The 65,753-nt window shown below is 28.2% G+C and overlaps 5 protein-coding genes and 1 pseudogene across 7 annotated transcripts; 2 read left to right on the top strand and 4 right to left on the bottom strand.

Moving 5' to 3' along the window:
• Nucleotides 1–860: 860 nt before the first annotated feature.
• Nucleotides 861–4,737, bottom strand: LOC113869964 (annotated as a pseudogene).
• A 6,600-nt stretch (nt 4,738–11,337) lies between these two features.
• On the bottom strand, nt 11,338–12,184 carry LOC113870323. The gene is given in 5 exon segments (XM_027506917.1): nt 11,338–11,463; nt 11,585–11,743; nt 11,825–11,877; nt 11,939–12,048; nt 12,135–12,184. Coding segments are annotated over 5 exon segments (498 nt in total).
• Nucleotides 12,185–12,201: 17 nt separating this feature from the next.
• LOC113870324 lies at nt 12,202–13,586 on the bottom strand. The gene is made up of 6 exons (XM_027506919.1): nt 13,566–13,586; nt 13,203–13,470; nt 13,068–13,121; nt 12,799–12,876; nt 12,631–12,715; nt 12,202–12,289 (listed from the first exon to the last, which is right to left on the bottom strand). Exons 1-6 carry the CDS (start codon nt 13,584–13,586, stop codon nt 12,202–12,204), a joined length of 594 nt encoding a protein of 197 aa, XP_027362720.1.
• A 16,205-nt stretch (nt 13,587–29,791) lies between these two features.
• On the bottom strand, nt 29,792–37,550 carry LOC113868959 (transcription factor SRM1-like). 3 transcript variants are annotated; one of them, XM_027504994.1, is made up of 3 exons: nt 37,447–37,550; nt 35,407–36,170; nt 29,792–30,697 (listed from the first exon to the last, which is right to left on the bottom strand). In XM_027504994.1, exons 2-3 carry the CDS (start codon nt 35,790–35,792, stop codon nt 30,193–30,195), a joined length of 891 nt encoding a protein of 296 aa, XP_027360795.1. In that variant the 5' UTR covers nt 35,793–36,170; nt 37,447–37,550; the 3' UTR covers nt 29,792–30,192. The 3 variants fall into 3 exon arrangements, with proteins under 3 accessions (XP_027360795.1, XP_027360794.1, XP_027360796.1); XM_027504993.1 differs by lacking the exon at nt 37,447–37,550 and adding an exon at nt 36,324–36,427; XM_027504995.1 differs by lacking the exon at nt 37,447–37,550 and adding an exon at nt 36,553–36,566 and having other exon boundaries at nt 29,794–30,697; nt 35,407–35,766.
• A 13,248-nt stretch (nt 37,551–50,798) lies between these two features.
• On the top strand, nt 50,799–56,583 carry LOC113869744 (annexin D5-like). The gene is made up of 6 exons (XM_027506202.1): nt 50,799–50,874; nt 51,638–51,783; nt 51,940–52,158; nt 53,679–53,894; nt 54,314–54,403; nt 56,380–56,583. Exons 1-6 carry the CDS (start codon nt 50,799–50,801, stop codon nt 56,581–56,583), a joined length of 951 nt encoding a protein of 316 aa, XP_027362003.1.
• Nucleotides 56,584–61,694: 5,111 nt separating this feature from the next.
• LOC113869234 (purple acid phosphatase 17-like) lies at nt 61,695–64,913 on the top strand. The gene is made up of 7 exons (XM_027505464.1): nt 61,695–61,844; nt 62,519–62,675; nt 63,030–63,137; nt 63,241–63,365; nt 63,453–63,581; nt 64,546–64,613; nt 64,697–64,913. Exons 2-7 carry the CDS (start codon nt 62,519–62,521, stop codon nt 64,911–64,913), a joined length of 804 nt encoding a protein of 267 aa, XP_027361265.1. The 5' UTR covers nt 61,695–61,844.
• Nucleotides 64,914–65,753: the final 840 nt, after the last annotated feature.

Genomic DNA, 65,753 nt, shown 5'->3' on the forward strand with positions numbered 1-65,753 from the left:
ATAAATAAACTAAGATTATTATAATTATTAAAGTAAGCGTTGTTATTTTGTTATAAAATTATTTTTTTATTTATTAATAATGTATGATATATAATGCACTAATGTATATTTTGATTATAATTTTTATTTAAAACATATATTTATTGGACACATTTGTAGTGAGTGAATTCTCAATAACCTTTGTTTTTATAATTGGCAATTAGTCAGTATAAAAATTATTTTGACTATTAAGATAAATTTTGTTATTTCCTTATTTTTTTATGTGAAAACTTAATTAAATAAGGTAAATATACTCACTATTTCTAACTATTTCAATAAATATAAGTTGAATAACACATAGATAACTTCAATATATGACTGCTTAAAGAATATATTCTTGTTTAATGGACTCCCGTGCAATGTACGGAATAATTTATAATATTAAATTTAATAAATTTTATTATTATAAAATTATAAAATAAATTTAGACAAAATTAATAATTTAATTTCTATATATTTATCATATAAACTTATAACAGATCAAATATACATCGGTGATTATCTGTTATTTTTTATTATTAATATAAACATAATTATTTTCTTACTCTTTGTTAAAGAAATTAATTTAATAATATAAATATATTAATTATTTTTTTACTATTCAAATAAAATACATTTTGATCATATTATTTTAGAATAATATAAATAAACTAAGATTATTATAATTATTAAAGTAAGTGTTGTTATTTTGTCATAAAATAAAAAAGATTAAGTAAAAAATGTATTTCGTCCGGTAATCATTTACACAATATAACAACAAACTATATAAGAAATATAGTAAACAAAATCTGAATAACAATAAGTAATATTTAAATACATTCTTATATCTTGTCAAAAACTTCTTTGAATACTACATTTGATGTAAATCTGGTTGGCTTCTCATCTTCATCTAAAAACATTTTCAATCCATCTTTCTTTCTCACTCTTGAGATAACAACATATAATTGACTATAGGAGAACACTGGCCTTGATAAGTAAAGACCAACATTAGAAAGTGTTTGACCTTAACTCTTATTAATAGTCATTGCAAAACAAAGAGCTAATGGAAATTGTCTTCTTTGAAACTTGTAATCGAGAATCTGAAGGAACTAAATTCATTCTTGGGATAAATACTTTATCACCAATATTTCTTCCTGTAATAACAGTGGCTGCAATTATGTTTCTTTCCAATTGATTAATAATTAGTCTAGTTTCATTGCATAATCTATTTGCTTGATCTATATTCCTCAAAAGCATAACTGGAACACTTATCTTCAAAATTAATCTGTCGTTTGGAATTCCTAAACACTTAACTCCATTCAAAGATTCAGTAGTAAACCACTCACCTTCTGTTTCAGAATTTTCATCAAATGAGCAAGTTGAATCAGAACTTAAATATTGTATTTCTTTTCCAGGCATTAAAGAGATAATTAATTCATTTACTTTCTTAACACTTTCACAAGTAAGCGCTAATATTGCTCTCTGTTCAAAGAATTTAAAATCAGCATAATTATGGACTAAATTTGGATATGCAAATTCTACTAAATGCATAAGACTATTATCCTTTTCAAGAATGAGAAACTCTTCTGGAATTTCAAATATACAATCTTCATCATCGTGAACTCGATTTGTCCATCGCCTATTTGAAGAATCCAATCTGCAAAAAACTTAGTTTCATTTATAGCAGAAGTGTTTTCTACTGATGCTGATAATCTCATATTTTTTGTCAACTTGAGCACTTTGCAATGAGCCCATAGATAAGAAGAGTTGACAGTTACTGAAAGAACACCTTCACGACTACCTTTTGGAATAACCAGAAGTATTTGTCTAAAATCTCCTCCCAAGACAACAACTTTTCTACCGAAAGGTTCATTCATACTATTTGAATTTCTCACTCTCATTAGATCTCTTAATGTACGATCTAGAGCTTCAAAACAAAATTTATTAAGCATGGGGGCTTCATCCCATATTATAAGACTTGTGTTGATTAATAGATCAGCTTTCAAACTTCATTGCTTGATGTTACACGTGGATGTATTATCAGTCATTAATGGAATTGAAAATCTGGAATGAGTTGTCCTTCCTCCAGGAAGAAGTAAAGAAGCAATACCACTTGAAGCCACATTGAGAACAATAAGTTGTTTAGATTGAAGAGTTGCTGATAGAGTATTCCAAATGTATGTTTTTCCTGTTCCTCCATATCCATATAAGAAAAAACCGCCAGATTTATTTAAGACTGAGCTCATGATTTCATGGTAAACATCTTTTTGCTCCATTGTTGAAGAATCTAGAAGTCTGCAGTGTTGTTTAGCCAATTCAGTTGTGTTGTAATTGAGCTCATCTGCTATGAACTTATTTTCAACCAAACTGAAAATTGAATCTTGTATAATTGACATACAAGTGTAGTCTCTTAATAATCTTCCATTGCTTTGAAGAAGTTTTTCAACCTCGACCAAACAAAGATTTTTCAAGTCTTGGTCATTTAAAGTAAAATATGTAAAAATAGGATAAATTCACTCATTACTCAAATATCCAACTATTAAAAGTATTTTTAGATAAATTCACTCATTACTCAAATATCCAACTATTAAAAATATTTTTAGTCCTTATATACAAAGAATTTCAGTAAAGAAATGTATACAAACAATGACCATGTACTCTTAAATAAAATAAAGCTAATACTTGGATTCCTATTTTTCTTCCTTTGTTGATAAAGAATATCATTAGATAGCATCGTCCATGTTTTCTCCCACACATAATCTGGTTTGGCCATTGTATTGCACATCAATAACGTCACAAATAGTTTTCATAGCTCATGTCCTAAACAAAACTCATTTGCTTCCTTTATTCCATCAACAAATTCTTTGTCATCACATAAAAGTCCTAATGAGTAGCATGCTTCTTGAAAATTGTTCAATATAACTCCATTAACAGTTCTTATACTCTCATAATCACAACAACCACGCTTCATTGTTAACAACAAACGTAGATAATAAAGCTTGCCTGTCCCTGGAGGGATATAATAAAGCCTGCCAATTGAGAAACCTTTCTTCTTTCATCATCTTTAAAAAAACAATTTGATAATTGGGTAAATGAAAATTTAACCTCTGAACTGCAGGCCATCTTTCATGAATATCAAATGCCAAGATTCTCCACACAGCTTCACATGAAGAAAGATATATGCAATCGTAAAATTGTTTGATTTCATCAACATAACAGGAATTTCCATCCTTCTCAAATTCTTTGGATATTTCCAGGATAGCTCTATCTGGACCTTTGTTCACATATTTGAATAAATACTTAATAGCATTTGACTTGTTACAATACTCCATGTTAATATGGGCTTGGTACTTCATCAAAAGAATTGGATTGTAAGGAACAATATTTCTATTATCCATCTCCACTCCCTTTTTTGTTGTTGTAATTCAGAATTTCTCCTTACGTAAGAAGGATAGCCATCTTCATCAATGTAAGTAGTATTCTGAAATTTTTTTGGGAAATATTTTGTGCAATATCCTTCTTTCATGCATGGGCTATTACGGTTACCAGTTCCACATGGACCATGAACCATAAATTTTGTAACTGCCTTGTATAATCTTGAGCAAGAACTCAGGTTAGGCAATTCAGCAAATATAAGTTTATCAATTTGATCTGGTGTATTTAAATTATTCTCTCCATTTAACCACAACAAAATATGAACATGTGGAAGCCCCTTTTTTTTGAAATTCTACCGTATACATACCTATGAAAACATTATATTTAAGTTTTGTCAAAAATCATAATAACTGGATTTTATATTAATTGTAATAACTTAAACATATAAAATAAGAAAAGTGATAAATTACCTGCATCAACTTTTACAAACCCTTTTCCTTTCTTAAAATATGAGATCATTGTATCTAACTTCATTTTAAAAAATCTACATGAAATATCTGGTCTGTCTTCAGCTTTTAATCCTCTTGCAGTAAGGAATCTTGTTATCTCTACCCAACCTGAGTTGCAAGTGAATGTAATGAAAAGATCAGGGTATCCAAATTTTTTACAGATAGCCATTGCATCTTGGCTATTATTAAATAGATATCTCATACTTCCAGTGAAAGAAACAGGTAATATAACACGTTTTCTAGCAGATAATGGATTTGTTTCACCTCTACTTACAGCCTCTTCAATGCCATTTAAGATATCAGACCTGATTGAAGATTGATTATTTCTTATGAAAGACAATCTTTGAGACTCTATCATAGTATATGTGTCAACTAAAAATTATTGATATAATTTTCCTCCATTCACTATATTTCCAAATTCAACATTTCTCTATTGAATTCTAAATGTTATAAATTCTCTGAGAGTAATTCTCAATCTTTTCCTATTTTTGCCTCCATGATCAGTTCCTCTGATAGGAATATCTTCTTGATATCCATCTTCTCCGTATGGAAATAATAAAGGATACTGCAATGGTATAAAAGTTGTATGAGTTTCATGTATTCTCATTAAATCTCCAGAATTTTTCTTTACTATGATATCTCTACCAATTTCTGAAGTATCAAAATGTCTAACTACTAATGCTGCAACTCCATCTGAGGAAGGGAGATTATACATCCTGGCATCTCTTCTTCTACTTCTAAATAGTCTAATGCTGAAATCGGAAGCACAACTGTTAGAGAATTGGTCTCTAACTCTTCTGAAGCTTTGAGCCAATACATTATGATCATCAATCATTTTGGTCAAGTATGTGAGCAAAGTATCTTCTGAATGAAATTCTGATATTCTTCCTGCAAATATACATGAAGAAATTTAATATGAATAACTAAATACATGGGAAATGTGTATAGTCCTATTATTTGAGTAATAGTCTTGATTTATACCTAAAACATCTCATTCTGTTTGCAACTTCATTATGTGTATCAAAGATGTACAATTGAGCATACTTTGGGATTTTTCCTTGAGATGGAAGTAAGCTACCAATTCTATGAAAATTTTGATCACTCAGAACAAATTGAGGAGCAGCAAATCCATCATTCATAAAGGTTTCAACTTTTCCACCAATAAAAGTAAATGAAAACATGCTATTATAGTATCTTATGTTCTCTTTATAACTCTTGCTCCTTGGATCTTATCCTGACATCAAATTGCAAATGAGAAGGGGAGGTTTTGGCAATGTTGGTAGTTGAACTTTTCCTTTCATACAACAATATGAAAAAATTGGAATTATTGGATTTTTTTATTTATCACAACGTTCATCATACCACATCAATGCTTTACATGAAGAACATATGTATGTAGCATCTCCAACATCTAAAGTATCTGCATTTGTAATATTCCAAAAAAATATCATTATTTGCAATACTTCATACTTGAATCCAATAGGTGTGAAATATTGACTCGTTACCTTCTTTTTCAACCTTAATATGCAGATCTAATGTTGATTGATAAACATTTATTGTTAGTTGTTTAGAATCAACTGCTAATATCAAGAGTTGTAATTTTAGTGTAAGAAGAGTAAAAAATATGAATCCAATTTACAATTGATTGAAAAATAACTTAAATAATGGACCTGCTAATATTCCTTCCCAATCTGCAGATTCAATATCATTGCACTCATTAAGTAAATTTCGACCAGCTCTAGCTAATAAATTAATTATTGTTGGATCTCCAACTAAGTGCTTTTTTGCATATATTGATGAACATGGATTTATAATTTCTGATCCACTTGATCCTGTATTGAAATAACATAAATAATTATAACTCATTTAATTTGGAAGGTAATAAAATTAAAGAATATCAATTATGATTTAAAGCGATTAAAGAATATAAAGTTGAACATGGTATCTGATTTTGTAATAGTGATGATCTGCGCTTCTTCACTTCACTAATTGCACAATTACTCGAAAGAGAACAATTTTGAGATATTGAACCTTCAAATCAAGTATTATTTAAAAATACAATCCTTTTGAATAAATTATACCAACAAATATTACGAATAATAGTTAATAATTTGAATACCGTTCAATAAGACGTTTAGAGGTTTTCTCTTCTTATAATCTGTTCAACATGAAAGTAATATATTAAATTTAACATAAATTTAAATATGAGTTCAATAGCTTTTAAATATATAAATTGTGTTTTTTTTTCAACCTGAGTTCTGGTTAGGAGATAACTCTTGTGTTAAAGAAAGCTTGTTAGAAATATCTGCATTTTCATCTCCTGCAAAAAAAACCATAAATTCAATATCAAAACACTTTTCAAAACTATTTTACTGTATCATATATATAAGAATTTTAACTCAAAAAAGGAAGATGACATACTGTAACGCCCTGAATTTTGGTAATATTAATTATTATTGTTCATATATATATATATTCATATGTGTGCTGATTTATTTAAAAATGATGTTTATATATATTCATATATGTGTATATACGTGTATGTATAACTGGATAGGCTGAAAATGGGCTAAGTGCAAGGCATAACAATGGGTTGTTCTCGCTGCAGCGAGAGGGCTCTGGGAGGAAGGACTGAAACTATCACCTTCTCGCTGTAGCGAAAGAGCGACAGTTTGGGGTGCAGTCTCGCTGTAGTGAGATTCTACAGAAAACATAGTGCAGTTTTCTTTAGTTTTTTCGCTGTAGCGAGAAGGCATGTCGTTGCAGCGAGAATATCTCACTGTAGCGAGAGTGTCGCAACCAGAAAAGGATTTAATGGGGATTAGGGTTCGGGGAGAGATATTTCTCCCTCTCCCTTCAAAATTCCTTTGATCCTCTCATTCCCAAAGCCCTATTCCACTGATTAATTGCCTCCAAAGCCGTTTGGGAGAGAGATTGGAGCTCGAATTTGTGTGGGGAACGCTTAGAGGTGAGTTTTAAATGATTAGGGTTTCAATTTTTCATCCCCTTTCTTTGTTTTCGAGGTTTCCTTGGGTTCTCATGGAGTTTCTCCATTTGTTTAGGACGAAATCCGTGAAGGGGAGAGCTTCTTGGTGGATTTAGCGTGTGGGTCTTCAATCCAAAGTAAGGGAGACTCTACCCTACTCCTTTTGTGTGATTTGCTGATATTTTGTGTGATATTGTGATGTGGTTGAGTAGAGGGTAGGAAATTGCTGAGATATGTGATGTGGGCACTTGTGCCGTTTATACATGTGTGTATATCTGAATGAACATTGTAAAAATGTGGGCCCGAGGGTCGTGTAATATGAATGGAAATAGGGTAGGGGCCGTGTGTCTTGAATGAATTGTGGACTATGTGCTGTGTGTGCTGTGAAAATGAAATGTGGGCCTAGTGCCGTAAAGTTGAACAAATATAGGCCTAGTGCCGTGTACTGTTAAATGTGGGCTATGTGCCGTATACTGAAATGTGTGTGGCTGCGGCGTGTAATGGCGTTGTAATGTACTGTGAATGGTTCAACAATACACTGGGGGTGTAGGAGATAAGGACAGTAGAAATACCTTGGGGAAGAAGGAGTGGTGGTGACACCGACTGTGGAACGGGTGCACCACAGGTCATACACTCTCTTCCTGACTAGATCTCTGACCATTACCTTTGCTGAGCGACCCGTGACTTCCCACGTGGTATCCATTAGGTGGGGATAACCGGCGACCATTCATAGTGTAAATCTGTGATCACAATGCTACAGTGAGTGTGGCTGGTGTGCGTATACATGGATTTGTGTTTTGTAATTATGAAAGTGAAATGCTGCCTGTGATTGTGATTGTGTAATGTGTTGAAAATGTGCTAGAGGTAAGACTCTATGTTTGATTGTGTTTTGGTAGCGTAGAGTACTCACCCTTACATTCATTTTTCAGGTAATCAAGACGATCAGCACCGGACTCAGTAAAAAGGGTGGATGGAACTGCTACAGGACTAAGAGTTTAATTTGAAACTAATGTATTTGAATGGGTCCTGTAGTAGTAACTTGATAGAAATTATAACCCCTTTCCTTATTTTAAAAATATTTGATGAAACCAAGGGTTGAGAACCTTATTTGAAATGAAATTTATTTTATTCCGAATTTGCGAAATTATGATTTATTGAAATTAAACATAACGTGTTACACATACCATATTTTTGACTTCTTAATAACTTTTTTCTTGCAGAATCTGTTTTCTATTGCTTCGTGTTATCCGTTTGCTTGATTCGTTAAAATTGAAATTTTCATCCATTAATCTATTATCTATAAGTATTTGAATATAACAAACCTGCAAATTGTTCTTCAGAAAAGAACTGAAGCACAGAATCTCGAATGAAAATATGCATGAAGAGTATTTACCTTTATACTTCTTATTAATCAAATACTGTATTATAGGAATTTGGTATCATTATTAGGTACTTAGCTTATTAATCTATTTTACTGGTTATACGAAAAAGGTTCAAGTTTAAGTTTTCAAGTTAATATGTCACACTTATGTAATAGGAACAGTATTGTATTCTGACATGCTTTGCATGTGTGACTCTTATACTTCCGTGCATGCAAGTCTACTTTGTACATGTTAATTTTGTGATTTGGTTGAGTTGCTGAAAATTCAATTCTTCAGTGAAACATACTCATTAATGATTTTATATTAACTTCATGTGGTTATTTATAAGTCATCATTTCTTCAAATGTAAATTACTATCTTCTGTTTTACAAAATAAGGTAAAAATTTTCTTTTGAAATGAATATTCTGCAGCATGAGTCTATTATGCCAATAATGCACAAATATATCGTAAATGATTTTTTAGTTGTCCTTAAGCTGATAAATTATTTTAATGGTCATATGTGCAAGGAAAATATAATCTTGTTTGAAAGACTTAAGTCTTGCATTATGACATAAATTGCATGTGCGACTCTTAAACTTCAATACATGCAACACAATTATCATATTTGGGTAACTTTTTATTGCTTCATGACTATGAAAATTAAATTAATGTAGTGAAACATGTTCATTGTTTATCTTTCTTTGTCCTAATATAATTACTCGAGTGTAAGACTTTAAAGCTTTACAATTCCAATGAATAGAGTCATATTTTTATTGTCAAAATAATTACTACCTACTACTTTTGCAGTTGTGGCTATTTAAATTCTACAGCTAAGAATTGATATTGTTCACACTATCTTTCATTTAATTGTGCAATGAAAGATTGTCTATCCAAAGATTTTATTAAGTTGATATTTGCATGCCTAAGAAAGTAGCTAAATTTTAAAAATTTTGAAGAACAATAAATTTATTGATTTATCATATCGGATTTTATAACAATTCCTAGTTGCATATAATACAAACGTCTCAATTAAGCAAAATTGAAATATTTTAAGCTTTCTATACCTTATGTTTAGCTATCATTATACATTTAAATACTCTAGATTTTAATAATATTCCATAAATTTTTATAGTTGTAACATGATTGATATTTGCTATCAGATACATAATGTTTAAATCATTTCTTTAAAGCATGCTGAGAAATAAAATAATTGCACAAAATAACACTCATTTTGTTGCCTTCAATAGTTGTTACATTACAGAACTTGATTTTCTTAAATATAAAATAAATTACTCATTGTTAAAAGGTAACATCAACTACTGCTTGGCCTACTTTGTTAAAAGAAAATGTACAAATGTTTCCTTCTTGCAAGCCAACTTTCTTGCAAAATTCTTTCTAACCTACACCAATTCTAACAGACCTTGGTCTCAATTTGATCAATATTTTGCATGAAACTTCAATTCTGTTTAGACCCCGGAGTATCCATCTTTCCATGGGAAATTTCAGGAAATGACCAACCTTAGCAACAGGAATATACAATCATAGAAAATGGAGATTGTTAAATATAATTCAAACATCTAATTATTAAAACATATAAAAATATTAAAAATCAAGTTACCATCTGGAACTCACGTTCTACTTGTTGAATCCTTTATGCCAGATATAAAAGGATATTGTTGAATAAGTTACATATTATTGTATCATAGTTACTACAATTTCACTAAAAATAAATTTAACAAACATACCCGGTTCCCATGGTCTATGATCAACAAATGGTGTAAGGATTTTGGCTTACGAATAGGAATAACTTTTGCCATATTACAATATTAACAAAGGGGGATATAGAAAAAGTTTAACGGTTATTTAGTGAAAGGAGAATTTTATATAGTTGTTACTTAGCTTACGTTGCAATTAAAAGGCCTATTCAACTTATTATATATATAGAAATTTCTAGTTGTCATTTATTGCTAGATATAAAATCTAACTTAATTGCAACCTCCAAAATTCAATTTTGTGTACAATTGCGGCGCATGAAAGGATTCAAATGATGCATTGCTTCTGTGATGGCACAAATACCAAAAAATATTGCTTCCAGTAACTTTGTTCTCGTTATAACAATATCATTTATCAGATTTTAAAGTATAAATCTTTTTCAATTCATGCTTTTATTAATTACTTGGACATTTAAGTTTTCAATGCTTACTTAAAATCCTGCTATGATTATATGGAATGCTTGAAGCACATGTATCCAAATTTGCAGTGTTAGTGGAGTAAGTAATAATATAAGTACTTCCTATTCATCTCCCATCCTAATATGTAGATATCCTCTATATCTACATATCAGAATATAACTGTATGTAATATATGATTTGAGCTTCGCATAAACATACACCAAGTTTTCAGCAAGCATAATTTTTCCCCATGTTGTATTATAATTAGTTAGTTATTAAGATACAACCTATGTTATATCATTTGGGTTGATAAATAACCATCATATTAAATAGTATAAATTGTACCTGACATTTCAAATGTCATGAATATATAAAAGCATACAAAATTTAAATTGTTCTGAAGATAGAACTTAAAAAAAGTTATTAACTCAGTGAAACAAACAACCATCATATTATAAGATCTTATTAATCTAAAATCTCTCCTTCTTGATAGTCTTCCTAAGCCTGTTCTTCAGAGTGCAGCTAAAGTTGTCATTAGCAGCAAGATTAATAACCTCTTCAGTGGATTCTTTTGATGGAGTCACTCCATTCTCACTACAAACAACTTCCTTTTCTGTACTTATCTACATATCAAAAGTTGGATGGCATATTATATAACTTTATAATATATTGAATCAATACATAAAGACAAATATCATACTCTACCATAGTTTTATTGATTTCAGGACTTTCATTCTGATCTACCCTGCTATTATGAAAAGAATCAAGAGAATATGCATCCTCCTGCATAGTGTGTTTTATTAAAATAGTATTAAACTTTTAAAGCATATTTTCAATTAATAAAAATTGACAAAAATATAATAAAGACCTTTACTACAGTGTTATATTTTTCTAAAAGAGAACTACAACTTCCATCTTATGACAAATCAAAAGCCTCTTCACTTGATCTTTTACTTAGAATAAAATCCATGACACTATCTGATCCTTTATTCATCAAAGCTGTATCACCAGATACTATCTTCTCCCCATCAATTTCAGAAGGCTGATCCATCAGAAATTATAAAAGAAAACATTGCAATAAGTATAATATAATTATAATTTTTAATGTTAAAGCTATGAACAACTTATAAGACAATCTAAAAGATTAATTACCTTCTGTGCACCTTAAATTTACTTATTAGGATTGGATCCTCTGACATTCTTTTAACTCGATATGATGGTTCAAATTTTGGATTACTATAAGACTTTAAATCAATCTTGAAAAGGAATGATTTGCCAACCAAATCAAGTATTTCTTTAGGAGTTCCAGATAATTCGCCATTCTGTTACCCAAAGTTTGTAAAAAAAATGTTATTTATTAATCTAAATCATTTAGGAATGAAAATTTATATGTTTTTTCTCACCTTTTGAAGATTTTCAATCATTTCAGCATAAGACTTCTCCAAGTACAAAGAAGCTTCCCGATCAAATATAACAAAAGTTGTTAATTTATATGCTTTTTCTCACCTTTTAGAGATTTTCAATCATTTCAGCACAAGACTTCTTCAAGTACAAAGAAGCTTCCCGATCAAACATAACAAAAGTTGTTGATTCAGAATCATCGAACACTTTAACTATAATCTGATATCTATCATAGCAACCAATAAGATAATAATAAATAACTCAATTGGTTGATATATTAAAACAAAATAAAAACAAACATTGTATTTTTACCTTGGAAAAACAGAAATGACATGTTGGATGCAACTTTCTCAAAAATACATTCCTAAATCTGGATAAGCTACTTTATTACACTTGCAAGCATAATACCACCAACCAGATCCTCCTGCAAAATCTTTGATAGTAGCCAAAACCACACACAAAGAGTCCTGAAATGTTAATCATATAACATAATGTTATTTAATGTATAAACAATTATTACTTTCTCTTTTAATAGCATGGTGTATTTATATGCATTATAACAAATACAAACTTTAGCATATTTTAGTTCTTCAATCAATCTAGGCCCGGTGTGAATCAGAAAATCTTCTTCTATTGTCAATTCAGAAGAGTCACCAAGTTGGGTTAGTGGTTGAATTGCACAGTGAAGTCCCTCACTCTGACAGAAAAGAAATGTTTATAATGTTATTTAAATGTTAAATTATAAATTATTTTAATGAATCTATCTTACTATCGAAATAAAAACAAACCTATTTTAAACATAATATACCTTGCTTTGAATTCAGCAGATTCAGAAAATTCACAATTGAAGATTATTTTTATAGCTCCTTTCACATTCTGCAGTCCTAGTTTGCCTGCATAGTATGTGGTTATTTGTACACAAATCTGACAGAAAACTTCATAAGTGAATTCATACTAAAATAAAAAGTTGTATAACCTTTGAATGTATTGATTTTTGCATACTGAATTGCCATCACAATGGTGTTGTGATCACCTGAAGCAATGAAATCCTTCACTTCATCAACATATGATTCAAATAAATAGAGCACATTCAATCTTCACCCTACAATATTATATAGTGAAATGCAGAGTTTTTGTCAATTCAGAAAATGAATAAATTATAAATATTGATACAAAACTATTAATCAAATATGTTAACATACTCTTTCACTAAAATTTCTATAACAATCATTTTAGATTTAGAACCATTCTTCAAAATATCTCTCTTATATCCTACTCCTGTCAAAATACCAATTACATCTGTAACAAACAAATGTTAGCAAGTATATAAAAACAATATTCAATTAAAAATCACAAAATATTTTGATATATGAAGATTACCAACTAAGTAATCTGTGTTGCACTTGTTCTCAAGTATATCAGCTAGGAAGGTAAATGTTAAAGTTGATGGGAGAATCTCAGTATTATGAAGCAGTCTAACTTCAGTGTCATAATCAAAGTGGAGACGATATTTATGCTTGATTGTTCTATACAAACCAGTACTTTCAGCAATAACAAAATAGTACATCTGATAAATCTTATCTTCTTTTAGCAATTGCTCAAATCTATAGATAAGAGTTTTTTTAACAGATGCATGGATTTTGTCTCCCTGTATCATTTGGAAAAAGTTGTTAAAGAATATCTTTATATTCAAGATAAATAAAAACTACACAAATAAGCAATTATGTTAAAGCAATTCCTTACATGTTCATCTTGGAGAACCATTTCCATAGAGAATGGTAACTTGGACTTACTTGAAGAAGTTAACTTCCACAATCTTATAATCCTAACATTTAATCTAATTCTTGAATTTATTGGATTTATAGTATTGATCTTGTCAATTTGACGATCCATGCTCTGAACAGTTAACAGATAACTTTAGGTGTAAAAAAATAGTTTTGATATGAAAAGTTGTGTTTAGGTTACCATAACTAAATACGCCCTCTTATTATATACACATAAAGGGTAAAAGCTTGCACAACAAAGGGTCTTTTCGTATTCAGTCTAGATTGGCTTAGTCATTATAACCTTTGCATGCTGGTTATTCTTTCAAGGCATTTGCATCTGCATATTCAGTGAATTGATATGTTGAAGCATGCTTTATTTAAAGCACATATGGTTAAGTAGTGGATTATACTATATTGCTCCGTTATTATAATAGCATTGAATTTTTAATAACTTGATCAATAAGTTGTACTTTAACAATCTTAAATATTTGATATAATAATTTTGAATAATGGAATAGCATAATTCTACTTTTTTTTATGTATTTTATTTGTTACATAACAATTGATATATCACTTAAATAAATTATGAGTAATTCCAAAATGGTGTCCAGAATGTTAAGCAGTGAATTATAATGCACTGCTCAATGATTATACTACAATGCTAAAGAATGGTCATATTAATGATTAGAATAGCATTGAAATTTTGACAACTTGAAAGATAAGTTGTACTCTAACAGTTTTAATATTTGATTATATTTGAATATTAGAATAGATAGATTCAACTTTTCTTTTTTTTGTTGTATTATGTTTGTTTCATAACAGTTCATATATCAATTAAAGAAATCATGACTAATTCCAGAATGTTGTCCAATATATTATCATATATAAAATAAGTTGATTAAGGTATACAACTTTCAATAGTGTTTATATAAAGAGTTATAGGTTCAATTGAAAAATAAAAAAAATAAAAATATATACGAATGCTGAAAATAATTAAGAATAATACACAATTTATATTAAAAAGTGATAAGACATCCTGTAATAGTTTCCAAAAAGCTAATTTGTATTCAGATATTAGCAATGAACATTAAACTCACTGAGGTCTGTAACAATCTCCATAAAAAAAACTTTGTAGATTGCACTAAGATCTTGTGAAAGAAACATTAACAACTGCAGGACTTGCTTTATCAAACATAAAACTACATATATCTCCTTTCTTCAATCTATTTATCTTGCGAAACATACTTCACCCACTTCCAAATTTTGCACTACATTTTCTATGTAACAGAATTTTGCAATTGATTGTCATGTTATTTGGACTACACAATTGGCAAGCTTGAATTCCAGCACTTGAGATTTTTGCAGCCATTTCCTTTGGTAGGTTCTGCAAAACAAATATAATTAATTCAATATTATATTAACACAAATATGAAATTTGATTTATAAAGGGTCCAACATACCAATTAGGAACCAATAGCTTTGTAATGAGTCAATAAAACAGAAAAGCATTCACCTTCTATTGTTGGATGTTCTACATTTCCTTCATCATCATTCTCTAATATATTCGGGTTCTGATAGAGGATTTGCTTTGAGAGATGATTAAAAATGGTAATGTGGAAATTCAAATCACCCACATACTTAAAAACACACCAATAAGGATTATCTAAACAATAAAATTTTTGAAAATTCTTCCACCCATTTGATAAGCAGAATTTTTGACCAATTATTGTGTCCTTACTTCCATAACATTACCAACCGGATCTCTTAACTTCCATAAGTCATGTTCTTGCACACCAATTTTTTATATTACTCTATAATCAATTTCAGCAAACTCCTGCATATGACACAACTGATTATTAAAATATCAGCTCATTAAAAAGAAATATATTCTTATAAAAGAAAGATATTACCTTATCAGGCTTGTTAAATACACAAAATCTTGTAATTTCACCCTCCAATTTCACAGCATTTGAAGGATCCTGTGCTAAAGAAGAAGGCAAGAGAATATTGAAGGTAGTGTCCATATTAGCTTCCTTACACAAAACAAAATTGCAGACAATAGAGATAAGATACATATATTTTTGCAAAGCCAAGAATGATGTACAACTGAAAAAATTACATTCGACCAAGAATGAAGTTAGAGATAAAGGAAGATAATATCCAACCTAACTTTCTTTTTAAAATGTAGATTCTTCAGTTTTCAACCTTTTGATATCCCAATTGTGTTCACTGCATTGTTTCATTTATAAACAATATTGATAAATGCTAAAATCAAATGAATAAGAAAGAAGTGAAAAGTTTAATCATATTACGGATGGGCATAAATGAGACCATCGGAAAAAATAATGCAGTGAGTTGTTTCTCTACATGCTCTGTGCATTGAAGATATTAGTGGGATGTCAAAATTAAATGTAAGAGATTTGTTAACTTCCTCTCATAAATATATTCCACATCAACCTTTGATATTCTGGAATCAATTTCTTTAAAAATTAGATATCAGCAAATAAAACTTATACTACAGAAAAAAAAATCAGAATCATGCGTAATGTTACCTTGTGATATCATTTGAAAGGAAAACGTTGAAAGGAAAGTCCATAGTAAAATCCTTTGATAGAAACTAATATGTAAAAACAATGTGAAGAATGGTAAACTAAGCATGGAGACGTAATAAAATAAAAGATAATCAAACATGAAGAGAGAAGAAATAAAAGTTACTAGCTACCTCTACTTCTATTCACTTACAAAGGTTTGTAATGGTAGGCAGAAAGAACTTCAATATCACAAAGCACGTAAAACTGATTTCAAATATTGAATAGACTATTAGTAGTAAGTTTTATTTATTTTTTTATTAGAATGGGTTCCAATATAGCATGCCAATATAGAAAATGACTAATCATAAATAACTCTGTTACTATGTAATTATTAGTTTTTTATAATTTAAAATTTGAAATCAATAAAGTTTCTAATAATAGAAAGGGATAAAGAAGAGTGCTAGAGAAGCTTTTCATGAGGTGTTGACACCTCATCAAACTTTCCACAAAATAGTACTCAATTGTATATATATTATTAGTTTAGTTATCGTCTTATTTTAGTTCTCTAATTTTTAATTGTGTAATTTTAGTTTTCTTGCTTTTAAAAAAAAAAGCATTTATCATTAACTCATCGTTTAGACTGTAAGATCGCGACAAAGTAGATGTTAATTATGCTGAGATATCTCTTTTCGTTTAACTGATCTAATTGAAAATATTGTCTCATAATAATGTGCAGGTTAGTATTTTACTCCCTTTTTTGTTTTTCGTTATTTTTCCTATCCAAATAGTCTCTGTTTCTTTGTATTGGTCACGAGCTCTCCAATATCTCTAAAAAAATATATTCTTTAGTCATAGACAAATAAACTCATCAACATAATTAACCTAGATACATCAACATAATTAATAGTAAAATAAATATGGACAATTCATTATAAACACATCACTTTGTTAAATTTAAATAACAGGTTAATAAATGTAAAATTAAAAAAAATATAAAAATAAACTTGCACAATTAATAGATCTATCAAAACCACTTAACTCAAAATGGGTTGAGTTCAATAGTTAGTTGACCTAACTCAACTTGCTTTGGAGTGAATAAAAAATGTGAGCTCAACGCATCTAGTAATCCGGCTTATTGACTAATAGTTTAGGTCATTAAACTTCAAGATTTCAAACAACATATCAAAGAAATATAAGAAAAAAAATATAAAAATAAGAAAAGAAACATTGAAACAGAGATTAAGAAAATAAAATGTCAAAATAGAGTAATTTGATTTGCATGAATATCTTAATTTTTTAAGGTTATTGATTTAATGTGAAATAATAAAATAATATTTTAAATTAAAACTTACAGGTTGACCTAAACCACCAAACTCATAATTGGAGAGATTGGTAAAAAAAATTAGTATCTTATTTGTCAACATTTTTTAAACTCAAACTACGTTAAAAATGAATTTTTGGAGCATGAATTTTTTCAATAGTTAGTAGAAACTCCTATGTGATAATATATTTAAAAAATAATTTCAACTACTCTCTAATATCTACTTTTGATAGTATTCAGTTAGAATCACTCTTTAAAGATAACTTGAAGAGCGGTTACAAAATAACTGTTCTCAAAAGGTCGATATTTAAGAAAATAATTGGCATATAGAACAATTTTTTAAACTTTAAAAAGTAGTTAACACATAGAACTGCTCTTAACTAGAAGCTAAGATTGGGGAATAATTATTACTTAACAGTTCTCTAAAAGTATATTTAAAATTAAATTCTAAACCCAAAACATCATCATTGTCCTTGCGCTCACTCTTTGCTGTTGCTACTCCCAAATTTCTCTCAGTTCTCTATGTTCTCATACGTTTTTGCTCCATCATTTGCACTATATCAACATCGCCTTTACACCCTCAATGTATACTTCTCTTTGTTTGCCTTCATCAGTTTGAAAAATATTTAACTTTCCTTGTAATTGAGACTCACCATTTCTTGAAATGAATAGTTTTCTATCATCCTTGGCATTGAGGTAAACTAAGGAAGTACATTGCATTAATGTTAGTAATATTGAATATTTTGGTATTTTTAGTTAAATTTATTACATGTAGTTTTTCGTTACTGGCTGACAAAAATCATATATTAAGTTATTTAGGTTAGTGATCCTTAGGTATTGTTAGGTTGCTTATTTGGGAATTTTTTAACCTTATATTAGTAGATTGATTCTTTGATAATGTGATTATTCTAAAACTTGCATTTGACTGAAAATTAATGTTGTTCTGAGCCTTAGATTATTTATTTTGTGTTTTGTTTGTTATTTCAATATACGTGTCTACCCCCAATGTGAAATTGTTTAGTGTATTATAAATAAAATTGATATTAGGTAATTAAGTTACAACTCTTAAATATTTACTAACTAAATAACAATGCCAAAACATGTCAATGCATGTTGTTATGTCTTATGAAATATTATGAACTCATGTAAATTGTTAGTGATTGTATTTTGAATTTATAATTTGAAATCAAAATTTGAGTGAAACCTCCAAATTGGATAGTTTGAGAACAAATTTTTTTATTCATTAATGCTTCTTATAATATTATATTTTATACTTTTGCACAAGGTTCAAGTTAACACGACTACTTCATAAAGCTTTATTGTACTAATGATATTAAAAGTGGATTCATCATTCAATAAATATCACTTAGTTGTTGCATGGATAAAAAAAATTAAAAAATGTATATTTTTTCCAATTTTTTGAGAACTTTTATTTTATTATATTTTTTATGCATAATAAAAATTATTATTTACAAGCAAACTCACAACAATAACAATGGTATAAATACACATGATTTTATGGTTTATTACAAAAAAAATTATATTTATTTCATCTATTCATAAGGAGAAAGAATAAAAAGTCATTAAAAAATTATTATTTCTTGGTTGTTTAGAGTTTATCATAAGATTTAATATATTTTTTTATTTCTACAAAGAAAGAATATAATTATAATTTTTTAAAATTAATTTAAAATTAGTTTTAAAATAAAATTACTAAATAGTTTCAAAAGAAATTACTATTTAATTTTCTCCATCTTCAATAAAATTAACTAATTACATATAGTCGTAAGAAAAAGGAGAGTGAGAGAAAATGAGTAGAGGTATTGCAAGAAATGAGGAGAAATTGCAAAAGGGAAGAAGAGAAATAAGGGAAAGGAAGATAGGAGTAGTGAGTTAGAGAGAAAAGAGTGAGAAGTCTGAAGGTAGAAGAATTAAAAAAAATTATTATTTTTTAAATAAAAAAAGTCTAGATTAAGTTAAATAAATAGTATTGAGACTATTTTAACATCATCTAAAATATTTTAGTTAAATTATGTAATAGAGCTAAATTAACATGAAAAAAATAGAATTTAAAAAAAAATCAAAAGACAAAATCAAATTTTATAAAACTAAAAGACTACTTTTATCTATCTTCTGGTATTTAAGATATTAGAAGAATCACACATGTTAATTAAAAAAATATAAAATAATTAATTTACTATAATCACAACACACGAAACAAGGCCACGGCATCACCTTTGTTAAACCCAAGCGCCATCAAAACTAAATTTTGTTCACTGTGAACGAGCACCACTGCGTCCAACCTTAACATGGATTCAACTTCAATAATTAATAATAACAATATCTTATTAAAAATTTATTTATTATAATTTTTTAAATTTAACATAATAAATATAGATTTTTAATAGTCAAAGTTAATAAATTTTTTAATAGGATAATAAAGAAATAGGTCAGTTTTTGCTATGGGCTTTTCTAATAGTTTTGGTCAATTTAGAACAAGTGATTGTGGATCCATGACAAATAAAAATTAAGGGAGATCAGCTTCTTTCAAGATAAAATATATTTTATCTCAAAAGGAGTCCTTTGATTTTTAGTTATTTAATAATTTTTTAATTAATTAAAATAACTAATTTACTAATAAATAATTTATTTTATTTTATTCGTATAATAATTTGTAGCACTAACGTATAATTTTTTTATTTTTTTTATGCATTATAAAATCACAAAAATTTAAGTGTAACTGCACTATTTCGGACCTATGAAACGTAAACTTATTTACAAAAATTAAATTATATTTCTCTTTTTAATTTAGTAATCATTCAAAATCTTTTCTTATTCTATTTGCATTATGCTATGCAACAGATCTATAATTTATATTACCTTTATTTATTAAATAAGATATATGAATTTATTTATAGCTTACATCATCATAAATTTTGTATAATGTGAATTCTTCAAACAAAGTATGTACTCAAATATTTTTTAAAATTAAATTATTTATTATTATTTTTCGATCTTCAAATGTTATTTATTAATAAAAAAAACATATCTGTATGATTCCACTATCCTGTATAACTTATCAAATATGAAATTGCTTTAAAACAAAATTTAGCATAAAAATTACTTTAAAAATTATATGAAATTTAAATTACTGATCAATATCATAACATGTGAATTTGATTTTTATTTTATTTTACTTAAGGGTACGTAAGAGAGAAAATCAATCTTGTTGAGTCAAAATAAATTCAATATTTTTTATTTTTGTAAATATCAATTAATATTTCTTAAAATTAATTTCTTTTCATTTAAAAATAAAATAATAAAATGATAGAAAAAAATGTTTTAGATTTACATAAATATTTACCAAATTATAATATTTTTATAATTAATTTGGTGTAACCAATTTTTTAAAATGGAGGTTGTATAATACTTATACTTTTTTATGTGTAAATGATTCCCAAACTTAAATATGGTTTTAAATATTATATTTAAAAAATATTTTTTTAATAAACTTCATTGACGATTTTTCTATTTTTTAAAAATATCTAATTATAATTCTGACTCTGATTGTAATAGAATGTAAAATTAATGTTAATAAAATTAATTTTGAACCATTGAATATAATTGAGAAGTATGTATATATTAATTTGAATACCATATCTACGTTGAAAAAATGCTTTCATTGAATAGTACAAGAATTAATTGTCTGACTATAAATCAACCTGTGAAAATTCAACTTTTATATTTGTTTTGTGAGAAAACATATATAGGAAAAGGAAGAGAAAGGAAATTGAATGTGGAATCATGTCAAAATAATCTATTATTCGTTTACTAAGAACAAGAAGAAAATTTCATTTTTATTGCATGTATAACAACACTTCTCATGAAGCTTTATTTATAGTCGTGACAACAAACTACTCTTAACATAAGTACCAGCTTAGTTAAGAGGTTCAGCATCAGCATCAGCATCAGCATCAACATCAACACGTTCATCAGGATGAAAGCAGCACCTTAAACACCGTCCATGAAAGCCCCAACGACAGCAACCTAAACGACAATACCCTCTTGGCAGTGGACCTCCACTCCGCAAACTACCGTAACCACCATGCCATGCTCCGTTTGTATCAACGTTATCTACGAACAAAATGAATATACAAATACTCAGGTACTATAATAATGTTTGTAGTACTTAGATAATCAAGATTTTGGTTATGGACCTATGTATCAATAACAAAATAATGATTAAATTTCCATGCATAGTAATTCAAGATTAAACTTGGTAAGGTTAGCATTATAACATGAAAAAATAAAATAAAAAGATTGATATTCAAGGTATTACTTTAAACTATCACGAGTTACATTTAATAATAAAATTAAGCTGCTGAAATACTTGTGAGAAGAATTACCGTCAGATTTGTCAAATGTCTCGTCTATGTCTTTCGATGCAACCTCTGCCGAGAGAAGAAGAACAGAAGCCAAGAACATAACAAGAACAAGAACAACTTTGGAACCCTTTTTCCCCCTAACTGTGAAATTAGCGATTGAAAGCTTGTACCTGTGTTTGTTGATGAAAAGGAAGTGGCTAAATATTCTCTATTTATAGGCAAGATGAGGAAAAGTTAAGATCATTCAACATTCATTTGTCGGTATTGGTTAATTGAAATCTTATCTTATAACTAAGTATTCCAAAATGATTATCATAGTTTTGTCCCACTACGCCAAAAATGAGATATAAGAACGGTTCCACATGAACTAAGAGAGCGGATAGTGATGATGTCGTCAATTTTGGAGAGCGGTTCACTTATAACCGCTCTCCAAAGTCTATAATTTGTAAGAGCGGTTACGTAACCGCTCTCTTTATTGAACTTATAAGAGCGGTTCAAATATAACCGCTCTCCAAGTTAACTTTTGAGAGCGGTTATATTTGAACCGCTCTCATAAGTTCACTAAAGAGAGCGGTTATACGCTCAACCGCTCTCAGAAGTTCAATTTGGAGAGCGATTTTATAAAACCGCTATCCAAAGTTAAAAAAAATTTTGAACTACTCTAATATAACTGGCATAAAACCTTTTTTTAGCAAACCTGGTAAATTATACAGTATTCAAAACCAATTCAAACAGAATATAATTCTCAAACAGAGTTTGATATAGCAGAATTTCAGAACATTGTATTATTGAATTACAACTCACATATACAGATTACAATCTCGTTAGAGTCTCATATTTACACATTTTTCCTAGGGTTGAAAGAAAATTGTCTAAATATTGTAAAAGAACACTAATAATCTATTGTGCTTAATGTGTCCTTTAAATATCTATGATACAGATATGCACACCACTCCTTTTGCAATTGATAAATTTTGTTGTCAGGAAAAGTTGGCATCTGCACCTCTGGAAAGTACTGAAATACAAGGACAGGGAAAACAAAGCTTATTTAATTAACTAAAATAATAAGCATATGGCAAATGAATTGGAAAGTGTAAGATTATTACATTTATTGGGATTACAGTTTGTCCATAGTGCAAAGCATCCCTAATGAATAGACACACATAATATCCACAGTCGTCATTATTTGTTTGCTTGGGACACTGTGGAAGATAAAAGTCAAATAAAACAGCATTAACTAAGAATGATATAGTGCAATTATGATTTAGCTGAAAATTAAAAACATGAGATATGATATAGTCTTACATGTACAGTGACCCATTTTGTTTGACTCATCTTTGTACTAGAGGGCTGCACTCCCCTCTCTGCTCGATACGTGACAAGAGCACTAAGAGTCGTACATGAAGCAAAGAAATTAGATACATTTGAACCACTTAACATTAATCATAGTGTATTGTAATAAATGAATGCTTACTTATTAAATAGGTTTTGCATGTGTGTTCTGATCTTCAGCTGCTTGCGTAGAGAGTCCATGTAATAGATAGTCTCGTCAGCAGTATTGAGGGCAACCAAGACCCAATGTTGCCTACCATGAGCATAAATATCATTTTAGAGTTTACTAAGTTATATGGTAAATTATTAAACATAAAGCAAGGTCTCAATGAGATCAATTGACTTACCCAGCATTATAAGGTGCAAAAATCAAGTGATCTTCACCCATATGACGCTTCAACATTTCAGCTATATGTTGATATGGGTTCGGATTGAGTGTTTCATCCATCTTATACGGAGATATAAATGAGAATCTATTTGCCATTGTCCCATGCAAATAAGCTTCACACAAATATCTTGTTTTGCACAAGTAGAATTGAACATTAGTAGTATGAATGAGGCATTAAAAGTTATAAATTGACTATATAATTTGAAATTTGATGTACCGTATGTAAAGGTTAATGCTAGACGCACTCAACCAATGTCGACGTATGACCTCTATGATGTTTTCCTTCCCCACAATGTCACAAAATTCTTTACCCCAGTGGTCACTTGTCAGTTGAAATGTAGCTGTATCAATGGCTTGATCACTTCTCACAAACAGCTTCATCATATCCAAGCATGCAGCACCTTGGGCTTCTGCCAACTTAAGAATCTCTGATGACATACAACCAGTGCTACCTTTATTGGATGGACCAGCAATGGACTCTTTTGAGTAGCCTGTCTCTTTCCCTAACCCTTTACCTGATGAAGGTGCAACCTGAAAAGAACAAACCCTTTTAATTGAAACATCTAGCAACAGGAACTATAAAGAAACATGTTTACATACCTTGGGTCTTAAAGTGATTAGGGACAATGGCCAAGCAACATAAGTACCAATGCCATCTCTCAGGCAATACAGGTTTGCTTCTTCATTTGGGACAGGCAGTGCAGAGTCCTCCTCATGTCGTTGCACTACCTCTATAGAAACCTTACCATGCTCTGGAGGAAGAGTCATATTACGTAAGGAGTCCCCAGCCACTGTATGATATACTCTACCTCTTGCAACCAAGCGAAAAGGTTTGTTCAAGTATAGCATACAGTCATGTTCACCCTACAAATGAAAGTTTGTTATATTACGCAATAATTAAATCAAAAGTATTAAACATTACAAGGTAAATGATGATTTACTGTGGCTTTAATACCTCTGGAATCTCAACAAATGCAATTGGTGTGCAACTGCCTCTATGGCTGGTAGAAGGTGCATCTACAGGTGTTTGGGGACCAATATCTTCCATCGGTTGCATTTGAGGAGCCATATTGAAAGGGGGTGGCATACATGGTGGTGGGGACTGAGTAGGGTTAAATGGCATTTGACCTGACATGAATGGGGATAGTCCCTGATCCCCTGTCAACTGTGTCACTACATTGGTCAAATGCGCTACCCAATGCTTCATGTTTTGCCACTCACTAAATGAAGGATGTGGACATAAACCTGGCCCAAATGCATATTTTTGGGTCACCCCAAAACCTACAGCCCAAACACGACCTGGATGCTCTCTTACACCAAGTGCTTGAGAGAGTATGTCATTTCGGGCTGTTGATTCAGTCTCAGCATCTGGAATGACCTGTGAAAGAGTTTCCTACAATAAAGATAACAATTAACCATTAGGTCATTGTAGAAGAATTCAAAATTAAACTGAACATATTTTAAAATACTAACACATTTGTATTTACAACTTACAAATTCCTTGACCATTTTTTTAACTCCTTCGTCATCAATGCTACCTTCTTTATTTACCCTAGCAGCTTTCCAAAGGACATGTCGAGGTACTGAGGTCAAATTAGACCCAGATGTAGCAATCTACACAAAATTAGACCCATTAAAATCCCTCGTTAATAGGTTTAACATAGGACAACACATTAGCATCACATTGTTACATAAGACACAAATATACATACCAATTCTTGCTCTAACTGAGCATATCCCTTAGATGACCTCCTGTATCTGTATGACATTCCTTTCGCCCTTTGTGCATTAGCTTCACTTTCTTTCTGAAATTAGGCATTCAAAAACGTACCCTATCAATACAAATTGTGATGGTGATAGTAATTTGAAGTAATAATGTGTGACATGGTACCTTGAAAGTCTCTGTGCAGCTTTGGTTGACAAAGTCCATCCAGTGATCAGTGACTGTGATAAATCTCTTATACTTCTCTGGAGGATGGGGGACACAATTTCCATCTTTGTCACAGATATGTTTTCTCAAACGTGTCCGAAATGCACGAAGGTCCCGTCCAGCTAAAGACAGAACAAAATCTTTGTGAACAGGATCCACCTCAAAAGTTTGCTACATTGGAAACATTAAACAATATCAGATAAACCCTCTTCAGTAAACCAATATGCAATAACTGAAACGATTGGTCTTGTGTACCTCAACTTGCTCCCAAATGTGGTCTTTAACATTAGTAGGAACATTTGTCCAATCAGAATAACTGATTGGCACTGTACTCCTAGTAACAAAGCCAATAAAATGTGCAAACTTTGATCTGTTAGGGTCTATCGGTTGACCCTTTCCATTCCAGCCAACCTATATGCAAATATAAACCATAAAGTCAAATTAGTGTTTGATGATATTAGCATAAAAGATTCCTATAATATCATTACAAAATTCATTGATGGTGACACTTTACCTGTAGCTTTTGTCCTAACTTTCTTGATTTGCTAATGGACTTAAGTTTGGTAATCTCTCTACCCTTTTTCTTATTGGCCCCAGCGGAGTCATGAGGGGGACTTCGGTCCATGTTATCTGAAGAAGTCATCTCTGTAAGAAAAAAGGTAAAGGTTAGATATAAATTAATACATTCAGGGATAAAGTAAAATAGTAAAAACAAAATATAATCAATTCAAAGAAAATAATAGATACACATTTTTCTTTTTTTAGGAGCCTTACAACAGTAAATCATAACCTACAAAATTTCATCACTAACAATAATCATGCATTCATCACATTCTACAATACAACATCAAATTCATTCATACACAGAAGGAATATACATTTTGGGAGCAAAACAAACAAGAATATCAAAATTTTTAAATGCCTAATCTCAGGTTAATAAACACAACAGCATGCTCTTCCATTATAACTAACCACCTGTGTCCTAATATCATGTTCAACAAATCCTAAAATACCATTCCAACAACATTTCAGAGGTTAACAAACTAAGATTCAACCTGCCCATATCAACTTTTACAAAATAAAAAGTCATTTCATGCTCATTTGTTCACGAGGCAGCAATGGTCAACATGTAAACAACATTCAGTTCATACAATTTCTAAACACAACAGCATGCACTAACCTGGAATTAAGAAACGAGTGCAAATTTGTCGCAGTTCAGCAGGAGACCAGAAATGGAGGAGACGTTGTCACTGTTCAACGTAAAAAACAGAGGTACTTATCAGTGAACAGAGAGAATGAGAGACTGCGAATGTCCAAAAATGGCCAGAAAACAAAGAAAAGATTATGAATATACCTTCAATGTGCGATTTTGATGTCAGCTATGCTTGTTCCTCTGCAAAAAAATTCTCAAAGAACACTCGAACACAGAGAATTTTGAAGTACATGCTTGGCGGGGCGAGAACGATAAGAGAATTAGGGATTCAAGAATATCACTTGTGAGAGCGGTTACTAAATAACCGCTCTCTAATATAGACTTCTTAGAGCGGTTACGTTCAAACCGCTCTTAAATATCAATATTAGAGAGCGGTTCATTTGAACCGCTCTCAAAATTCATGTTAGAGAGCGGTTCCATATGAACCGCTCTCAGAAGTTCATATTAGATTTATGAAAAGCGAATTTCTGGCGAGTCCTTCTTTCACATTTTCATTTTATAGTTATCATTAATTGACGAGTGGTGGTCTCAGATTGAAGAGCAATTAGCGTTGGCGTTAACAAGGTTGTATGCATGGTGTTTATCTTGTGAATAGCTTGTATATATTGGTATTGAACAATAGTCTCCAATTTGAAATATATTGTTACACCGTAAATGAATGTGTAAAGTGAGTGTGACAAGAAATTCAATTAAATATCGGTGCATGAAACTCGGGGAAGGAAAATATCATGACGTGAGAGTTGCATTATCATTAAATGAATCCAACTTCAACCGATCTTTGATCAATTCTTCATTAACTTGTTTCAGATTACATCACACTCACACATATATAATCAGCAAAGATGAAAACATAATTTATAAGGCATAAGGAGTGCCCCCAATCCTTCTATACAAAGCAAAAAAGTGTGTTTAAGAGTAAACAATAATCGAATGCACCACAAACAAAGAAAGGGATTGAAAACCAATCATAATATAAAACTGAAAAATCATGTATTCTAGTTCTTATCACCAATAGACTTCTTATGCATATGCGCACACAGTATAGATAGCATTTGATTCAGACAGAAACATTGAGACACGTGTATTCTATCTTTACTTCTAAACACAATATATAAACATAAATATTAGTATTTTTATCCTTTATTATTTCAGTATCTTTGTCTTTAGTGTCTAAAATCAATATTCAAACATTACTATATTAAACATGAATGAAAAGAAAAGTTGCAAAAAGTGGAACTTGTACTTTTAATATACCAGTTTTTTTATTTTTTTACGTTACATGGAAATTATTAAATTAAAATAATTTTTGAAAATATATAATTAAAAATAAATATATATAATTTTTTAAAATTTAATAATTTAAAAGACAAATTTTTTTAATGATTAAGTAAAACTAAATTAAAGAGATAATCTGCTTAGAGTTAAAAAATAATGAAGAGAACTAACTCTTAAAAATAGATCCTATGAGTCTTCTCATTTAAAAATGAAGATTTTCATTTATATAAAAAGAAATCAACAACATAAATTTTAGTAATTGCTAATAGTTATTTAGTTTTTTTTTTAATGTGTGCTCAAGGATGCACAATAGTAAGAACTTACATTTTTTTTTTTAATTTATAGAATCAAAAGCATTGATAATATTTTGTATTCTCTGACAGATGTTAGAAAAATTGATAATTATTAATTAATAGATGGACTAGGGTCAATACTTATAATTTTGAGTAGCTAAACCTTTATTTTTTTCCGGGGAATAAAACCAATTTGAATGTTATTTATATTGACAGAAATATATATTTAAGCAATATAATAATACTAATAATTAAAAAAAATTAGAAAACTCAAATGGCATGACATCATGTGTTTACTAACAAAAGCCTGTGTGATTTAATAGTTATTAGTTAATAGATGGATTAAAATTAAAAACTATAATTCTGGGTAGTTAAATCATAAAAAAATGCATAGGGACAAACTAATTAGAGTGCATTTTGGAAAGACTAAAAACTTATTTAAATAATTTATGTTAAACTCGTTAAGCATTAGAGTTTTTATACTTTAATTATGGAATTTGTTAATTTTATCCTTTATGATATGATGAGAACTGAGAGAGGGAAAATATAGAGAAGGAAATATAATGATAAGAAATAGGGTGAAAATAGAGTTAAAAAGATGTGTTATTTGGATGAGTTGAAATAAAAAGGAAGAAAATAAAGATAAATAATTAAATTATATAAAAATAATTATAAAAATAGATTTAATCCAAACAAATATTAGTATAATTTTCTTTAATAAGAAAATTATTTTAAATTTTAAAATTTTTAAAATTATATTAATATTATTTAATAAACCAAAAAATATTAAAAAAATAGTTGCCGAATAGAGATGCATTTCATGGATGTAGAGAGATGAAATATGTAAATATGGGTCTCATTGAAGTTTTTTATTTCACTTCTCTCTCCATTTCAGTCCAACCAAACTACTAAAATTCTCAATTACAACTCTAATCCAAACGCAGTGCAAATATCAATTAAACTGAAACTTGTATCAATGTTATTTCAATCTTTGCTGTGTTAAATGAATAAGTTTGAGAATAAGATGTGCTAGAGGAAAGAAGTTTAGATAGTGTATGATTATACAGATTTATCAATAATGTTCCTTGTATCAAAGGTGATATTTTTAAGTATCATTTTATATTTAAGATATATTTTTTAAAAAAATGTACATAAATTAAAAAGATAAAAAAAAATGATATATAATATCAAGTACAATGTCAATTTTTAGTAATTCAAATAACACTGTTGGTATTTTATAAAAACGAAGACAAAATACAATGGTTCAAAAAATAAAAGGCGTTGAAATTTTAACACTAATATAAACCAAAAAGTAAAAGCAAAAGATAGCAATAAATTCAAATCTTGCCCTTTTTTATCTTTGCTACACAAGTCAAATCTTGCCTTTAATTATCACTTCTGTAGATGAGTGAAAATCACAGATCACCATAAAACTTTCCAATCTTTTGAAAAATCTTGCTTTCTACTTTTGAAAAGTTAACTAATTACCCAACGGAACGGAAGAATTTTGAATTTTATTATGGAAAATATTTCATGGCCAAGCTGGTGCAGTAACTTATGAATTTAGGTGGTGGATCATAAATGAACAGCTGAATTCCTATAGAAAGCAAGAGAAAGCAACAATAATTTACACTTAAAATCCATAAAAGCTTCCTCTGCAGCACGGTTTAACAATATCAATTTAAATGTCAACAAAACAACCGCACCTTTATGCTGTCCTATGTCAAGGCTGTCAAACATTCCATGGCAGCCTATAGAGACATTCAATTGCTTCCTGATATGGTTTATTTGAAATGGCTGCTAATTAAGCATAAAACTCATGCTTGCATATAAGAATAAGCAAAAAGCAATTGTCTAGAAAAAGAATTAAATTAACTGCAGAAGCCATCACTAGTCTGTTGTTTCTCTTTTGTACATTAGGCCTCTAAACAGCACTTCACCTATGAGGAGCAGATGTATGAGGCATAGGATATGTCACAGGGCCCATGTTCATTGGTGCACCAGGTACAACTGCACCGGGAACCGAGGCTCGGACGCCGTATGCCATGTGTGCAGGGGCAGGAAGATTCACTGGGGTGCCAACAGCAGATACTAAGGGTCCTCCTATAGGTTGTCCAATGGTAGGAGCAGCATATATTCCAACACCTGGCACCCCAGTTGAGGCTGGAGGAGCTTGTTTGGTCACTTTCCCAGTAGAATTTCCAGCAGAACCGTTCGTTTGACCAGTGATTGGCCCTTGAGGTGCTGAAATGTCTCCATTGTTAACACTGGTGATATCATGTATGCTGGATCGCCTTCTATCCTTGTTCATTGAGTTCAAACGGATGAAATATTTTTGAGCATGGCTTGCTACTTGTGTAGGAGTTCTTGTCACTACAAAGTTCCTTGAAATACTTCGCCAGTCACCTTTTCCATACTTATCCAAGCCCAGAAGAAATAACCTGTTAACAATTTGAAATTTTGAAACAGAAAAGGAAGTTCAGCATGTGTATGCATCCATCTATCTGACATCCAATGTCAGAACCATTCAACGAGTAACAGCAAACATAAAATTCGTAAGATCTAATGCTTTTAACAGAAGAAATTCAACATAGCATTAGTCCCTAATGCATGTATTAAGATCAGCAGTTAGCTTTGACAATTATGATAGGTAGAGGTACCATTAACTTCGCTGCATGCTTAGCCTCACTAGATACAAGTGCTAAGTTTAATAGATATGGAGTAGGTTGAAAAAACACAAGCTTTAGATTTGATATAAGGCAACAAGAAAAGGGAAACAGAAGCAAAGTTTAAAGATTGGAAGAACATCAACAGATAGTGCCAAGACTAGTAACAACCAAAGTACCAAGCCTACTCTACTTTAGAGCTTAGCTACAATTGAACAAAAACAATACATCACAATATACGCAATACACACACAAATGCAGACAAAACTTTTATCAAGTTTCTTGACCGACAAAACGACCAAACGTTTGTATTAAAAGTTCGTCCAATACAAACTTGAACCATGTAAATCTTCAAGCAGTACCTAGACCATCTCTAACAGATCTTATTTTTGTGATTAAAAGAAATTCTTTTTAGCTTATGGGATATATTTCTTGCAAAATCCAAAACAAACAAGGATCTTATGGAAATGTGTAAAAAAAATATCAAGGAAACACATTTTTCATGCACTAGCCAGACACTTGAGGGCCAGCCATATGCGTAATTAACTTCAAATTTAATGTAGGCTAATCAGATTTCATAACTGACACAGGATTTTGATTTTTTAAGGTCCATAACTTCATTTTCTAGGCTCAACAAAAGCACATTTTCTGACTAACCACAGAACAGATGTTACCTAGCATTGCACAAGATCCTATACAGAAAGTCCACTGTGAGGCTGTAGCTGTAAATAGTACTCCAAGAAACAATGGCTTAAGACATCTATCTACCCTTGTTAATGAATCATGAACCAACCATAAACTAGACAACAGAAAATGAATTAATAAAATATTGACTTTCCAATGTACAGAGTGGGAAGGTTCAATCCTGATGCACTCAATGGTGGGACCTCCCGAAGGCCCCAGACTAGCCTTAAGGACCAAAAAAATAATCCTGCTTTTTCTTAAACAGGAAAGTAAGTAGGGTAAGGCCTAAGCATCATCCTAATCCTTGCATCATACAAGTAACAACCAGCTAGAATATAATTACTGGCTCAAGGAACATGTTGCATAAATTCTTGATCTGAGAAGATAATGTTAACCAATAACAATTTTTTTTTCTTTAAAAGAATGAAAAATCCTAAACATGTCAAACGATTTATAGTAGTGTAAGATCTAGTGATATGAAATAATGCAAAGGAAAAATATAGTAGTATGATTAAGTACCAATTAAATACACAATCACTCAATAAAAGAAAAGCTGAAATCAGGATATAAGAATAGGACAAGTACAACAGAGTCACCAAGCCAAATTAAATATTAGCGGGAGATAATAAAGCGAAAAGAGAAAGAGACTAAATAATGTTCACTTGTGTATCATGTTATATTACAATGCGATGATATACCTAAAGTGCTAACTCTTAATTACGTTAATAATATCAAAATACAGTATCAAATCATAAGATATTAGGAAACATGGAAATTAAGAAAATAGGGAAATTAATCCTAAAAGATAGTTTTTAAGATACTCTAAAATATTCTAGGATATTATATTGATATTACAAGATATGATAACAGTCCCTCTCAAGCTAAAGATGACTAAGCTTTAAGCTTGTAATGAAGAAACCCTCTTAAAAAAATATGACATGTCTGATGTGACTGACAATCAGGTTTCAGTGAGATATTGGTTCAGTGAACTGGGTCTCACACTTGACAAGTCATGTGTCTGCTGCAAAGGCTAGACAGTCAACATATATGCCCACAGTGAAGGCTAGACAAGTCAACAAATAGGCCCCCAAAGAAGGCAGAGCAATCAACTAAGAGGCCTACAAAGAAGGCTAAGCACTCTCTAGATTCGTAATGAAGGCAGACTATGGTTGTGGAATGCCAGCAATGAAGGTTCGGGTAGTCTTGATGTCTGAAATAGAACCCAAACAGTAACAAGTCTGGGTAGCCAACATCTCACAAGGCAAGTAGAGGAGTGGCCAGGGGCAGCAGGTGACAACAGCAACAGCACAAACAAGGGACAAGTACAAATCAGCACACAAAAAGACTAAGTGAACAGTGAACCTTCCTTCTTAGGCAGATATGAGGCCAGACTCAGACAAAGGGCAGCGAAGAACCATGATGGAGCAAAGAGCAGCCAGAAAAACTCCCTAATGAGCTGCCATGCACGGAGTAATAGTGAGGAGAGAGAATGCACAAACAGAAAATAAGCACATGAGAAGCATGCCTGAGGCCCGGAAGACATAGACTCATGGCAAAGAAGGCCAAACAACAAAGAAGAAACACAGCAAGAGATAACTAATTTTGAAGGAAGAAAAAGAAGTATGAAAATAGAGCTTCACATTTTAGACAACTCAGCACCAAAATCATGGCAAGATAGGTCAAGGAGGATAGTACTGCTTTGGTATCATGTCCAAATTATGGGGTTTTAGCTATAAAAGGAGAGAATACAGAGAAAAGAGACAATGCAAAATATTCATTTATTTACTGCATTATATTAGAATAACATGATAAAACCTAAAGTACTAAACCTTTATTTATACTAATAATCCTAATTAAATAAGGTAATAAATCATATAACATCAGGCAACACAAAAACTAATTGCAAAAGATAATTTTTAAGGTACTCAAGATAGTCTAGGATATGATATTGATATTACAAGACATTCTAATTCTAACAAAAGAACTCCTGATACTCCACATCCACTCCAATATATGACTTATCTTTTTCCTCATATTCCAGAAGAATTACAAAAGGCATAATAAAATGAAATTCCAAAGCTACAAATGTATTCCAGCATTTAAACAAACATCAGTCTCACAAACATTACATCAACCCCTTTCAATCAAACAAAACTAGAACACAGAGAACATTTTTAATCTACAAGGACATGAAAGAACATGTGACTAAAATCAGTACAAAATTAAGTGAACAAAGTAACAATTTATGCCAATGACTTTTCCATCCTTAATTGCAGCTTTGACTACAAGGACTTGCATTGTGCTTCAGATGGGGAGTCAGCGACTGAGGAAGTTACAAATTTACCATATAGATTTTCAAATTTCCTTTTTGTTCTAAATGTATTGCACCAAATAAGACTCAAGGGACCATATTAGATAATCTTATTTCAGATAAGTCCAGAACAGCACACAATTTATGTAAGGTTTATCTAAATATTACCTCTTCATGGTCAATCTATGCTTTTGTAGTACACATCTCAAAAACATCACCTCAAATATAAACTAAAGATACACACACATAAATACTAAATATTATGAAGACATGTAAATAATTGGTCCATTCCAGCATTAACAAAATGAAGTAAAATCTCAACAAAATACAGTTTCCAAGCCATAGCAAAACTATAAGCCCCCCTGCGCATAACAGAACCCTAATTCACAGATACTATTCATCACCGTGTATAGATGCAGCCATGCAGGAAACAATTCCATTTGAGGTTTACAAAACAAGGATATAAGTGTTAAATCTTTTCAGTTATTGCTAGACTTGTATCTACTAAAAAGAGTAAGGTGAGACTGTCACTTCTTGAAGCTAGGAAAAGACTAAAATTGTTATAAGCATGACAATTTGACTTAATTCAAACGGATGACTATGTCATCCTACAAAGAAGAGTGCAGAACTGAAGAACAGTTTAAATCAATCAGGAAATAAGAATCAAATAACATAAATCAGTGCAACAGTAAGAACTACTTTCATGGAACGTCTCAAATTCCAATCATAAGTTTGTAATTTTATAGATGTCATGTAGAAAGATGTTGCACTGAAGATTAAAATAACTACACTGCTTTCCCATTCAAAGACATTTTAGGTCCTCTATCCAGGTGAAGAAAAGAGGTAGAAGAGGAAAAAAAAGCTTAGTTGGGAACTGAAACGCTGGCTATCAGACATTTATGAGGTGCATTCACTCTAAATTATTGCTTAGATAATTGATACAAATATGGCAAATGACTAATCAATATATATTATAAATATAGAGATGTGATATAACTAAAAGAGACCACCTCAGAGAAAATTATTATACTACCAGTTAATAGATATGATTCCGGTTAAGATGGAACTAGCTGGGTACAAAATCAGATCAAAACTCAGTTAAACATAGAGATTCCCCTCTCCTCCTATTTTTACCACTTCATCCTCACCTAAAACTGTAACCATTTCAATGAGTATTGGATGCCATGCCATGGTTTAGTGAAATAATTTTGTAAGAGAGCTACTAGTTAGTACAGATAAATGCCAAAGATATTGAGATTTACAGAAAGCTGCAAAAGAGTTTGAGGTACATAAGCACACTGCAACTTAGAATATACCAAGATGTTCAGATTGCATAGAATAAGATAAGTCCACAACCAGATACAGCTTGAACTAAGCACAAAAGTATAGGTTTAAACATTACACTTGGGACAAAAGAGTAACTATTTAATGTTCATCTATAGTAGCATATGCAGGTTATCTCAAAAAAGATAAGCAAAGATAAACTCGCCTGTGTTCATCCTCTGTCCAAGCAATACCCTTTCGTCGTTCCTGATCGGATCTTGAGGGCTTAGTTCCATGATTAGACTCACTGCTATAATGCCCGTGACTGCCACCCTTCTTGCCAGCACCATCATCACTAGCATGGCTTGCTGAGCCCTCTGAAGAAGAATTATAAGGGGGTAGAGGCACACAACCAGATTCGATCTGGTTAATATCTTCAACCAAGAGCTCATAATGAAGTTTGATTTCTTCTATAGTCTTTCCTGGCACATCAGCCGCAATCTTCTCCCATCGATCTGGGGCATCTTCTGGATAAGTTGCCAAGGCATTTTCAAATGCTTTATCCTGCTCTCTGCTCCACTCAGAGCTACTGTCCACTGCATCCCCAGTCATCTAGTCTTGTTTGAACCAGGTACAGAGTTTTATTAGAAGGAGAGGAAAGGTTTCTACCTAACTGCTCTAAATCTAGGTTAAGGTCATCATATATAGCACAAACCCTGGTTTACTTTAAGGGAATTATGGATCTAAATTATCCCTATGGTGTGTACCACCAATATTAACTTTGCTGGCATGTTCAATTAAGGAGACAGATGTGTTGGACTACAAGGTTCAAGGTTCAGCCGGTAGAGCCAATCAGAAGAAGCAGAAAATAGCAGGAAGCTGAACAGAGTTCAATACCAATGGAATCTCAAAAATCTCTGAACTATGTGAAATTTCAATGGTGATTTGCTTCAGAATTCAAAAAAACTGGACACGTGAATCCCTGAGCTGCTGATGAATGAAAAGGCAAAATAGTTTAGTTAGATGATGAAAAATATCTGAGCCTGACAACCATAAAATCATGGATGGATGCAATACATGACATTTTAAGGGAAGTGAAATTTAGAAATTAATGTGAAGGCCAGTCAATGAAATGGTAATTACCGGCTAGGATTTCAGATATGAGAAAGAGACATTTCAGAAACAAACAAAGACAGAACAGATAAGACTACAAGCGATAACAAAGGGCATTCAAAAATTGCTATTTCCCATTCAATAAAAAACAAACTCCAGTTTATCATAGCCCTACTGATAACAACAGTTTTAACAGCACAGGCCCACAAAACTTTTCCCCATAAGTGTAGCTACTTGCTACAGTAAAACTCATTTTCACAGAACACTCAGCATCATATTTTGTTTTCTAACCATGTCAAGTAACAGACAGTAACTCATAACCCTTTTAACCCAAACGACAGTGACATAGTAACTGAACTAGGCTTCAAGGCCTCATCATCTGTGAGATTTCAAAGGTTAAAATCTCATAACAGTAAAAAAGGATGTAAGAATATACTATATAGTGATTAACAATTTGGTTCAAAGTCATTTTTCCATATTGGAAGTTAATAAAACCATCTTGCAGTCAAATACGAAACCCAATAAATATTCTTAATCTCAAAAGTTTTTTATCTAACAACTTAGCAGAATCAAGAAAGCCAACCTCATTAAAATCCAATGAATTACTCTCAACAGCAGATCCAGTTCAGTAGGTGAATGAAAATGGTACTATCAGAGCTCAATTGAATTAGCAACTAAATACTAATTACCACTTTAAAACAATGGATGCAAAATTTCATAAATAAAAAAAAAAAAATTGGATGCGTAAAATCACACGCACTGTCAAGCTTCTGACACATTAACCAACCAACATAAAAAACATTTCTTTCACACTACCTAACATCTTACATTCACAGTCAAGTAAAACCTAATTCTGAGTGTGACAGTAAAAGAGAAATTTATCCACCAACATTTTTTCAGGAAACTTAAAAAAAAAAAAGGCAGAAACATTTATTAAAACTCCATTTGGAACAAAATTGATTTCAGCCTACTAAAAAACATAAAATAAAATAAAATCTATAATCAATCTTGATAAAAACAGATAAAAACAACCTAACGAGTTTTGAAAAAAAAAATAAGAATTAAACACTCAAACACACACACCCACAGAATAAATTCAGGTTTAACAAAAAAAGCCCTAACATTTGGTTGAAATTTCAAAGGTAGAACTCACACAAATCATAAATGACATTGATGTTTACATTGAAAAACCACAAAGATGTGGAGGAGGGGTCAATTTGGTCCCATCCCAACAACTGCTTTGCTACAAATAGGACAGCTGGGATTGAAAAAGCCACAACCCAAGTTGCAAACCACAGGAATCTGCACTGCCCATTAATATCTGACACACGATACAACATCAAGAGAGAGAAACTCAGGAATAAACCAAAAGCCTATATCTTAGAGAGAGAAAGAAGAGCCAAAACATAATAAAGCTTTAATTTTTACATACCCCTTTTGCCTTATAGCCTCCATTGTATCTGACCCAAATCAAAAACAAATTAAAAACTAAAACAAATTATACGATTGTGACATATATGAGTGTCCAAAGGTGAAATTGAAAACTAATAGCAGAAGATGATTCAAAGCTATGTCATGATTTCTGGGCAATTGTGAAATAATTAAGTCATCACCTTTATCTTTCTTCTGCAATGCTCCAAACTTTTTAGCTGTTCATTCAGTTCTGAGGGACTGTTACACACAACACAACCACAGAACAGTCAAATAATGTCTGTCTCTATATATACTGGACTCTAAAACTGACATGTCCCCCTCTTCCGCTTATTCTGTTCCCGTTATTTCAAATTAAACTCAATTTTATTCTCAAATATTTTTAATTCTCCTTTTACCTATTTAAAATTAAAAACACATTTTAATATATTAATCATTTTATTAAAATTATTTGATAAAATTTTAACTATTATTTATTTTTTAACCTTTAAATTACTCAATTAGCATAAATGCTCTATTTATTATGGTTAAATTTTTTATATAAATAAAAATAAGTAATTAATGCTATTTTAATTTTTTACATTCAATAAATGAGAATAATTTTGTATACAATTAGATAGAAATATTTAATGAACTATTCATATTAATATTATTAATTTATTATACTACTAAAAAAATTAATGAATTATTTCTTGGTGTCTATTAATGAATTATTTTGAAACGTCTGTTCTATCTATGTTTTAAATGAATATAGTTTATCTCTCTACTTAACATGTTTCCTGTGTATTACATAATTATTATTAAATTAACCGTCATAGCGCGTAGTTGGTGGAGTTATTTGAGTTCAATTTATATTAAATATTTCAAAGAATAACTTTATATTTATTGTATTTTATTTGATTTTAATAGAATTCTTTTTTATGAAAAATACGCAAGATTCATGTAATCAAAAATATTATTAAATTAAAAAATTAAAATATATTTTATAAACACTTTTGAAGTTAATAAAATTTAAAAAGTATATATCTTATTATATTATCATAATAATTATTAATCATACATATTTAATTATATTAAATAAGATTAAATTATAAAAATAATATTTTTTTAAAAATTCAAAATTTCAATTGAATTTAAAAAATGGAAAGAAATTAGCATTTAAAATTATTTTTGTTTAAAGAAAATCTTCAAATTTCTCTCTTTTAAAAATTAAGATTCATAAATTACATTTAAATGTAAATAAAATGAAAAAATAAGTTATAAAAATAAAAAATAAATAAATTAAAATTTAATTTTAATATATATATATATATATATATAATTAATACCCGAACGTACTCTTATTTAACTTTTAAAAATGATGTCAATTGATGGTTAAAATTCAAAAATTATATAAAAAAAGTAATTCTTAATTTAATTATTTTTGTATAATATAATAAAACATTAAAACTTATTTGGGCTTAATTTCACTTTTAATTTTATATATTTTAACATAAGTGCAATTTTAATCTCTTTAGTTTTAATTGTTTATATTAAAATTTATAGTTTTTTAAATGTTTAAATTATATTTTTAATTTCAAAATTAAATAATTTATTATATTTTAGTGGATAAGTTTGAGACTAGCTAGAAACATTTTATAGTTCTAACAAGTTTTTCCTTTGCTACTATATGCGTGTAAGTAAATTAAAATAATTGTTTATAAATTATAAAAAATCATAACTTAAATTAATATTAATTTAAAAATATAAATGTTTAATATAGAAAAATGACTAATCATGATTAAAAAAATTAATTTTTTAAATTGCTCTCATTTGAAAAAATACTCTTAACTTAATTAAGAATTAATAATTAAAAATTATATAAAAGAAGAACTTATGAAATTAAAGTGTATGTGAGGATGGGTAAAAGAAAACTCGAGCAGCAGTGTTGGCTAAACCGAAAAGTGCATGTGGGGTAACGCTGAAAGTTTAAATTAAGAAAGGAGATGCTAACAACTCTTTAGCATATCTTCTATTATTTATTAAAATTTATTTAAAAATATGAAAAAATTATTAATTTAAAAATAAAAAGTGAAAAAATTATAAATTTAATAAAATGTGTATTATAAAGAATGTATTAAATAATAATGTGTTACTAGCGTTACAGAAAAAAGAATATCATTGACCAAATATTATAATATTTAATTTTTAAAAAATAATAAATTTGAAATCTATTTATTAAAAAATCTGAACTAGCACTAAAAATATTATTTAAAGTGTTTTAATTATTAAATTCTTTTATAATGTCATATTAATTTGATTTTTATAATTAAAAATGTATACTGCATCCAAAAAATATATTATTTTCAGTAAAATGATAAATATACTTTTTTAAATATTGAAAATTGGGTTCAATTAAATTATTTTAGAAATAAGATTTTTTTAAAAATATTATATTTAATATTTTATATATTAATTTTATCAATTTAATTATTTAGTTAAAAAATGTAATACAATGAATGTGTTTTTTTTAATAAAAAAATTGTATTTTGGATATTTAAATTCAATATTAAAATTGAAGTTAAAAAAATATTTAAATTCATATTCCCTCAAATTTCAAATGTAAGTAAACATAAACTGATAAATAATAGTCTAAATTTTAAGTAAATTAATTTAATATTATTTAATAAAATTATTCTCAAAATATCTTTTAATATTAATTAATTTTACACTATTTTACTTAAAACAGGCTCTCATAATTATGTATCTTTTTTAAAAATTACTTTTCACCACATTGACATTTAATATATGAATTTAAATCATCAAATAATATCATTTAATGCTAATAAAAACTTAATTTCTTTTTAAGTAATTTTTTTTTACAATAAATATTATGAAGGGAATATTAGAAAATATAATTTTTTAGATAAAATTAAAATATTAAATTGTGACTAGATATAATTTTCTTAATGAATATAATTTAATTATTTTTCTTATATTTGTGACTAGATAGAGTACTTTATAAAAAGTACATTTTCTATTTTTGAAAAATTATCTTTTTAATTAATTTTATTTTTCTCAAAATGATAATCATTTTACAATTTTAAAGTAAAGTTAATTTTTTCTTTCAAATCTTTTCTTCAGATAATTATTATTTTAAAATATTTTTATTTTTATTTATTTATTTATTACATAAAAATTTTAAAATAAATATAATAAAAATTTTATAATAATTTTAATAAAATAAAATAATTAAATAGATAATCTTAATACTTTGTCACAACTTTAAATAAGTACTTCTTAAAAATGGAGAAGAGTATCAAATAGAGCGTATGCGGCTTTTTCTTGAAATCAACGCATGAAATTAATTTTGGAGTAAACTAAAGTAAATGAATTCATCAATTCAATACCAGTTGACTTCTCACACGTTAAAATTTCGTCAAATGTCATTGTTGTAATTTTCTTTATAAAATAGTGGCATTTGCATTAATTTAGATACATTTCAAAGTTGTTTTCTAACTTCGCTTTGTCATTACATTTTTTACACATTAAATTTTATTAAATGAAGAGTAGAATTTACATAATTTTTAATAAATTTTAATTAATAATTACAAGAATATTATAAAAAGTGTCAAAAAATATTGAATTTCAATAATATAATTATTTACCTACTGCAATTTTACTTTATTTAAACAAAATTATCTTATGAAATAAGATATTTTTAATTTAGAGTGTGTTTAAATGTTATACAATTTGAAGGAAGGAAAAAAAAATAAAGGAAAGGTAAGAAAAATTTTGGATTTGGTTGAAGGAAGGGAAGGGAAAAAAATTTTTGTGGGCCTCATCACACATGATAACAAAAAAAAGTCCTTCCATTTTAGAGAGTTAGTGAAGGAAGGACAGAGAGAAGTATCATAAGATTTGTTTTCTTTTTTTAATTTTTTTAGGTTATAAAAAATTATATAAAATGATTTTTAATTAAAATATTATAATAAAAAATTTAGATAAATTTTTATTTTATTTATTTATTTGCTATTTAAAGAGGCTAAAAAGTCCAAACAACAAATATTAAGTCGAAGACCTACATGCCTAAAGCATCAAGATAAAGGAAGGGAAATAATGAGGAAGGATCAAAATCAAAACAATTAGATGACAATAATCCATTTAGGTCTAGTTTGGCTAAATGGTTAGCACATTAATTAGTTTTTCTGTAAACATGACTAAATCTAACAATTAAATACGTTTAATAACATCCCTAATTCTAACAATCAGGTCATATAAAAGGGGGATGATTCTAAACATTGAGAATTAGGGACAAAATTTCTATAAAGTCATTCTTAATCCAAATAATGTTAAGCCCTTTCTGGATAATAAGATCCAAACCCAATTAAGCTAATTAAGCTCACCAATCATAGGGGATAGGGAGTCAACCTTTTCTTGAAACCAATGATGAATTAACCTTGAACATTTATAATTAAGCTATCATAAGAAGCGGTTCTAGTCACCAAGAAAATAACTCTATTACATTGAGCTTGCATTGATGCACAAGAGGAGGGACCCATTTAATTCAAGTTTATTCCTACACATGCTTAAGAAGAGACCCAGCCAAGTTCCCATAGTAGCCAGAATAAGAGTAAAAATCAGATAAAATTTTTTGAGTAAGACATAAGGGTTGAACAAATTATTTATTAAAATTAAAATTATTTCTCTACTTTCACAAGTACCACACAATAAACCAAATAAATTACCCTAATGAGAGAAGTTACTGGAATTCTAATTAGATAGATTAAATAGTAACCAATCTAAAATGCCTTTACTAAAGAAAGAAGCTCACTGCTGTGAAAAAACAAAAAACTCTCAAACATTCTTAGTATAAACATAGTCTCTAATGACATGAATAACATATTCTTCATCCTCATCACATCTAGTACAAAAAGAAGAAGTTGTCATACTTCGTTTATACCTTTCAATATTGGTGAGCAGTTTATTATAAGCTAATTTCAAGAGAAATTTTTTAACTTTAGGAGGACTCTCCCATTTCCAAACAATTTATGGCAACCAGCAGAGGAATTATTAGGATGAAGTAGTAAAGAATAAGGAGATTTCAAAGAGAAAATATCATCATTTGTCATTTTTCAAAACACAAAATCAGGCTCCTTAAGAATTTGATGGAGGTTTGATATCAGCCACTACCTTGTAAACTTGCTCAGGAAGAACAATAAGAAGTTTCTCCCAATCCCAAACCTCATTAATAGAAAATAAAGTAGAAGAAATATTGCTTAGAAACAATATATGCCTTAACAAACTATGTCATATTACGACATTTTTATGTCCAAAGTATTGATTTCATGGGTTTTTTTCTTTTAGTTTTATTTATATTTTACTTGTATATTATGTTTCTAAATAGGTGAAAGTCATAGTGATCTAGACTAATATGTTTGAGTTGTTGTTGATTTTGTTAGGCATAATATCTTCTACAGGTTTTAAGTGCCTTGAGCAATTATTAGTGATTAGGATAGTCATTTTTGCAATAAGGTTATAAAGACCTTACTTAAGAAATATAAGATGATAAAAAAAATTTCTACACCATACCATTCCTTAACTAATGGGCAAGTCGAGATTTTCAATTGAGAAATTAAGTGAATATTAAAGTGGATTGTACAACTAAATAGAAAGAATTGAAGCCACCAACTAAACGATACTTTTTGGGTTCATAGAATCACTTATAAAGTATTTCTTGGAATGTCTCCTTATAGGATTTTCTTTAAAAAAACATGTCACCTTCTGGTAGAGAGAGTATCGTGCATATTAAGTTGTAAGAGCATTCAACATAGACTTTGATCAAGCAAGAGAAAAGAGAAAGTTTCAATTGCAATAACTTAAAAGAACTCTGCTTGGAAGCTTATGAGAACTCCAAATTTTATAAAGAAAAGAACCAAGCAATACCATGATCAGAGGATTCCTAGAAAGGAGTTATCAATTGACTAGAAGGTTTTGCTATTTAATTCTCACCTTAAACTCATACTAGGTAAACGTCATTCTAAGTAGATTGGTCATTTTATTGTTATTAATGTTTTTCTATATAGTATTGTTAAAATTAAAAGTGATTCCACTAAAAATTTTAAGTACTTTCATGAGAATGCTACACTTGAAAAAGCTACTGAGGAGATCTTTTGGGCAATGCCTACCATTTTATCACCATAATACAAGAGTTTTCCTCTTCATTTTCTTTTATTGCACTTGTTTTATTTTTTATCTTTCTATACTTTTGTTATATTGTGGATAATATGTGATTTAAGTGTAAAGAGGTACTTTTTATTATTTCTTTTTTGCTATTTCTAATTTTAATTATGGTATAATTCTTGTTGTTGTTGTTACTAATTTTGTTGTATCTATTCCTATTTTTTGCAGTTCTATTTTATGTTTATGCAAGATTTTTGTTTTCTACTATAGAGTAACTTTTTCTATTGTAATTTTTGCTATTTTTAAAATTTAATTTCTATTGTTTTTTTATCTGCATTTTTTTTTCTATTTTGCATTCTACATAATTTACACACATATACACAGGGAAGGAAACATGTCAGGTCAGGTTAGGTTTTACTCTAAACAGGCCTGACCTGTAACCTAATTATTAGATCTGAGTCTAGCCTTTATTAAAGGTTTTATTTTTAGCCTGACTTAACTTATTTAGGTGGTCTGGCCTAACTTGAAGCTTGTTAACAAAATTTGCTATAGAAAAAATATCTAAATATTAATAAAAATATAAATATTTTATTATCAAATTAGTTTACATATTTTTCTAATTTTCATGTGTTATCAATAATTATTAAATAATTATAATAGTTTTTATATAATTTTATAACTGATTTTTAAAATATTATTTGACCATTAATTATAAATGTTTCATATTAAAAAATTATATTTTTATTTTCTTATTTTATTTTTAAAAAATTATTAAAGTATTAAATATTTTAATTTTTTTTAAGATCATATTTTATTTGTTTAAAGACATCTTATATTTAACAAATAAAGTCATAATAAACATATAAAATTGATTAAAAAAATAATATTCACACAATTTGTTGATTCAGCTAAAAGAAAATTATTATGTTTTAAAAAATAAATAAATTTAAACTCAATGCAATATATATATATATATATATGTATGTATATATATAATGACAATAATAATAACTATTAAATTAAAAAAAATAAAATAATTATAAAATATTTAATTTTATTTGCTTCATTAATTTATTATTTTAAATTAATAAATACATGTAAATTAAAATATATATTTATATATTATATATAAATTGATAAATTAACTAACAATTTAACTTTTATTTATGTAAATATTTGCATATTATTGAATTTCAAATGTATGTTAATAACTATATTTTTTTAAAAAAAATCTATAAACATCTATGTCAAATTCGTTAAAAATAATTATCTATCAACATCAATGCACTATATATATATGTATATATATGTATATATATATATATATATATAATTAATGACAATAATAATAACTATTAAATTAAAAAAATAATTATAAAATATTTAATTTTATTAATTTTATTAATTTTTTATTTTAAATTAATAAATATACGTAAAATTAATTACACTATAACATTAATATAATATAGAAAATATTACTGTTATAATATATTAAATATATATTTACATATTATATACAAATTGATAAATTAATTAATAAAATTATTTTTTATTTATATTTTTTGTTTATTTAAATATTTATTAATTATTAAATTTTAAATTTATATTAACAATTATATTTTTTATGAAAAAATCTATCTACATCAATGTTAAATTTATTAAAAATAATTATTTAAAATTTGACATACTTATATTTACCCACACTAAAAATTACAATGTGTAGAGATGGAAATAGGCTAGACTACACTTTTTTAATAAACAAAATAAGACTTAACTTTTTTTTAAGATATGTTTAAATAAACAAGCCAGGCTTGAGCTATTTGCAAAACCAGTTAAGTCTGATAAGCCAATCTATATATATATATATATAAGGGAAGAATCTTCTTATACTAGTATAAGTCTAAAAACTCTTATACTTAATCTGAACCTTTCATCTAACTGCTAATGAAGTAATAAATTATAATTTGTTAAATTTAAGTTAAATAAAATACTCAAATTAAGTATAAAAGTTTTTAAACTTACAACGATGTAAGAAGATCTTGTCTCATATATATATAATTTAAAATTAAAGTTGTCAAAACATGTTTAAATAATAAATTTATTTAATAATAAATTTTTTATATTTTAATTGTATTATTATTAAATTAATATATAATGTTATAATTCTTTTTATTTATAATTATATTTAATAGAAATTATATTCTATAAAAATTAAAAATATTTATACACGATTACACTTTTTAAAAAATAAATTTATTTAATAATAAATTATCATATTTATTAGATTTAAACAAGTTAAAGAGTGGTTAAGTCTTTGATCAGGAATAAAACTCAATCAAAACTAAACAAAATAAAATTTACACTTAAAATAATAATATTATATTAATATATTTTTTATATTCTTAATTTTATTATTATTACTATTGAATTATTTAATTATTATATTAATATGTTATGTTTAATTATTTTCTTTATAATAAATAAAAATTATTTAAATAAAAATTATATTTTATTCAAAACTAAAATTTTATAAAAAAATGATAGGAAAAATAAAAAAAAATTAATATAAAATATATATATAATATAAATAATATAATTTTAAATAAATTATATGTAACGATATATACTTTTTGTAACTTAATATGTGTTTTATTTTTACTTGTATAAATTTTTTGAGTAAAGTACTTATAAAAATTTTTTTGCTTGTATTCTTTGTCATTTTTTCTTATTTATTGTTGATATCATTTTTGTTGACAAAAAAAGAAAAAAAGAGAAAAAGAAAAAAAAAGAAAAAATAAAATATTAAAAATTTATATATATATCATGCTTTTGCTTTTCATTTAATTAACCTTTATTAATTATTTTTCTTTTCATTTTATATACTTTTCTTTGAGGCATGTTTTTGTGATGATTTAAACTTGTTCCTAATTATTCTTTTAATCTCTTTGGTTCTTACTTAAAAAAATTTTCTCTTATCCACTGATACCTAAATTCATTATATCCTTAATAAAAGTCTTTTTGATCTTAACATGCATGTGTTCTACCACTTTTGATCTTAAGAGTTAGGGTGTATATCTTGAAAGGTGTATCACTTTTATTCTATGATTAGGTTAGGTATAATTCTTGTTTACTTATGTGTTTTGGAATAATTATTTTATTGTCTTGTCTCCTTGATACTTTAAATGTATAATTTTCTCCTTTTGCTAATAATTGTGAATTTTAGGATCCATCCGAAAGTTTGTAAATATAACTTTTTTTATTATCTTTTGAATAATTTAATTATTTTTATACAATTTTTTTATTCATCTAAATAAGTAAAAATAATTCTTTTTATTATTTTCTTCTCGCTTATTTCAACCAATCTAAACATTAATATTTTTTACCCTATTTCTCATCCTTCTATTTCTTTCTCCACTGTTTCAATTATCATTCAAACATGACCTTTATAGAAAAATAGATATATTTTACTAACATTTTTTTTAGAATAAATTTCAAACTAATTCATCAAAGAAAATATTAATCAGGTTAAAATAAAAAATTATTAACGTATATTTTTTTCATAATCTTAATATATTTTTAACAAATATTTTATACTTTTAATTTCTTAATAAGTTAGTTAGCAAAAATCATTAGTAAAAGAAATCCTAACATATATATTTCTATGTACACAATAGCATTATTTATATTTTAATTTTAACTAAAAATAGAAAAAAAATTGTTCATCTACCTTATATAAATATTTTATTGAAAGACAAATTTTTATTGAAAAAAGGTCTATTCAAATGAACAATAAATTATTTCAATATTATTAGAAGAGGATCAGGATCTCCTTAATAAAAATCTCATTAAGAAAAGTAAAAGTCCTTTGTTATATTCTACCTTTTATATCAATAAACAAGCTGAATTAGAAACAATCACTTTTTGAGTAGTCACTAATTACAAACCATTGAATCAAGATCTTCAATGGCTTAAGTATCCTATCCTAAATGAAAAAATATCTCTTAAATCATTTTCACTCAACAAAAATATTTTCAAAATTTGACATTAAATTAGTATATTGACAAATCCAAACTTAAGAGTCAGATAAGTATAAAATTGCCTTTATCATCCCTTTGAAAAATATGAATGGAATGTAATGCTTTTTGAATTAAAAAATGCTCCTTTTAAATTCTAAAAATCATGAATAGTATTTCCAATCCTTATTCAAAATTTATCATTGTTTACATTGATGTTGTGTTGATTTTTTTCTCAATTGATTGATCAACATTTCAAACATATAAATAATTTTGTTAATACTATAAAAAAATGGTTTTACAGCCTCTCAGTAAAAAAAAATAGTCTTTTCTAAACAAAAATTAGATTCTTAGTTTAGATAATCCATTAGGGAACCATTACTCCAATTAATAGATCTACGAAGTTTGTTGATAAATTCATGAATCAAATCATTAACAAAAATTAATTATAAAGATTCTTATGATGTTGGTGACTTTGTGCCACAATTAAACAACATAATTAAACCTTTACATGATTGTCTTAAAAAAATCCTCCTCCCTAGACTGACCTCTATACAAACATTGTTAAACAAATCAAACTTCAAATTCAAAATTCCATATCTTTATCTTCTAACTCCTCAATCTTTCAAACTTGTTGAAACAAATGTCTTGAGTGACATTCTCAGTAAATACTAAATAAAAAAATAATGTTATTGCATACACTTCTAACAATTGAAATCTTGCACAACAAAAATTTTCCATCATCAAAATAGAAGGTTTAGCAATTGTTCTTTGTGTTTTAAAATTTTAATTAAATTTATTAAATCAAAAGTTCTTGATCAAGGTCGATTGTAAATCAGCTAAAAATATATTACAAAAAGATGTTAAAAAATTAGCATCGAAACAAATTTTTGCAATATAATAAGTTATTTAACTTTTAAGTATTTTTTATTTTGAGATTAAATATCTCAAAGACACTTCAAATTCTCTATTTAACTATCTCACTCATGTTTACTTATAAAAAAAATAGGTGCATATTAAAGAAAGCAACCTTAGCCTTTACTAATGATAAAAGGAGTTCACAAGCCTTACTTGAGCTAACTAAACATCAATCAAGGTCATTTACTTCATATAGTTCATCTGCCAAGAAAACAACCCCCAAACTAGGTCATTTACCTAACTAGCCATCCCATCTTCTCAACATAATCAAACAAATTAAAGTAAACTATGTTTTTTCTATCCTAACTATTATTAGCTTACCTAAAAAAATTTGAGCAAACATAACCTTGAATAGTTAAGAAATTGAGAATTAAATTGGCTTACCAACCCTAAACAAAAACAAATATAGCAATCCAAGCATTTCCTAAAAAATATTCAAATTCTCTGCCAACCAAAAACTCAATATGTACTAGGAGAAAGAAAATCTCTAATCATCCAAATGGAGTTAGAATTTTGAGAAGATCACCTCATAAAGTGATAGAAAAAAAAGAATAATTTTTATCAAAAAAACAAATGATTATAATGGAATCAATCTTACATAGTATCGAAGTTAGTGTAAAAACCACTCTATCTTTAATATTGTAACACTTTTATTAACGTTGATTTATCTTTATAAACATGTTTTGTAGATGCAATAATTTTCTAAGTCTTTAAAATAGTTTCTCACAACATTTTTAAAATTCCTTTTATATATATGAAAAAGGACTTTCTTACATCAGTGTAAATCTAAAAACTCTCACACTCAATCTGAACCTTTCATTTAACTTACATCTAACGACCAATCAAATAATAAATTATAACATGTTAGATGTAAGTTAAGCTTTCATTGTTATACTTAATTTATTTTAGACAAAACTTAGGTATAGTTTATTAAATATTATCGGTGTTAGTTTTTAAATAAAATTAGAGTTTTACTTATATGTAATATATTATAATATTCAATGCTTATCTTTTATTGGGGTAAAATTTTAAATTTTTTATTGAAAAATAATAACAAAAATGTTTATGGAACTGTATTTAAGTTTTTTTCATTTATTTTTTATTAAATATTACAAAGCATCTAACCTGTTCAAAAAATATTCTCCAAATTCAAATTATACAAGAGAAATGCAGCTGAAATGAAAAGTAATGAATATTTAAGAAAATATAAACAACTTAATTTTAGAGATAATTTTTTGGTGTCTCATTTACTTTTTTTAAATTTATTTTTAAGATGTATGTATATAGAAAAGATATATAAAAATAAAATAAAAGATTAAAAAGGACAACATTTAATATCACAATATTAATTTTCAATTATTCGAATAACGAAACTTTTTGATCTATTAAGCTCTCTGTGAGTCTTCTGGCACATGCATTGATCCGGAAACAAGACACCTTTTCCTTCCCAACCCAACAAAGATTTTCAGCCTTCATGGTTTTATGTTGTTTGCTTTCTCCTTCAAATGTTTTAGCTATTCGCTTCATATACAATATTTTCACGTATTTTAATTATATTAATTTATGAACATATTTTAATCATGGGTAAAAAAAAAATCTGTAATAAAAATTTTTACATTTTTTATATTTATGCAATATAAACGAATTAAAAGGATATGCGTAACTCTAGATGCATGCATCTCGCAGCCATTGCTCTAATGTACTATTTGTTGGTTGTTGCCCTTAAAATTAGTTTAGGGAAATTTTGTGTCCTAAATTTAAGATGATAAAAGACACCAATATTAGCAAATTGAAATTTGATTTCTCTATGAAGTGTTACCTAAGATTATGGTGTATCTCATTCTAAATGTGACGAGTAGATAATGAAACAAAACAACTTAACTTCCCCGTAATAACTTCACAAAATTCCCTTTATTTTCAGTTTGCATGTTTTGTTTAATTTGTTTGGCAGAGACACACAAAACTAGAAGAAAGATTGACAATGTCAACTTTGACCGTCCCTCCATTGATACCAACGCCTCGAGAAGATGCTGTCAAGCTGCATAAAGCTTTCAAAGGTTGTTAATTAATGCACGTAAAAAAGCACACATTTTGATATTGCAATGTTTTTCAACACCAATGTGACACGTTGAAGTCCTTTTAGAACCACCATGCATAGCTTAAATGTCATTTGAGGAAACACCATAAATTGAAATAGTGTGATCCTTTTTAAATACCATAACAAATGTAGTTAATTTCTATTCTGTTGAAGGCTGAATATGATAATGTTATCAAATGATTTAATTTAATTGCATGGACAAAATTAATACTACAACGGAGAGGCACATCTTTAGTTTGTTTAGTAGAGGTAATAAAAAAGGAAGAAATAGATAAAGATGAAGCAGAAAAGAAGGTAAAGAGAAGGAAAATTTGACAAAGCATGATATCACCAAACATATTTCTCATATTACAAATCAAATTCATCGATCCTCTGCCAAATTTTATACCTGAATTTTTCCCTCATTGCTTCACCTTCACCTTCATTTGCACATTACTCTTTGACCCTTTCCTTATCATCAATTTTTGCTTGACTCAACCATAAGCTATGTAATGGTTGAATAAGGAAAGATTAGTGTAAAATTCTAATGTGATGTGAAAAATAATAATGTTGTTCTTTCAAATAACGTGCTCTCCTTTTCCTGTATTTTGTCTTTTCTTTTTCTTTTTTTCATATCACACTGAAAATGGAAAATATATAGTTCCCTTCTCTCTTTATGCTTATATAGAAACAAGATGAAAAATCACCATTTGAGTCATCATGTCATGTATTTCTTATTACAGGCATTGGCTGTGACACGTCTAAAGTTATCAAAATCCTTTCTCACAGGAACTCAGAACAACGCAGCCTCATTCAACAAGAATATGAAACTACTTACTCCGAACTACTTTCCAAACGGATATCTTCAGAGCTTCATGGGAATGTCAAGGTAAATAGACAAAGGTCACAGTTTTTGTGTTATCACTGAATAGCTGAGAAATAACTGAAGATGCATTTTTTACCCTCTCAAATAAGAAAACAACATCTTTTTCATAAGTTTGCATCGATCATATCTCTTACTCATCTTGCTTCTAAATGCTTTCAGAAAGCACTTTTGCTTTGGCTGCATGATCCTGGATCTCGGGATGCTTATGTAGCAAAACGAGCCTTAACTGCAAAGGTCGTTGATAATCAAGCCATTACAGAGATTATATGTTCTCGCACCCCATCACAATTGAGAAGATTAAAAGAAGTTTATTTGTCAACTTATCATTCCAATCTTGAGGGTGACATCGAAAGCCAAACAAGTGGTGATCACAAAAAGGTGCTTCATCCATCCCCTTACCTCTGCTATCTTTTGCAATGAGTTTTTGGTTGTGCATTATCTATATATAGTATGATTTATATATCTTATGTGCAATCATATATTGAATTAGAATCCAACAAGTCATACCAATGATTTCTATTATGTTAATAAATGATGAAAAACAATTCAATGCATTTCCTGTGGTTAAGAAAAATAGGATTTTTAGTCATGGTAATCAAAGATTGTCACAAAATACTGTCAAGGGGAGGGGGGGGGGGTTGATTTTGTTTCTTAACCTTCGAGATGCTTTTTGGACAAATTCTTCACTTTCTAACAATGAACCAAAGGTCTTTTATTTCTTTGATGACCATGTAATGGTTTTTTTACTTCCTGAGAAGAATGTATAACATTTATCATCAATTGATCCAGCCTAGTCTCTATTCAATATATCCAATCTAATTGTTATCTTTTTCAAGCTGGTAGTTGCCTGCATGTTAAGATATACCAATTCTTTTGGTGTCTTTACGTACCCTAACTCTAAGATTCTCTTAATCATCAATAGCTAGATAATTTCGTAGTCCCTTTTCTCCATGGAACACTAGTGTCTGCTAATATGTAATTTGTAAGGAGTTTTGAATTAATTTCTACTTTTTCTATTATTGGTTGGGATATTGGTGGTTGTGGTGCTTATAACATAAAACTTCCAGCCTGCATAGAATTTTCAAGAGCATTGACTATTAGTGATAAGGAAACCTCTTGTATGTTTTCATATAGCTAGTCTCATATATGACTCATACCCAATCCAGGAGTATGCATTGCATGGACTAAATATGGTGACAAGAAAGCTTACTTAAGACTTGTTAAGATAAATATTACAAGACTCTTAAATTTGGATAGGATCTCAATTTATTTCATTTCATAATTGCTAATTATTTTTCATAGAGACCCAAATCTCTATGCTTTATATTGGTTATTAAAGTTATCAGATTTGGTCCCAGAACATGCTTTTCCATTCTTAAACTAGGCAGGTAGTTTAAGAATGGAAAATTTAGGAATTATAACATAGGATTCGTCCAAGAAGCCATCACCTGTTAAACCTTAAAAGTTGAGACTGTTTTCACAAGTCACTCGAAACTTCATGTTAGCAAATCTGAAATTGCCTGATGAAATAATTGAAAATTTTATAGTAATAATATATTTAGTCTAATCCTGAATAAAATTATATTTTCTTTTATAATTTAAGAGAAATGTCAATAACACACTCATAAGTCTATTTTTTTCAACAACTTAATTATTGGGTGAAATACAACTAAATCGACTCAATAATATGGGCTCATTCTTTATTAATTAGATCCAGTAATATTTACCCAACAACCCAAATAATGCTATGTTAGAGAATAGAAAGTGTATTGTGTATTTTCAATTTTAGAAAGCCAATTCTTGTGATTGATCAAACTCTTACAATATTCAAGCTAGAACACTTAGCCTTATGAAACTTGTGTAAGATCCTGATTTTTTAATCTGTGATAATTTAATAGTTGTTGCTTGCGTATGTAAGTACACCGCGTTATGAAGGGCCAGAATTGGATACTGTAATAGTACAACAGGATGCAGAACAATTGTATAAATCCGGGGAGAAAAGATTTGGAACTGATGAGAAAATGTTCATAAAGATCTTCAGTGAAAGAAGCAGCACACATTTGGCTGCAGTTGACTCTGCTTACAAAGCTTTATATGATCACTCACTCGAAAAGGTCTTATATTTATCCATATGCCTTCAAATAAGTATTTTAAACTTTTAACAATTAAGACTGTTTAACTTAGAGAAAAAGTTAGAAAAAAATATAAAATATGAATAAAACTTATTTTATAAATTAGAAACAATTTTTATTTCTTTGAGAAACTCTCATTTTTTTTATATTTATTAATTTTTCTTTTATAATTTTTTTTTCTAGAAGTTATTCTAAATTGGGTCATATGTGATACTATATATATAGCATTACTTTTATCTTTCACATGAATACACGTATTTTTAATAGATACTTCAAATACAAAAAAACAAACATAAAAATACCTTATTTTAGTGGTACATCGAAGATTTTCGTAGATAATGATTTACTTTTCTTTTCCTCTTTATTGGATGTGCCGATTCCAACTCATCTTTCTCATGCAGGCAGTAAAGAAAGAAACATCAGGCTCATTCAAGAAGAGCCTCTTGACCATACTACGTTGTGCTACTGACCCTGCTATGTACTTTGCCAAGGTATTCGTTGTTCCCATGTTGCCATTATCCGAAACTTCTATCTTAATCATGCTTTACTGTTAGATTTTGTTCTTTCTGTACGTTCTTATAAGAGTCTTGTTAATGAGTATTTTATTTTTAAGAGAACTGGTTAAATAATCAATCAATAAATAAAAAATTATTGAAAACCCTGATGAAGTTGAACTCGAAATCACAGCTGGAGTGTGTGTTGCTGACACCTTCATAAAAAGTTTTCGCTTGTAATTCTTAATCTAATACTCTAAAACTTGTTAGCATTCTTCTTTTTATTATGAAGTATCAAAGAGTGAAAAATTGTGTACTTTTTTCTTCAACACCCTAATAAAATCTTTCTTACTTGATGATACTATTGGGATTCATCTGTTGAAAAGAAAAACAAAAAAACGAGGGACAGAGAGAGAATAAAGACTGAATATTTTGATTTTGATATTAAGTGTTTTGGTTGGTTATTCCAAGTAGCTTGTAGCCAATATATTTAAATTTTATAGGTTTGTTTGATTAAAATAGAATTGTTTAGTAAATAATTTTAGTTTACTAACTTATAACATTTTTTTCATACAATACTTGAAATAGTGTATAAGTAGCTTATAAGTTTTTATTATTTTATCAATAATATTTTAATAAAGTTCCTCCTTATCCCCTCTTTATTTTGTTCATTATTTTGGGGATTACATAATAAAACACAATCAAATGTATCTTAAATGTTTATTTTAATTATTATATTTTTTTAAGATTTTTTTTAATATTATACTACTTATTTTAATTATTGAACTATTTATAATATTTTTAAAATTTTAACACAATATTAGATCTTTAAAAAAAATATAATAATAGTTTATTATCAACAAAAAAAAAACCCTAAAATTACAATCACTTAAAAATATAATTTTTCAACAAAATAATAATTTTTTCTATAAAAAATATACACATGTCTTTTTATGTCATTTTAAATTTATTAATCTGATAAATAATTAATTTTATCAAATAATTATAATTTAATAAGCTAAATGCTTAACATTTTAACAGTCACCCAATAGCTTTTAGGAAAAAAAAATTAGTTTTTCATTTATTTCTAGTTTATCAATTATTTTTATCAAATAGACTATTCATTTGACAAAATATGATTTGTTACATATGTTACAATGTGACATAAAAGATAAACTATAATCCCTGTTTAGACTTGTATTAATCCTGAAGGATTAAATATATTTTTGCTCTCTTAAAGTATATTGTATTTTAGTTTTGATCTTTATAAAAGTATATTTTTGTTTTAGTCTCTATATTTTTAAAATTATTAATTTTAGTTCTTAGTCACTGTTAAATGATATATGACAAACTTAGATGTTTTCACTTGTTTCGTTTACCTAAAAGCACATCAATGAAAGTGATTAAAAGAAATAATTTTAAAAATTTAGAAACTAAAAATAATTTTGCACGAACTGATATAAAATTTTGATATACTTTGACAAAACAAAAACATACTTAATAACTTGTTTGGTTTTACATGAAATTCACTCAAATATGAATTATTTTAATGCTGTAGGTCATAACTTTCATATTAAAACATGATTTATCATGATATTGTTGGATTTTCAAACACATTGAGTAAATATTAAAATATGAAAACTAGCTTTAATTTAGATACTATTACTGTAAGATAAAAGTAAGATATTGTTGTAAATTTATCATGTATTCTAATTATCTGTTTAGTATTCCCTTTCTTTCTCACGAGTTGTTGTTTACCGGTGCTTTATACAACTTAACTAACCTTTCTTCATCAACCTTTATACGTAAGTACATCCCATTTAATATTACATTTCTGTTGAATCAAAAGTTATGATAGGTTTTATCCACTCCTAACTTGTGATATAAGGCTTTTTGCTGTGCTGATATGTGTCAATTACATTATTAATTGCGACCTTGCCAACAAAATAATGTTCGCACTTTATTTTTTGCAGATTCTTCGCAAGTCAATGAAGGGTGTGGGAACAGACGATAGTAGACTAATAAGGGTAATTGTAACAAGGACTGAGATAGACATGTACCATATAAAAATAGCATATTATAAGAGATATGAAAAGCCATTAACCCATGCTGTTCGTTCAGACACATCAGGAAATTATAAGGATTTTCTTCTACAGCTTTTAGGTTCTGATTATTAGTAGACAACAACATAAGTTGGGCATTATGTACCAAGCCAAGTAAACCATGTCTTTTTTGTCCTTCTAATGTATTTTGTTAAACTTAAAATCAAGCCATCCAAAGAATTATGTTACGGTACGTGTTTTCAGATTAGGAAATTTTACACATCAGAACAGAAACTCTATAAGGAAGTCGCTGGCTTAAATGGAAGTGTTTTTTTTTTTCTTTTTTGTATTAACACTACTATTGTTTTTTGTTTATAGAATTATCTGTTAAATCCATTCTATATTTGTGATCTGTCTAGCTCGTTTGAAATTATATTTATTTTATTTATTATATAAATCTTAATTTTAGTTCTCCAAATTCATTTGCATTTTAATCTTTTATTCTTATTTTCTACATTCTAATCCTCAACATATGTTTTTGTTTGTTTCAAAGTTAAGTAAAATTAAAAGGTCTGTTAAAATTAATATTTATCGTTATGACTAAATTGCATGTTAAAATTGATCTTAATTAATCGCAAACATTTATTGAAATGTTTATTTTTTTTAAAAATGTAAAAATTAATTTTCCTTTAACTATAGAATAAATATTCAAAGTTTAGTTTCATAATATTTGAGGAAGGAATCGTAATGGTAGTTTTGACAGTGACAATTTGGTAGTAACTATAATGGGTTCCGTCAATTTAATTCCTACTAGCAAAGTGTAAATACGTAGAAAGCATGTAAAAAAAGAATTCTTTTGATTAATTTATATTCAATGGTAATAGTCAGTCCTGCAGTGAGGAATTACACCAGAAAAGCAAGGAAGTGCAGTATAGAATTTAAGAAATTACAAATAAAAGAAGGAAAGACAAGTCAAAGACAAACACAGAGAGCAAAGAGATTCATCCAAAATCTACCTACTCCCTAAAACTCTTCGCCCACTACATATATTATTATTAACTGTTCTTAAACCGCAAAGGAACCCGTGTTACACGTTTGCTATGTCTAACTGCATTATTCTGCCCACTATCTTCCACCATAACAGTGCCATAATGATAACAATGTGGTGACAATGATGATTTGCAACTTCTTCACCATTAGCAAAGTATTAATGTTTGCTGGATTCATACGAAGCTATGATAGACGAAGGTTCCTAGTGATGACAATGTGGCCTTGTATTATTGAGAATGAAAGTGAGGGAGGTGAGGTTTGTATGAAATAAACTTTATATAGAGAATTAAAATGTAAAAGACAAGAATGAAATATTAAAATGTGAACAATTTTTAAGGAAAAAGCATATGTCAATTCATTTTAACGTTAATATGTTGAAATTAAAATCTGTTTAAGAAATTAAAATTTTATTTAGAAATTATTTTTTTTTAAAAGGAATGAAAGGGAGGATAATAGAAGGGATGAAAATGTTTATTTAATGATAAGTTGCCTGTGAATTTTTAGATAAGAGACAAAGGTTTTATAAATTCTCTACAACTTTTCTGTTCACATGTTTTAGCTTCCTCTGGTTTATATATAATGTTTGGAAGGAGATTTTTAGTAAAAAAAGACATATTTTTTAATTTTAAAATAATTATATATAATTTATAATGACAAATATATTAAGTTTATGGTAATATATCAATTTATATTTTTTATTTAAAAATATTATTTTGAAATATATTTATTTAAATATAAATTTTATCTTCTTTAAAAAATGCCTTTTTAAATAAGAGAAATTTTTTATCAACTCTCCTTTTTCTTTCTCTTTTCTTTTATCATCTTTCAAACTTTTTTACCCTACCTTCACTAGCAGTTTTACTACTACTAGTGGTTCATATAACGACTCTCTAAGGGTCATTTAGAGAGTGATTTTTATAATTATTCTCTAAAATATGAATAGTAAATCTAAAATTTAAAAGTTCTTCCTTCGTAATTTTTTATAATAAATTTAAATTAATTTTTTTTATTATATTTAAACTTGAATTTGTATATTTGAGATTCAAAATTTTTGCATTTGAGTTTTTTTTATCTCAAACCAAAATCGATTCTTTGTCTCGTTGAAACTTGAGTTTGTAAGTTATGTTAAGCAAATAGTCTCACATCTAAATGAATGAAACACTGGTAAACAAAAGGTCAAAATAATAAGATATTTTAATGTTAATAAAGAGAGAAAAAAAAGGACGAGAGAATAAAGAAAGATGGTAAAAAAGGTACTTATAGTTGTGAAAGAGAATAACTTTGTTAGTATAGAGAAAACAATGAAGAAAAAGATATTCATAGATTTGATATAAGTTGAGTGATGTTTTATCCTTATATGGGTTTATAAGTTAGAAATTAGTAGAATTTCTTAAAATTTTGAATTCTAGAAGAATCCTAGAAGAATTGGTCACATAGAATTCATTACATCTAGATACTCAAGAGAAAATCAGAACGTAAATATGTAGAAACTATAATTACAAAAGAGAGAAATTAGAGAGTTTGATTGCATTCTCTCCGGTTGTCACTGACTCTTTTCTTTCTCAAAAACAGCGTGCCCTAGATTTTTGTGCCAAAAGTTCAATTTTGACGTATATACAAAGTACACGCCTATGTGTATGGCCATGTACTTTGACCGTGTACACCTTTGGTCTCTAACATTTGCCCTTCACAAATTTTCTGAAAAGTACACGGCCATGTACTTTGACCGTGTACATGTCTAGTCTTTAACATTTGCCCTTCATAACTTTTCTGAAAATTACACGCCAATGTACAATGGTCATGTACTTTGACTATGTACATCTTTGGTTTTGATAATGTACTTCAAATGAACGCGACCAGTAAGGTACGTATTTATATACACGGGATGTACTTGCCTGTATATATCTTTGGTTCTTCTCTTGTTTCAATTCTCAATATCTTTTAAGCTCTCACTTCTTAATCCTTTTTCTTGAAATATGAATAAAATATATTTAATAATAAATTATCTCAATGAATAACTTAAAATTCTCAATTATCATTCATGAATTACATTATATGATCAAGTATAGAAGACATTTATCCCAAAGAAAAAGTGGTAATCAAAAGCTATTGGTCTTTTGTTCTTAAGCACTTAGAGAGAGAAGAAAGTAAAGTGCCTAGTTTGGTATTTGGGTGAAAAGTTAGGAAATATAAGACTCTTATTGAGAAACTTTCTGACTGCCCTATGTTAATATTACTCTTTTTATTCTTCTGATCTTGTAAGTTTTTGGATTCCTTTTGCAATTATATGCTTCAAGTTGTTCCCTTTTTGTTGGTCAGGACTTTGCTTGAAGTATAAGGGGATTGATAAGCCTATATTTTAGAGCACTTTTACGACCTATCTTCATTTAAAAAAAAATTCCTATTTTGTTATGTGTAGCTAAATTCATAACGAGGGCTATGATGGATCCTTTACGCACTTTATGTGATCTTCCATTTTAATTACAATTTTGATTTCTTCAAGATTAACATTTGTCCTAGCATGCCTATGTTTTTATATTGGGACTTGATCATTCTTAACCTCCAATAGTTAATTACAATGATAGGTGACTATGCTATAAGTAATTAATGAAACTATAGGATAAAACAGGATAGAAAATTAAGTGAATCAAACTTAGTTTTTATCTTTCAATTAATTATCGAATTAACAAGCTCAAAAGCTCTTCATGTTTTTTCACTCTTTCTACCTTGCATGACCATTAGGAGTGATAGCTTAGAAAAAAGAATATTAATATTGTATGATCTCTAAGCGTCAGTAGCTTTAAATTGAGTGATTGATGATAGTAAGAAATCTCGATTAGGGTTAAACTAAAAGTAAACATAAAGAATTGTGAAGGTGAAATCGTATGCCTTATGTTCATCTTGAATAGTTTCTTCTCAAAAAGTTGTGTTGTGCTCTTCTCTTCTCATTACTATTTAATTTAAATCTTTTATAAATTTTTCTTATTCTATTATGCATTATTTTAGTTCATGCGATTAAATTAAGATATTTTCAATAATTATAAACAATTTTTATGAGACGATATTGTAGAAACTTAATTTAAGAATTTTTTATTACTTTTCAATAGGTACACTTAACGTTGAACATGCGGCTTCTCAATTTTATTATAATTAAGTTATCATTCTTGATATTTGAAACCTTTCATTTTAGTCAATATATTTTTAGTACTATTCATTTTTTTTCTTAATTTCCCTTTGTATTATTCGTCCTAAGCTGGATATGCTACTGTTCACCTTCCCACTAGAAATTATAGAATAATGATATGATAAAAGAATTTTTTAAATACGTTAAAATTGTGGTTTCAAGCTTTAATTGATAAGTATAATTCTTTTTATGAAATGAATTGAATGGATAATTTACTACTTTTTTTTTAAAACACATACTTATAATTATATATGATTTATGACAAGTGTGTAAGCCAATATAAATTGGTTAATCAATAAAAATATTTTCGAGAGATATGTATGCAATCCATATTAATTTTATTAGTATTCTAAGTCCTAATATAAATCCAATTATTTTAACATAACAATGAGACTTTGGTTTCATGATTTTTAACATTTTCCTTTTAAATTGTTACTTTTCCCCCATGGATTAAAGTTGAAAAAAGACACCGATGTTCAAACATTATTTTTTTCGCCAAAACTTGCTCCATCACCCATTAATAAATTTTACTAAAAAATATATTATTAAATATTAGTAATGCCTTAAATCTTATAATATATAAATTTTATTTGTGTGCGTTTAAACACACATTTAAACACACGTTAAAAAAGGATTAACTAAAGATAGAAGACAATGAATTTAGTTAGCTATGTTTAACTTCGATTGTATTAGTATATTTGTGAGTTTGAGAGGGTTGCTCGGGTATAGAATTGAGGACACGCAGCTCTTACCATAATTAATTATCTCTCAAAAATTTATGACCCATCTGTTGCATCCCATAAATAGTCATTTCCTTGAAACGTGGATTCTCAGTGGCATGGACCTCTCTATCCAGAAATCAAATTACCTAAAACAGTCAATCGTTATCTATCAATTAACCTTTTAAATTGATCAACCCCACCACATTTCCTTAGTATCTATTTTATTTTATTTTTTGCAAAACCATGGTTAATTAGCCATGGCTTTCCCATCATCTCCTTTTCAGTTAACAATAATTTTATGTATATATTTCGTGCTACCCATTTGTGCAGAACTTCAAAGGTTCCAACATCAACCAAATCACGATGGATTTCTCAATTTTCTAGTCATTGGAGATTGGGGTAGAAAAGGGTTGTATAACCAATCCTTGGTTGCCACTCAGGTTTATCTTCTTCGTTTCACTTTATGAATTTTACTAAAATTTGATTATAAGGCTTTTTATAGGCATATCATGAATTCAATTACAAGACTTAGACTTGAATTCAATTACAAGGGAACCATCAATAAGTGATATATGTAATTCCACGATAAAACTCCTTGGCAAGGTTGGTTGTCTTCCCTCGCCTTGCATGGAGCAAACCTTAACCTAAACAAAACTTTTTATGTACCGAAAGGTCAAAAGAAAAAAGATAAAACTCCTTCGAACTCAATCACCTATCTTATGCAAATCCTTTATTTTCGTTATTATTATTGTTGTAGTCATTGTTGTGTTGTGTTTCTATTCATGTAACCACATTTTTTTTCTCTACATTCCATGCATTATGTCTGAACAAATAAGTATTATTTTGTTATTGTCCAACAAATTACTCACCCTAGTCTATTTGTGAAGTTTCTTAAATATCTCATACTGTCTCCTAGAAAGAGTGCATTGTCTATGAAGAGAGAAAGGAACCAGAACGACTCTCTTCACCAAAGCTAAGATCATAAAATTTAGAAGTCCTGACCAATTAAATCTGGTGTAGAATAGACATTTGAGCATGTTCACCTCATTGTAGCTTTTTCATTTGGAACACTATTTGTTGCCTAACCCCTAAACATTAATACTGGACATGACAGATGGGAAAAATTGGACACAAACTTAATATAGATTTTGTTGTATCCACTGGAGACAATTTCTACGACAGTGGGCTAAAAGGTGTATATGATCCAGCATTTTTGGAGTCATTTTCTAATATTTACACAGCTAAGAGCCTTAGGAAGCAATGGTACTCTGGTAAGTTAAATCTCTCAAATCTTACCCAAAATCTCTCTATCGGAAGGTATAATGACATGAGTGAATAAAACAAACGATTTCGATAGCATCAATCTTTATAATTATATTTAAATATATAAAATAATAAGATTTTATTAAAAATTATTTATTACACTAAAATGTAATAAATATTTTTTAATAAAATCTAACAACTTTTTATTTGTTAAAACCAATCATAAAAACGGATAATAACATTTAAAAAAGAGTGAAAACCATGCATCATGTAGTTGCTTGTATATCGCTCATTATTATAATTATTTTGGTATACACACATATATATGTATTTCCTTTATTTTAAAATCATTTCTTCTACAGTTTTGGGAAACCATGACTACAGGGGGAATGCACTGGCACAATTAAGTCCTATATTGAGGAAAATTGACAACAGATGGCTCTGCCAGAGATCATTCATTCTTAATGCAGGTATAATATTAATAGCACTTTCAAATTTTAACCTCTTAAGCACCATTTGTTAACAAACAAATCACACTTCACATGATTTTCTTTTCTTACCTACTTTTCCCAGGAGTTGCTGATTTTTTCTTCATCGACACAACTCCATTTATAAACGATTATTTCAACAATTCCAATCATCATTACGATTGGCGAGGTATATCTAGAAGAAAATTTTACCTCAACAATCTTCTAAAGGTACCAGATAATTAACAATCAGCTCTATAAAATAAATAACTCTTTACTTGCATATTGTTTAATAGTTTGCAAAATTTTGTTGACAAGGATCTTGAAGAAGCATTGGTAAAATCAACAGCAAGATGGAAAATCGTTGTGGGTCATCATGCAATAAGAAGTATTGGGCATCATGGTGACAGTCCAGAGCTTGTAAAATACCTCATCCCAATACTTAAGGTATAGATTATGAAATTTTTCACTTGGATCTTCTAAAATTATAAGTGTGTCATCCATTAGTTTTTTTAAATTTTAGGCCGTAAGTTTATCTCTCAAATTTTTAATTTTCTTACTAAATTTCTCTTCCAGAGATATTACCAAGTTATATAGTCTTAAAGATTTAATTCATCACCAAATTAAATTTTTAATATTTTTTTTACTATTTTAATCTCCTGTAAAAATGAATTCAGTGATATTTTCAATTTTCAAATGACTGATTTGATGATAAATTAATTTTTAAAAGAATTCAAATTCAAGTCTTAATAATAATAATAATAATAATAGATATTTACAAACCTTTTGCCTCATTGAATGGATTCAGTTAACTTATGTTAATTCAAACCTAGCACGAATCTTTAGATAGACGTTGAGGTTTAAGACCAAAATAATATAATTCCACAATTTATCTTTATATATAATTTTAGAGCTTTAATTCTTAAATAATAAATTTTTAAAAATTATTCTAAATGAGAACACTTTTAGGTATTAGTTTTCTTTCTCCTCTTATCACCCTCTTGTCACGTGACTTTTATAAATTGGACATTAATTTTGTAATTTAAAATTTTCATTATTAGTTTTGTAATTTCAAAAAAAATTATCTCCTTAACTTTGTCTTATTTAATATAATAGAATTATTATTAATAATAATCAAAATAATTATCTTTATAAATTTGTTGAATTTAATAATATCTGTATAATATATGGAAACTTCCTAGTTCATATAATTTCAATGTGTTTTTTGTGATTTCACCATGTTAGATTCTCTTGGTATAAAAAAATTAAAGTGAAACTTTTGTTTGGGATTTGCTTCCACACATGAAAACGATTATGTCCTCTCATAAATGGGCATTACCCTTGAATCATTTGCAAATTATTTTGTCTTTCCTATAAAATTTGTGCTTATGATGTATTTGTGAATATTTAGGCCAACAATGTTGACATGTACATGAATGGGCATGACCATTGCCTTCAACATATAAGAAGCATAGACTGGTAAGAAATAAAAATACCAAAACTCAGACTATTTATGTGCTTTGATGAAGGATTTTATTTCTCATACCAAAATCAAAATGCAGCCCACTACTATACTTAACGAGTGGAGCAGGATCAAAGGCATGGAGAGGTGATATTAAAGAAAGTCATTCTGATGTGGTCAAATTCTTTTATGATGGTCAAGGTTTCATGTCTGTTCAAATGACTCAAACTGATGCAATATTTGCCTTCTATAACGTCTTTGGTGAGAGCATACACTATTGGAAACTAACAAAGTCAACAATGCAATCCTCTATTTGAATTATACAGTTAAGAGAAAATGTGTATATAATTCTGTGTACATATATCCCTATTTGTACATGGTACCTATCTTTGTACATGGCTAGTCCTTATGTCATGCACGAGACAATTAGTCAATCTTAGCAATATAATTTTATATTTTAACATCCAGCACGTGTAAAGTTGAAGACTTGTACCAATGTTATCCGTATATATTATGTATCATTTTGTATCAGAGGAGTCATAGATAATACAGCATCAATTATACAAATAGCTTAATCAAAAGAGAAGTAATATTCCTTCCGCTCATATTTAAAAAATTATTATTATTATATTTTTTCTCAAAATTTTAAAAATAATGAGTCATCTTTAGATGCATTAATTGTTAAATTTTTTCAATACTCTTGTTTGTTATTGTAAAGTGTATATTAGACTTAAATATAATTTTATCCCTATATTTAATTAAATTTTTTGCTTGTCTCCCAAATAAATTTTTTTCAGTTCCTATCTTTTTTATAATTTTTTGTTTTTAGTTATCTGGTTCATTAAAATATTATTATGTGTCAATTTTATATTTGATTATATCAGTATTAGAGACTAAAATAAAAAAATTATAAAAAAAAGTAAGGACTAAAATAAAATAAATAGTTTAAAGAGATTAAAACTAAAAATTGTTAAGATAGGAGAACCAAAAACATATTTAAACTTCATTACTATCCATATAACTAACTAACTATATATATATATATATATATATATATATATATATATATTGTATGAATTATTAAAAAATATTTATTTATACAAAATGATTATTTTTATTATTTTTATGAATTATTTACTTATTTCTTAAAAAAATAA

Source organism: Abrus precatorius, unplaced genomic scaffold (genome assembly GCF_003935025.1).
Source record: "Abrus precatorius isolate BTA unplaced genomic scaffold, Abrus_2018 Scaffold6, whole genome shotgun sequence".
Lineage (NCBI taxonomy): Eukaryota > Viridiplantae > Streptophyta > Magnoliopsida > Fabales > Fabaceae > Abrus > Abrus precatorius.

Bases quoted from the DNA above. Each gene is read 5' to 3' on its own strand.
- LOC113870324 (XM_027506919.1), bottom strand. From the start codon at position 13,586: ATGGTTCTCCAAGATGAACAT. The intron at 13,122-13,202 runs GTAATCTTCATA...TGTTTGTTACAG, and splicing joins CAACACAGATTACTTAGTTG to ATGTAATTGGTATTTTGACA. The intron at 12,290-12,630 runs GTATATTATGTT...TTAACATTTCAG, and splicing joins TCTGCTGAATTCAAAGCAAG to GACTCTTTGTGTGTGGTTTT.
- LOC113869234 (XM_027505464.1), top strand. From the start codon at position 62,519: ATGGGAAAAATTGGACACAAACTTAATATAGATTTTGTTGTATCCACT. The intron at 63,366-63,452 runs GTACCAGATAAT...TTTGTTGACAAG, and splicing joins ACCTCAACAATCTTCTAAAG to GATCTTGAAGAAGCATTGGT. The intron at 63,582-64,545 runs GTATAGATTATG...GTGAATATTTAG, and splicing joins ACCTCATCCCAATACTTAAG to GCCAACAATGTTGACATGTA.
- LOC113868959 (XM_027504994.1), bottom strand. From the start codon at position 35,792: ATGACTGGGGATGCAGTGGACAGTAGCTCTGAGTGGAGCAGAGAGCAG. The intron at 30,698-35,406 runs GCGAGTTTATCT...AATTGTTAACAG, and splicing joins TGGACAGAGGATGAACACAG to GTTATTTCTTCTGGGCTTGG.
- LOC113869744 (XM_027506202.1), top strand. From the start codon at position 50,799: ATGTCAACTTTGACCGTCCCTCCATTGATACCAACGCCTCGAGAAGAT. The intron at 50,875-51,637 runs GTTGTTAATTAA...TTCTTATTACAG, and splicing joins GCTGCATAAAGCTTTCAAAG to GCATTGGCTGTGACACGTCT. The intron at 54,404-56,379 runs GTATTCGTTGTT...TATTTTTTGCAG, and splicing joins CTGCTATGTACTTTGCCAAG to ATTCTTCGCAAGTCAATGAA.